Below are 66,027 nucleotides of genomic sequence, written 5' to 3' on the forward strand. Positions count from 1 at the left end.
TCGGATAAAAGAGAAAGAGGGTACCAGTCTATCAATACAGAGCATTAAACCGAAAAAAATCGATGCGTACTTACCAATATGTTCATATTCTCATTGCATATAATCTCACCGTATGCAAGAACATTCATGTAGTTAGCCCGATTAACTCACTCGCTACGTATGAATTTCTTGTGCTTCATTAAAAGAACATACAGTTAGCTTGAATTTTAAGGAGAACTATTTTTATTGGATGTTTTCATTGTAATCAGTTCTGGTACTACTTTGATTATTCAAATTCGCTAACGGCAATCCAATTAAAATACAGCGTATGAATACATTACGTCAGTGAATCCTCAGATGCGGCTTGAGAATGCAGATAGCGTGTTTATGGCTATTAACTAGGCCACAAGTGCCCTAGTCCAAAAACTAGGTTGTTAGGTATCGCCTTGGAAAAGTATGCAATGTGTTGTTTGTGAAGTATTGTGCTGTTGTTCTATGTGTCATGTTTGTGATTTTATGCTTTTGAGTTCTATGTCGTAGGCGTTTACCCAGTGCCATTTAAACGGGGTTTATGATTAAACTTTTGGATGCTGAGCTTGTTTCTGTAGTTTTTCACAAAAGTAGTTAACCAGTTTGTGTGCACAAACTCACTCTTATCCCAACAATCCTGAATAAAGAAGGAACGTAAAAGGTAAATTTCATCAAAGTATGAATTAACTTGAGGAATCTTAATAATAAAACAAATAATAATAAACTAATATGTAAACCCCAAGTATTGATTTTTGGATCAGTAGGGCAAAGGTAAAGGTGACCTAAAAATAAAAGCGGTTTTCGTTAAATAACTAAAGAAAACTTGCACACAGGAGCATCACCCCCTTTCATTTTCAGACCAGTAGGTACAGGTCACAGTGACCTAAATGAGAAAAAAAACTGGTTGGTCACCAGTCCGTACAGCACATTTCTTTCCGCTCGATAACTAAAGCCCCCTCGCACTCAGGAACGTCCTACTTGGATCAAGAAACTTCATACTTGGTATGCAGGTTGGTCATAACCAGAAGATGACCCATGTTTGTTTGTCTACAATCACTGTACAATGTTTTCTTACTAGTAGCTTGGGAAGGGTTCGAGTGATTTCGAGCACATCGCATTAGAGCACTTCGATGGCGTTATGTTTTCTGCTCAATTTGATTCAAATATTTCTTGACAGAGTTTCTTTTATGCAGTTATGTTTATAGATTAATGTTACGCCGTTGTCTTCATTACCACGATCACAGTAATCGGAGATTTATATTTGCACTAAAAATAACCCGGAGATCGAACCGAAATTATATTTCTTGTAAGTCTCTGTTTCTAATTTGTCTACTGATATAAATAATTTGCTCATTAGAAAGCATACTTGCCATACCGAAAGATCGTACAACTGACTGGTAGAAGGTTTGCTATCTCGGAATGTGTGCCAATGTAGGGTATTTGTTTGTAAATGAATGATCCTTTAACAGCCCGCATTTAAATGTTGCCTCAATAGAGGACATGGTTAGTATTCATAAAGCATACTTGCTGTTGACGTCTGTCTGCCACATACTGTTTCAAGCCTACAGACGTATATTAAATTGGAATTTCTGTCACTCGTGCATCACACATTAACACATTTGTCTGTATGGCTTTGTACAACTTACGGCTGTGAGACAAATTTCATTTCTTATTCATGACGCATTGTATGACGTTAAGACTTTTAAGAAATTGCTTCGTATGAAAGACATCTTTCTTAAAGAAATTGTTAAAATCTTTTTATGTCTTTTGCAAGAAAATCTAATGGAAAAGAGATAACGATTGTTGTTTTATTTTTATAAAAAAGGGTTAGAAATAACTAAACCATGCCGATAAATAGGAGTGTTGCATTACCGAACAGGCGGATAAATTGTCTGATTACTGCAAGTGTATATACAAATGACGACTAGAGGTGTTTAAATACAGACATAATTTATGAAAGATATTGTTATAATAAGCAAATATTTATATTCAAAATTAAATTATTAAAAATCAACATAGATATAATTCTTTCTACTTGAAAATGTCATAATATAAGTTGCAATAGACGGTCATAGTAGAAAAAACGATAATTAGTCAAAACATCTTAGTTACCAGAAAGGCTTGTCCAAGAAGACCACTTTCGATATATATGGTTGAATATTTTCCATTAATTAATCCCATTACATTTGCCAAAGTTTGCGTTACAATACTGTTTTAACTGTCACTGTTGATTGTCAATCTTATTGATTTTGATAAAGAATCTTAAGGCGGCCAACGATGCCAACAATGATCTTGAGCAGTATGGTCGGCGAATGATTCTCGATATATCAGGAATTTCTGGTGATACTGGCGATATCACTGAGAATGTTGAACAGAAAATCATCAACCACGCTCAAAAGTTGACTTAGACATCAAGCCATCGGACATAGACAACGCTTATAGATGTGGCAAGTCCTTACAAGGCTTTTGACTATGGTAAGTGACTTTTCATACTGTACCTCACCTGAGCGCATTGGGGCAAATTCTTGTACATATTAACTAGTAAAATCAATTGTTGGTGGGGGATATTTCATCACACATTCTTTGAAAATCAGTGATATGATTGAGAAATATATGCTGTCAACCTGTAAATAGAAAGTATACACATGTCTAGTCTTGGGAATATCTCTGACATTAATACAAATGATCGTAACGGTGGACAGCCGTGTGAGCAAGGTAAAGATCACTGTTAAGATCTTTCGAAGGACTTCATGGAAATTAAGATATTTGCATATTTAGCTCACCTGGTTAAGCTCACCTGTGCAAATTTGGGAATGTCTTGGACATATGAACCTTTGAAATCTATAACAAATGGGAACATTTTATCACACAATATTACCTTCGAAAATTGTTTACAATTGGGGACATCTGAAATAGATCATGATATGTGTTTTCTTTTGTTTCATAAAGATGAACGCGGAATTCAAGGCTCGCCGAAGATGGCAGGGACTGCAAAATCTGACGTTTCTTCGGAAGTAGATGATTCTTACAAGGACCCTGACTTCGGTAAGTGACGTTTTAGCTCCTGTATTCCAATAATATGGAGGACAATTTTACTTCTGTCGGTGTACTGTTAAAGGTAAAGGGAATGTGCGATTAACATTTATACTGCAATACCCTTCATTCAATTTAAGTAATAGTTATAGGGCAAATTGTGTCCTGTTGAAGTTTAAGAGCAAGTTGGATTTTTCAATAATAACTCATATACCCTTCTTACTTTACACCATTGATGCCGGCCACCATACAGTTAGAATACATAACTCCCTGTTATAATAAATACAAATTATGGCCCTTGATTAACTTTGAAAGTTTGGTAAAAGTTTAAGCTCGTGTTAAATAACTTCTTTTTCATAATACGAACAGGAAGTGACATATGCTGACAATTTTGGACTCAATTGAGGAAAATTATCTTTTTATTTTACTACCAATGTTTACATCTAAGGACGATCATTTTATCTGTTTTTATCTTACTAAAAGATGACGGCGGAGATCAAGGCTCACCAAAGTTGGCAGGGACTGCAGAATCTGATATTCCCTCAGAAGTAGATGATTCTGATCAGGACTCAGACTATGTGCCCAATTCAGTCTGATAATTGACTATCGGTTATGAATGTTTGCATTGGCTTCTTCAACCAATCTTATGAATGAAGACAAGGCTCCTGGGACGTCTTCAACTTGCAGTAGTTTAGCCCAGTCCTACGACCAATATGAAGATGAATCTAATACAAAGGTTGCCACACAAAATGCTCCAGATTCCTCAACCATCTATACCATGATGTGTACATACAATAATAGCTTAAGGGTATAAGTCAAGTTTTACTGCCTGTATTGCAATAAACCACAGCCTAAATTACCGCGTCACTTAAGAACGTATCATTCTGATGAAAATGAAATGCAAATGTATATTGCTGAGAAGAATGAAACAGCAAGCAAAAATATTTATACAAAATTAAGAAATCTTGGCAATCGTCATCATTACATTGGGGTGATTCGTAGTAGCACGGGGTCCTTACTGGTGAAGTACAGACCAAGGGACAAAAGCAATGAGCACGAATATCTCCCAAGTGAAAATTGTTATGCTTATTACCTTTTTTCAGAGTTATGGAAACATGTAAAACGTTGCAAATTGGCTCCAAGTAGTTCAAATGCAAAACCGTTTTCTGTCAAGGCGGCGTCAGGGGGTATGAATTACATTCAGTGATAGCTTTAATTGTATTTGTGATTAAGGTGAATAAGAGGCTACTTTATCGTTACATCTTTAGTTTCTGTTTTAATACACTATGAGGAACTTAAACTCAAGCATGCAATTTAAAACCTTTTGTTGTTATTCATTAAAAATTGACCAGTCGTCAGCTGTCAATTAGATAATTATTTGACCAATAATAATAAGAAAATAGCACATTGTTGCATTATCTAATGAATTAACAGAACACGCTCACCAAAAAACCTACCTTGACACGTTGAAGTAAATGCGTTGGCATCTTGTCAATTGTCTGTGACTAGTAATCATTATTTCTTGTAAAACAGAACTACTTAAAGAGCAGCATTCTTAAAAATGTTTTCGAAATTCATGGCTGGGAATAAAATGAGTTGTGATGGCTAGTATAACTATCATCAAGAATAGTTATACTGTCTTTGAAATTAAGCCTTATTTTTAAAGACAAAGTGTTTTGGTAATGTTCTTAATATGTTCCAGTGGTGAAGAAAAAGTAAGGTAAAAGGCCATGGTCAGAGGAAGAAAAGGTAGATGTGTTGGACTGATTTGGACGTCACATATTACAAGGGAAGATTCCAGGGAAAAGAGATATTGAAGAGTGTATGAAAAAGTACTCTTACATGCAAAAAAAGAACCTGGAGGAAGATCAAATACTTTGTAAGAAATCAAATTGCCTCTCAAATGGCAAAACAATTATGATTGCTGATTGGTTTATTATCGTGACGATAATTTGCTGCTGATTTATTTTTTACATGGAGAAATGTTGAAGCCGGTAGTGTGTTGGATAAAAATGATTACATGTTCATTTTCCTTTGTTTTGTCATATATTTTGCTGTTTTTATTACCAGTATTGTTTTTGATGACATTTAAATATGTTCGTTCTTTTTCTGAAGCAAAATCAGATGCCAATACTGAATGATTTTCAAGTAATTTGTTTGACTTTTCTAATAGTCATACATTATGTTGAAAATTAAATACAAAAGTTATTTCCCTTTCTAAATTTATTGAGCATACATCGTTTTCAGCAATACCCTTGTTTACTTTTGATTTTATGAAAGTCTGATTGATATTTGTTTTGAGCATTAAACATAAATATTTCCAGCTGTGTTCAGAGAAATATTTGAATTTCAATTTAACATGGTATAATGGTGTCATATATACAAACACAACTTGCTTTAGATTACTGACACCTAAGTTTACATGGCCTGCGATTGAAATTTGTTATTTGTGACAATTGTAACTAATGAAGGCATATGATATACTTAAATCCGTTATGGTAAATGTCATTGGTGGCAATGTTTTCTATTTCTTTTTTTATTTTCTCATGTGAAAATGTTAGAAAGAATTAAAAGTTTTAATATGCGAATTCGGGTCTCCACATGTCTTGCCTGCTTTCCTTTTGAAAAACAATCCCGTACAGTTTAAAGTTCTGTATTCGGACTTTATACCTGCACTATACAGTGCGTGAGTGTAGTAAGTAGTGTCCACTTATTATCCAAGTGAGGTGAATTCGAGTACCACCAGAATACACTCTCATGACCACTAGTACTGACTTCTCCCAATGAGTGATTTATATCAGCATTTATCTTCTCAAACTGGTATAAAATAACTATAATACCAACAATGAATAAAATAATATCTACCGACATAAAATGTATAAATGAATAAATAAATATAGAGTTTGGTTGTTGAGAATTATTGTGCTTACAAGATGAAAGAAAAATATCTGCGACATGTAAAAAGGTTTTAATTGGGAACACCCCCTAGCTGTGCGTATTTACGTTGTATATCAGTCTATGATCGGGGACATCCTGCAACACACTCGTGAATTTAGTCTTCCAATTGGGGACTACTGCAAACTGCAGTTTCAATTTTTTCTTTCGAGGTTGCTTTTCAAAGCCTTTTAAATATGTCTATATTTCTGATAACAGAACGTATATTTTCATGATATCCATTCTGAGTTTTTTTATCTAAGGGTGTTGTCCCCGGCTAGTGTACACATATGCACATCCGTATTATGAAAATATTGAATGTTTACGACCATGACCGCCCTATATGAAATTCAATTGGGCTTACCGGTATGTATACAATTAAAACTGCCAGGCTTGTCCCTGTAGTTTTATAGAAGAAAGGTTTTCGTTTTAATTGTGGACATTCACCAAGCTGTGCACATTTATCGTGTTTATCAGTCTATAATTGGGGACATTCATAAATTCAGTCTACATGTGGGAACATTACACATTTAATTAAAAACTACCTGTTTCAAATATTTTATAGGTATCTGACCATTTGTTGTCACGTAAATGTCACTTTCTCATGATATCCATTGTCCCCATTTAATTCGGAAAGAAATATAAGGGTGTGTCCCCAGTTTAACGTTAAAGTATGTCCCCAGTTAGTTTACAAATATTCACATCCTTTCATATTCTTCGTAGACTCAATTAAATGTATTTAAGTCGATTGAGATACTATTCTGACTTTATTTTCTCAAAATGAGCGTAATAGAAGCAAAATTAAAGACATCCCCATTTCTAGTGGTTATAACAAATGTCTCCATTTGACATTATTATTTCATGTATGTGTGCATGTGTGTGTGTGTGTGTGTGTGTGCGTGTGTGTGTGTGTGTGTGTGTGTGTGTGTGTGTGTCCTTGTACTCGCTGACGTGAGAGGACTTAAACTTGACCGCACACCAACACTTCGAGGACTTTTTTTACTTCCGAGGACTTTTGGCATGGTCCTCACAATGTGTTCCATAAATCACTTCAATTCGAGGACTATATGAATTTCATTCATGTTTTAAAATGTCCTCGAAATGTCAGATACCAATCACGCACACACCTTCTATACACAATTTACCGGTTATCACGTGACAAGAAGTGCTTAAAAGTGTATAGATAGACCAATCAGATCGAGACATTAAAAAGTATCTCGACCAATCAGTTTCAGCTAAACCGGTGTTAATATAAATTGTTTCTACGTCCTCATATATGTGATTGTACCAGAATTTGTGTGACATGTCCTCTAATTGTTCTTAATTGTAGAACTGTGTTAAGATTCAATACACACTAACAATATATGTTTGAATAGGACAGGTTTTTTAAAAGGGCATGTGTATTCTGCGGTCGCTGTCCTTTTGAATCCAATTACAAAGAATACGATGCCGTAAACGAAACTGAAACAGTTTTGATCAAGTTCAAGAAAATGTGGCAAATTCTCAGCATAAAGGCAAGTAATTTTAGTGATATTTGTTTAGCCATTTTGTGTTAAAAAAAAGTAGGGTTGGATAGATCATATAAGAAAATAGGTCAGTCTGTCATAGTTTGTGTGGTACGTATCACAGTATTTGGTGAAAAACATGGTATAGTGTGGTATTTTGTTCTTTGCTGTACCCAGCTCTAGTTAGTATAATTCTTTTAAACTCGACTATTGGCAGAATATGGAGAGCTATTAGTCACCCTTGCGTCGGCTTTGCCAGCTTGGTTAAAGTTTTGCATGCAAGGCCTTTTTTAAAAAACATGAACCCTAAAATTTAACACACTTATCCCAGGTCATCACATTACCAAATTGGACAAGTCCCATAACTCTAGATTGGATTTTGAGTGAATTAATCCCCGCTTTTGCACCTAGAAAGTTTGGTTAAAGTTTTGCATGCAAGGCCTTTTCTAAGAAACCATGTATGCTATTGCCCTGAAACTTCACACACTTATCCAAGGTCATCACATTACCTAGTTGGACAAGTTCCATAACTCTAGATAGGATTTGACTGAAGTATTCCCCCTTTTTGGACTTAAAAGTTTTGCATGCAAGGCTTATTCTAAGAAACCATATATGCTATTGCCATTAAACTTCACACACTTATTCGAGGTCATTTCATTATCTAGTTGGACGAGTCCCATAACTCTTGATTGAATTTTGACTGAACTATTCCCCCTTTTTAGCTCACCTCATTATGCTCAGGTGAGGTATTGTGATCAGTCTCGTACGTTGTATGTTCACTTTTTAAAAAAAAATCTTCTCCAAAACTGCTGGTCCAATTTCAAAATAATTGCACAGAAATGATCCTTTGGTGGACCTTTACCAAAGTTGTTCAAAGAATTTTGATATGTTAAAAAAACATGACCTCCAGGGGTGTGGCCAGTTTTCCTTTTACAGCTATATAGATTCAATTTGAATTCTTTCTAGTTTTCAGCCAGTTCTCGCGAAAGAGTAGAGTGTCGTATTTTTAGACACAGGCAACATCTAATACACTCTAATTGTCTCGCGGGACCGAGTACGATGTAAACTATATTCATATGACATGTTTTACAGAACGCGGCGTGGTCTGTGAATTAGTCCTTGTCTTTGTTCTAAAATTAAATGTCTAGTCTAGTCTGTCCAAAAGAAATATCGGAAACAGAATCTATTTCGCATTACGACCAGCGATTCATGGTCAATTGAAACTCCAAATAAAGTTGAGTTCTCTACGTCCACATGAGAGGAATAGAGTATACACTAGATTTTTAATGTCACTCATGGAGACGGTTTCACTTGGAGTTTGACTATGTTGGGATTTTCCGAAAGTAGCCAAAATTTGCTTAATTTCGGATCAATTTATTTGGACTTTTATCTGTAACCATAATAGAGAATAAGAATGCATGATCGCTTTAGTTAAATACAAAATCGACATTGCATAGCCTGCAGAAAACTAAGAATGCATGATCGCTTTAGTTAAAATCAAAATCGACATTGCATAGCCTGCAGAAAACTGAAATAAGGCTTTTTTATAATATAAACATAGTGTTCATAGTATTTAGTACTAATAAGTCTAAGTAAATTAATGAAAAGTGAAACGATGAAATAGTGTGTATGTGTGTAGAAGAAGTTTCAAGGACATGGTTACTTTCATGAAGTTTCAAATTTCAAACAAGCTCTATCACTAATGTCATAAAGAACAGACCAAAAATGAAATGTCTCCAGTTGAACCAATCTGAAAATACTTCACACAGTTTTACACATTATTTGGAACATATTATTCTGAGTAATCATATACAGATGTAGATCCATTTATAATAATGATTTAGATGTCAGCAAGGAATTGTCCTGCCTGAATAAATCATCAGAAGAAGGTGAATCTAATGAGCTAAATTTTCTTTTATAGAAAATTGAGAGCTTGCGAAATTATTTCTGTTTTAGTAACTTGACCTAATTGTCTATTGTTGAAACAGTTCTCTCTTTAACAAGAGAGCCATTTAGAATGAATATATGATAAAAAAAACAATTTTTTGATTCAAAGTATTACATGTATAGAATTCTGGTGTACCGTATATAATCTTACATTATATTTTGGTCTGGTAAAAATTGGTCCGGTCTGGTAAAGCATGCGAGTTTACCAGACCGACTGTCTGGTAAACTCTGAGCTTCATTCGTATAGACTGTTGTTCAAAGAATTTTGATATGTCAAAAAACATGCCCTCCAGGGGCTAGGCCAGTTTTTCTTATATGGCTATAAAGTAAACTTTGAAATCTTCTTCTCTAAAACTGCTGGTCCAATTTCAAAATAATAAGTTCTGCTTGACCTAGGCCAACCAATTTTTATGCCCCCACCACTTAAAGAGGGGGGCATATAGATTTGCCATTGTCCTTCTGTCCGTACGTACGTCTGCCCCGAAAAGTTTGTGTCTCGGATAACTCTAAAGTGTTCATATTACAGACTTGAAACTTCATAGATATATTATTCAGGGTGTGAACTTGTGAACCTGGATATTTTCATCTGCCCAAAATTAATATTTATTGAGTAATGGGCCTTTATTGTGTGAAAATATGGCATTTTTGACAAAGCGGAAGTGGGGGCATCTGTGTCCTATGGACACATTTCTAGTCTACGTAAAAAAAATATTTATCCTTGTTTGTCTGATTACAATGGTTTCACTATACTTAGATCTTTAATATTGACATTACAATCAAGCAAAGAAACTTTTTATGAGTTGTTAGGTATAAATGCCACTATTGTCTACCATGTGTGTTGCACACTTATTCGGGCGCATTTGCCCCGCTTTGCCGAGCTCTTGTTTGATTTAGAAAGTTTGGTTAAAGTTTTTCATGCATGGCCTTTACTCGGAAACTATATATGCTTTACACACTTATCCGATGTCAGCATATTACCAAGTAGGACAAGTCCCATATCTCTTGTACTTTGAATGAACTATTCCCCCTTTGAGTCAAAGTGCCAAAAAGTCGAGCTTGCTGTCTTACGGACAGCTCTTGTTTTGTCATATAATGTATAAAATCATTCAGCACAAATTGTTTGTATGTTTCCAGTCCACTTCATGTGGCATATAGAATTGTCTGCCTGTCCTGTTCGTCTATGAGTCAGGAAATTTGTGTCATGTCTTCAAAAATTATATTGTAACTTTACAACAACCTTGATCTATTATGGACCAAGAATTAATTAAAATGGGCATTTTCCTTTCTATTTAGGTAATGGGGTTTTTGTGAAAGAGTACATTCCAAAGGGATTGCAACTTTTGGAGTACATGGGGAAGTTGAGAAGCTGCAGTCCTAGTGATGGTGAGGAGGATGAGACTTACAAGTATTATTTTCATAACAACGGGAAAAAAATGTAGTGAGTATATTATACATTAATTGTGTAGTTTTAGGAGACATAAAAACGTAGCACAAAATATTTAGTCTTGTGTAATATTTTTAACTGCATTCTGTTTTGTTTTTCCTATCATTCTAAGGCAAAAATAAATTCAGTGTTCCCACTCGTATTTTTTTCTGGAAGTAAATGCACCCCCTAGAGTGAATTTATGGGGGTGCAAGAGCATTTTGGGGGTACAATACTTTAGCAGGGCTTGATTTAAAACACACTCATTGTGTACTGAATTTTAATATCAAGCTCTTTTTAAAAAGAATGAATTATGTTTCTTTATCAAGCATTGGCAATTTGGAAATTTATTTTGTTTTCAATTGCCTTATTTTTAGCTATACTGGCCAAAGGCCAGAGAGCTTATGCCGTCACGCGGTGTCTGTTGTCCGTCCGTGTGTGCGTGCGTCCGTCCGTGCGTGCGTCCGTAAACAATTGTTTGTTTATGCTTTAAAGTATTTAGTTATGATCTAATCTCAATCAAACTTATACAGAAGTTAGATATCCATAAGAGCTCGGTTCCATTTGAGAACCAGCCAGATCTGCCCATGCATGACTGGATTATGGCCCTTGAATTTGTCAAAATTACAACAAAACAGCTTGTTTATGCTCTAAATTCTCCATTTCTTATCTGATCTTCACCAAACTTATGCAGTAGATAAATATGCGTATGAAATCAGTTTCTTCCGAAACCATTTAGATTCGCTTATGAACAACTGGATTATCTCCCTTGAATTTGTCGAAATTGCTATAAAACAGCTTGTTTACGCCGTTTAATTAAGCCTTCATTTCAAATCTGATCTTCACCAAACTTTTACAGAAGTTACATGTAGATATGCATTCGTAGACCATCCAGATTGGCTTAAGAATGACTGGATTATCTCCCTTGAAATTGTTGAAATTGCTATTAAACAGTTTGTTAGTGCAAAAAAGTCTACATTTCAAAACAGATCTTCACCAAACTTGTACAGTTGTTAGATATCTATGAACAGGACTAAACGAACCAAGCCAGTAGAGCACAGGCCCTCATGGGCCTCTTGTTATGGAGTTCCAAGACATTTTACCTCCCATACTATAATGTAATACGGTATGCTTGTTTAGCTGTATATACCTATCATTTACAATGCAGGAATTGAAAAAAGTCTGAAATAATACTGGTTCCCATGATACCGAACACATGCCGGTGCCTGAGTTAACCTAAGGGTCGCGAGTTTTACCATACCTAAACGCCCGGTATAATTATGCCCCATCATATAATGGCCGGGGCATATAGTGTTACCCCTATCCGTCATTCCGTCATACCTTGTCCGGAGCATACCTCCTGAACCACAACATTTAATACTTCACAAATTGGTATGTGAATACATCTTGGTGAAGTCGAGTGTCTGAGTACCAAAATTAGGTCACTGTGACCTTGATCTTTGACCCATATCATAGAAAAACTTTGTCCGGGCTATATTTCCTCAACTATATGCCCTAGAGACATTAAACTTGGCACACTGATACATCTTGGACAGCAGTAGTGTCATGTACCAAAATTAGGTCATTGTGACCTTGACTTTGACCCATATGATAGAAAAACTTTGTCCGGGCTATATTTCCTCAACAATATGCCCTAGAGACATTAAAATTGGCACACTGATACATCTTAGGAACACGGTGTGTCATGTACCAAAATTAGACCACCTTGACCTTGACCTTTGACTCATATAATAGAAAAACTGTCCGGGCTATATTTCCTCAACTATATGCTCTAGAGACATTAAACTTGGCACACTAATACATCTTTGGAAGAAGGTGTGTCATGTACCAATATTAGACCACTGTGACCTTGACCTTTGACCCGTATAATAGAAAAACTGTGTTGGGCATATCTCCTGAACTATAACAGCTACTACTCCACAAATTGGTATGTGAATACATCTTGGTGAGGCGGAGTGTTGCATATGAGTCATTGTGACCTTGACCTTGACTTAATAGAAGATCTAATAATGGTGTGTCTAACTTTTGATGGAGTGATGACCCTATTTTAAGTTCAGCATACAGCGGGACATTTGTGTACAATGGTCACATTCTAGTTTTTGTATTATTTCCTGTGTAGATAAAACATGACAGCCATGTTGAGTTCTCCCTGTTTTCTACTATTATCGCTAAATCTTTATTGATATTTGTTTGTTATCTTTGTTTATGCGACGGAGGGCTCTTTTGACACGTTAGACTGGGTTTTATAAACCAATCATGTCGTAAACCAGTCTAAAGGACTACATCATTACGAGTACAACCAATATCAACCTTGAGAAGTAAATTATATAGCGCACGTCATGCTCGGCTATTTCCGACAATGTTCTGATAGAATATGGAATATTCCACTCCAACCAAGTGCTCAAGCATGCCCACAATTACCAATCAGAAACGTGACACGTTTTTAGGAATCTGAAAACCCTGTTAAGGTGACAAGATAATTTAAAAAGTAACTGCTGTGATTTATGGCTGAAACCAGTAGCCTGCTATAGATGGTTTACATTTTTTTATGGGTAAAGATGCATATTACTCTGATAATGCTAAGATTTGGAAAAGCACCATTATCATTCTCAAAAAGGGGGGAACATATTCCTGGCATATTTAGGGGATATTAATATATTAATTTAATATGTTATGACTTTGCATAATGACTTTGCAATAGTGAGGTAATTTGAATAAAATAGCATTGTATACATGAAGGTCTTTACCTATGTACTTTTAACAAATCTATTCAGTCCAGACAATGAAATATGTTTTAAGAACAAATGTTCTTATAATACTCCAAACTTGAGTACTTATCAGCACAACCTCTGTAATATATTGATATGACAATATAACATAGGATTTGTTTGAGGGAAAAAGATCGGCATAAGTACTTACAATCGAACCTGTTTAAGTGGCCACTGAATACTGAGGCATTTGGTGGTCTTAAAGACAGATGGTTACTTAATACATAATGGAAGTAATGCAGAAAGCTCTCAAAAGCTTTTCAAAACTTCTTGTCTGCATTAAGCGGTCACCTGTCATTAATAATCGATGCTGTTTTTAATGGCCACTCATGACAGGTTTGTATTTCTTTTTATATGCCCATTCAACTATTAACAAACATTCTGTCTTGATGTTAACTGTTTGCCTTTAGAAGTTCCCTGTTGTAGGACCCTAGACAAAGATTGGTAAAGCATTCATCACAAAAAATAGCAATTCAATTAACTGGAAGATTGAATATATGTTCAGTGTTGCATAAAGTAAAAAAAACCTTTTTGTTAACATAGATTACATTGGAACTAAACTGTTCTTTCAGTATTGATGCAACTAACACCAAAGGTCTTGGCAGGATGGTTAATGACTCGGCTAAACCAAACTGTAAGGTAAAAAAGATCATGACTGACAAGCCACGGTTGTGGCTGTATTCCATAAAAGACATACACCCAGGAGAGCAGCTTACCTTTGACTATGGTGTAAAAGATGCTCCATGGAGAAAGCGAAAGGTAATGACATTTTATTATCTTGGAAAGAGTTTGCTAGCAATCTAAAATACCTTCCCATATATTGAGTGTTTTTATTGAGGGAGCAAAGACATAGCCGTCCTTATGTCTGTTGAGTGTATGTGTGTGCGTCCATGCGTGCCTCTGTGCGTCAGACCGACCTTGTGGGGGCTGTAACTTCCTTGCTGATTGAAGGATTCTTAAATAACCTGGCACAAATGTACACTGTCATTATCCAATATGTCACATACAATAACCAGGTCTCTACCTACCAGGTCAAGGTCCCAATTGAGGTTAAAGGTCGAATTTGAGACAAAAAGCCTTGGCCAGTCTGTTACTTCCTTGCTGATTGACTGTTTCATTTTGAGGACTTTAAGAAGCACACCAGCTGGTAAGTCCTCGTGATGTTGCCATTTGTGTGTGTTGTTTAGAGGACTTAATGCAACTAGTTTGGATATAGATGCAAAGTAACACTCAGATTGAATGTTTAAACAAATAAAGAAGAACATTGCAAGAATGAGTGAAACGATATTTTGAACAATGCAACTACCACAAACTATGGGTCTAAACTGTTCTTAATCCTTTACTTCATGAATATTTATTTTGATACTCTACCCACTAAGATAAGGCCAGTTATATTTATGACAGTAAGAATAGCCTAAGGTGCAAAATATCAAATACTCAAACATTGTAGACCCTGATCAGACAGCTCCTCCAAAATCTGGATCTATTTTGTTTGCAAAAAAGCATAACAAGACATAGGCATTGAATGGAAGGGTTAAAATAAAATTTCAGACAGTGACTCTGCCCCCAAAGTAGATGTAGGTCATGATGACAGTGATGATGGTGACGATGATTACGACCAAGATGACAGAGAGGATGACTTTGGAGTACGTAAGAAGAAACTAAAGATGGCTTCTACAAGTACGTCAAAACCAACAGTAAAACCCAAACTGGCAGCAGCAAAAACAGAAGGAATGGCAACAAATACCATTACTACAAAGCCAACAGGTAAATATAGTCTAAATTTGTCAACTCAAACACTGGTTGCTTAGGCATCCTTAGTAACTCAAACTCAATTTGAGCAAATGCTCCATTTTTATGCCCCCTACCACTAAAGTGGGGGGCATATTGTTTTTGCCCTGTCTGTTTGTTTGTTTGTGTCCAACTTTAACATTGGCCATAACTTTTGAAATATTACAGGTAGAGAGTTCATATTTGGCATGCATGTGTATTTCATGAAGCCTCACATTTTGCGTGCAAACATGTCAAGGTCAAGGTCATCCTTCAAGGTCAAAGGTCAAATATATAGGTCAAATTACCAAGTTTAACATTGTCTTTAACTTCTAGTCTAGATAGAGACTTCATAATAGGCATGCATATGTATCTCATGAAGCCGCACATTTTCAGTGCAAACATGTCAAGGTCACCGTTCAAGGTCAAAGGTCAAATCAAGGTTAAACGTCATTTTTGTGACAAAACACTGTGGGGGCATTGCTGTTTCACAAACACAGCTTTCTTGTTCCCATTAGTTTCAAAAGTCGTCTGCTACAGAGGCGTGAAAAGGCGTTTCTATGTGGTGAATGGTTTAAACAACAACTGCCAAGATAATTACTTTAAATAGTGCTTACACAAAACAAGACTGTTTCATTTTGAGGACTTTAAGAAGCACACCAGCTGGTAAGTCCTCGTGATGTTGCCATTTGTGTGTGTTGTTTAGAGGACTTAATGCAACTAGTTTGGATATAGATGCAAAGTAACACTCAGATTGAATGTTTAAACAAATAAAGAAGAACATTGCAAGAATGAGTGAAACGATATTTTGAACAATGCAACTACCACAAACTATGGGTCTAAACTGTTGGTTTGGAAGCCACAGTTCTTAATCCTTTACTTCATGAATATTTATTTTGATACTCTACCCACTAAGATAAGGCCAGTTATATTTATGACATTAAGAATAGCCTAAGGTGCAAAATATCAAATACTCAAACATTGTACACCCTGATCAGACAGCTCCTCCAAAATCTGGATCTATTTTGTTTGCAAAAAAGCATAACAAGACATAGGCATTGAATGGAAGGGTTAAAATAAAATTTCAGACAGTGACTCTGCCCCCAAAGTAGATGTAGGTCATGATGACAGTGATGATGGTGACGATGATTACGACCAAGATGACAGAGAGGATGACTTTGGAGTACGTAAGAAGAAACTAAAGATGGCTTCTTCAAGTACGTCAAAACCAACAGTTAAACCAAAACTGGCAGCAGCAAAAACAGAAGGAATGGCAACAAATACCATTACTACAAAGCCAACAGGTAAATATAGTCTAAATTTGTCAACTCAAACACTGGTTGCTTAGGCATCCTTAGTAACTCAAACTCAATTTGAGCAAATGCTCCATTTTCCCCATTAGTTTCAAAAGTCGTCTGCTACAGAGGCGTGAAAAGGCGTTTCTATGTGGTGAATGGTTTAAACAACAACTGCCAAGATAATTACTTTAAATAGTGCTTACACAAAACAAGACTGTTTCATTTTGAGGACTTTACGAAGCACACCAGCTGGTAAGTCCTTCGTGATGTTGCCATTTGTGTGTGTTGTTTAGAGGACTTAATGCAACTAGTTTGGATATAGATGCAAAGTAACACTCAGATTGAATGTTTAAACAAATAAAGAAGAACATTGCAAGAATGAGTGAAACGATATTTTGAACAATGCAACTACCACAAACTATGGGTCTAAACTGTTGGTTTGCAAGCCACAGTTCTTAATCCTTTACTTCATGAATATTTATTTTGATACTCTACCCACTAAGATAAGGCCAGTTATATTTATGACAGTAAGAATAGCCTTGGGTGCAAAGTATCAAATACTCAAACATTGTAGACCCTGATCAGACAGCTCCTCCAAAATCTGGATCTATTCTGTTTGCAAAAAACATAAAAAGACATGAATGGAAGGGTTAACATAAATGGTGTTGTTGCCATTTGTGTCTGTTGTTTAGAGTACTTAATGCAAATAGTTTGGATATAGATGCAAAGTAACACTCGGATTGGATGTTAAAACAAATAAAGAAGAACATTGCAAGAATGAGTGAAATGGTTCCATGATGTTTTTATGCGTTGCCATATAATGGCCTGGGAATGTAATGTTACCCCTATCCGTACTTCTGTCTTTCCATCGTTGTACCTTGTCCAGAGCATATCTCCTGAACCACAACCACATCATTTATGCTTCACAAATTGGTGTGTGAATACATCTTGGTGAGGCAGAGTGTCGCATTCCAAAATTAGATCACTGTGACCTTGGCCTTGACCTGTGACACATTCTAGTTCTAAATGCATTTTCTACTGCAACAGTTCTGACCCAGATCAGATGTCAGGCGACCTACTTCTTATCAGAATTTAATCTATCTGTCATTCAGATGCAATGATATTTGCCCAAAATGGCAATATTGAAAGAAATAAGAAATAGATACAGAATGATGTTACAGTTTGTTTAACCAGATCAACTGCTTAGATAATTAGGGCCCCACACCTTCCATGAAGAACTCTGGTTGTCATAGCAATGAAAGTAAGAAACTACTTCTCTAAAACGATTGGTCCAATTTCAAAATAATTTCACAGAAATGATCCTTAGTAGGTTCTCTACCAAAGTTGTTCAAAGAGTTATGATAATCAAAAAACATGGCCGCTTAGGACAGGGCCAGTTTTCTTTATATGGCTATATAGAACACTTTGAAAATCTTCTTCTCAAAATTTTGGTCCATTTTCAAAATAATTTCACATAAATGATCCTTGGGTGGACCTCTCTACCGAATTTGATTGAAGATTTATGATATTTCAAAAAACATGGCCACCAGGGGCGGGGTCGGTTTTCCGTATATGCCTATATAGAAAACTTTGAAAATCTTCTTCCCGTAAAGCTGGTTATTTCTGCGGCCATAATATTTTGGGTTTTTGTCAAAAACTAGAAATAACTTATTTTTGCGGATTATTAATTCTGCGTTTCATGAAAAGGGAGTGATAAATTTTTGCGGAACTAACTCTGATTATGGTTGTTATCGATCTGCACGTTGCTGTTTATCAAATTCTACTTTCGATTTCACTACACTTACGATACGGCCTGTATGGCCTAAACCCTGAGAACCAGTCGGCGTTTTAAATATCACTGTTGGCTTTATCGGGACCTAAAGAAACAAAAGTTACTGCAAAACTATGTTTGATATCCAAAAGGAAAGCTACCCGGAATATATATACAAAATAAATGCGTCTCAAATCAAACCAAATGTAGTATACAAAACTGCTTATAATTATCTTAAAGTTATTCTGAGAGTCGCGATTACTGGTATAATGTAATATATGCTAACAGCTTGTATCCGAGGCATGCACCAAGTAAGTTTCAGGGACCACATCTTCTCTTTAAAAATCGCAAGATGTAGGAATCACCTTGTCCGTCCAACGCTTTCTTGCTCGGTCAGTCAGTCATATAATATGAAAACTTTGCCATATTTTCTTAACTATATGCCCTAGAGACATTAAACTTGGTGCATTGATAAATCTTAGGAAGGAGGTCCGTCGTGGTCCAGTATTATGTTATTGTGACCTTGTCCTTGAGCTTTGACCCATATAGAAAAACTGTAACTGGGCAATAACTCAGCATTACCTACAAGCAACAAATCTGGTGTGTGAATGCATCTTGGTGAGCCGGAGAGTTTAGTACAAAAAGGAGGTCGCTGTGTCCTTGACCTTTGACCCATAGATATATTTTTATCCGCACCATATTTCCTACATGTATATGCCACACAGTGGGTTTGAACTGTATTCAATGTGGGAAAGAGAAAGGCACCTTTTATTGACAAAATGTATGTCTTAATAATTTCACTACTTGGAACAAATGCTACGGTGTGGACGTATCAATCACCTTCAGTGATAGTTCTAGTTACACCTAGTCGGAGTATTGGCCCGTTATTACACCTAGCCATAATGTTGGGCATTGCGTTCGACTGATCAGTTTTTACCTGCGAGGATATTCTTACCTGCGTGTTAAATAACTACGGACATTTTATACTGCGGAATAAATGTTTGCGGTTCGATAAAGGGACTGCAGAATAGCAGAAATTTGAGCCCACAGAAATTACCAGCTATACGGAATCCAACACCACTAGTCCAATTTCAAATTCATTTTGCTGAAATGAACCTTGTGTGTCCCTCTATAAATGTTGTTCAAGGTATGATGATATATAAAAAAAACATGGCCGCATGGGCGGGTCAATTTTCCTTATACATCTTTTATATACAAAGAGTATTTGCAATGGTTCCTTTGAACCCCTTAATCAGGTGAGTGATATAGGATCAACATGGTCCTCTTATGACAGGTATTATCAGTGCGTCAAATAGCATAGATCTTGATCTTAAGCTGAATAACTCAGTTTCTGATCTAGATCCAAGGTGTTTGATAAAATTCCTATGCTCAGGGCAAAGTAATGAAGGGGTTAGTATTTCCTGTATTTTATCTTTTTAGAAGATACTGAGAGCTTGGTAGCTTCCAGTACAGACCAAGAACAGAGCGACAGTGAACTGGACAATGGTGATTTTAAACAAAGCATGGCCATTCAAGGTATGTGAGGAACACTTGCTAGAATTTAACCTGTAAATATTACACATGGCACTAGTCTTTGGTGCAAATTTAGGAAACGTCAAAGGGTAGCTTTATTTACTAGCATATTGTGAACAAGTAACATACCATATTCATTTTAATAGACGCTCATGCTCTAATAGATGCACCCCTGGTTTATGCAGAAAAGATATTAAACAGGGCTCGAATTTAACTTTGCGGTTACCAACAGAGTATATGACTGACGATTGTCAAACTCCTAATTGATTTGACATTTTCGCAGGGAAAGCTATCTATACAAAATTAGATAGCAAAATATGTTCTAATAGTATCTACTTGGTAATCTCCGACAGTAATAGGTGTAGCTTTTGAGGCAGTGTAATTGGTATTTGTAAATTGTGTAATGTATGAGGAATTCATCAGTAGAACGTCCTCATAATGTTGAAGTGTGTGACAATAAGAAGTCACCATTTAGACAGAGTATCTGACATTTCAACGCCTCCTTGCATCAATGAATTGCTGTCTTTCCAGGACACTTATTTCTGCAGTTGTATGATTTTTCTTACTTTAATGAAAAAGTTGCAGATGATCATGACATTTTTGCAGACAAGAATTGCAAAGCTTGAAAATCATTTAACCAACCATTTATCCATTTCTTTACAGAAGCCAATGATGAAAGGTGGTCTGATGAAGATATAAGTCTTGAGGATAGTGGTGATGAATATATACCCCCTGTGAGCAGTGACTTTACATACAGTGAGGAAGACATTGTGGATGCTGATGCCCAATATAAAGAACAGTTAGATGAGTCATATAATGCTGAAGAACATGTGTCGGACAGCACAAGTGATTCTGATGTTATTCCTATAGAGCAGGAGTTAGTAAATAAGTTGACAAAACCGAATTTAACTATAATGCAATCAAAAAAGAAAGAGGATGGCACTCGAATATGGGACAAAAAACACTGTTGTCAATACTGCATGAAGTTGGTGGCAAAACTGCCCCGACACTTTGAGCAAAAACATAAGCACGAGTTTGAGGTGGAACAAGTTCTGTCTCTTCCGAAAAAGTCCCCTGCCAGGAAAGAGAAGTTGCGAGAATTAATGAATGCTGGAGACTTTTTACATAATAAGAATGTGATTGCTAAACAAACAGGAAACTTGATCCCTTTCAAGAGACCAAAAGAAGAAGATTCAAGTAGGGCTAGCGACTATGTCACTTGTAGCCAGTGTTTGGGCTTGTTTTTAGGACGTGATCTCTGGAGACATGCCAAACGATGTCCAAAGCAAAATCGCACTGCAAGAAAACAGAAAAGGATCAATCACCAGGCAGCTGGTTTAGCATTGATGCATTCTAATGATTTTAGTAAGAATGAATCGTTCAAAACAGACATTGTAAACAAGTTTTCATCTGATGAAGTATCATTTGTTGCAAGACATGATGAGCTGATAGTAAGGTTTGGAGAAAAGCTGTATAGTAAACATTCGCAGCAGCCACATCAGCATCAATACGTAAGACAGAAAATGAGAGAAGTGGCTCGTCTACTTATGAATGCAAGAAAATCTGATGGAAACATTCACAACTTGATGGACTGTGTTGATCCTGTAAAGTTTCCATCTATTGTTGAGGCAGTAAAAGTAACATGTGGTTTTGATGGAAATGGCAAATACAAAGTTCCATCACTGGCTCTTAAGATTGGACACTCATTGAGAAAATGTGCCAATATTTTGAAAAACCAAAGTCTTGTTACAAGGAACTCAAATTTGAAGGAGAAAGCCAATAGTTTCTTAGAACTTTGTGATGGTGAATGGGCTGCTGAGGTTTCTAGTGCTGCGCTGCAGAATTTACATGCGGAAACCTTCAACAAACCAAATAAAATACCAATGGCAGAAGATTTGAAGAAGCTACATGATTATCTTAAAGCACAAGCAGACACACTGCAAAAATCACTGACAGAGTTTGCGGACAAAGACCACTGGAGAGAACTTGCCAATGTGACGCTTGCACAGATTGTTCTTTTCAATAGAAGAAGGGGTGGTGAGGCAGAACGCTTGGAAGTTTCCCAGTATTTGAAAGGAACCCAACAATCAGTGAAGATGCAGGCAGAAGTGGCCAGTTGCCTGTCGCCATTTGAAAGGCAGCTTGCTGAAAATATGAAAAGAATTGAAATCAGAGGAAAACGTGGTCGACGTGTACCAGTCTTACTTACAGATAAACTTCACCAGCAAATGGAAATTCTTATGAAAACAAGAGAAGTAGTTGGAATCAGCACTAGGAACATTTATGTATTCGCAAGATTCGGAGATGCTGAATTTCCGCTTAGAAGTTCTGATGTGCTGAGAAAATTTGCTTTGGAATGTGGTGCAAATAACCCAGAACTCATCACTTCCACTTCTCTTCGGAAACATGTGGCCACAATTTCTCAGATACTCAACCTCAAAGACAATGAGTTGGATCAATTAGCCAACTTTCTTGGTCATGATGTGAGAATCCATAGGGAATTCTACAGATTACCAGAGGATACTATTCAACTTGCTAAAATTAGCAAGCTTCTTGTTGAGTTAGAGAGTGGAAAAATTCAAAACCATGAGGGAAAAACTCTGGATGAGATTCATCCAGATGTTGAAGGTAAGATTGTCAAAATATTCTGATACATAGATATATGGCAAAATCTCCATTTTCATACTGTAAAGTCTTGCTATATTGACCACCTTAAAAGACAATCACAAGGGATGATTTTAGACAGGTGAACTTTAAATGAAGGTCAATAATAGTCCAGAAAGCTCCTGCAGGATCTTTCTGCTCTATTTTCGGTCTTCTTTTTGCAACCACCTGCACCAAAAGACTGCTACGCATCTACAACAAGTGGTCACTTTGAAATCTCAAACATCTGCAACCATGTCTCTGTAAGGGGTCAATAGATTTGCATGAAACTTAGTCGAAATATTAATTATGATCATAATGGAAGGATAGAAATCCGCCGGAGCATATGGTAAAGGTGAGCTATTGTGACCGCCTCTTGTCTGATGTCCGGCATCTGTTCACACTTTTTATGCCCCCACCACTAAAAGAGGGGGGTGGGGGGAGGCATATAGATTTGCCATTGTCTGTCTGTACATCCGTACGTCCAGAAAAGTTTGTGTCGCGCGTAACACAAAAAGCGTTTGTACTTCAGACTTGAAACTTCATAGATATATCATTCAGGATGTGAACTTGTGCACCTGGGTATTTTCATCTGCCCGAAATTAATATTTACGGAGTTTTGGGCCTTTATTTTGTGAAAGACAAAGCCTATGGACACATTTTCTAGATTCCTCTGAAACTGCTCTCTTGAACTTGATTCAACTTTGCATATTTGTTCCTGAGGTGTTTCCTTTAAAAGTTGTTCAAAGAATTCCATTCCATAAAGAACTCTGGTTGCCATGCCAACTGATAAAAAAGTCTTTAACAATCTTTTCAAAAATCACTTGACCAGATTTGACAAATATTTGGCACAAAAAGTGTTTAAGTGACTCTCTACCAAGATTGTTCAGATCATGATAATGTCGTATTTTTGGTTAATTTTTTTATTAAAATTCTCAGTAGCCATTCAAGGTAGAGCTTTGAAGCTTCTTATAGTTGTCTGACATCATAATAGCAACAAACGTCCACCATAGCTGAGTGCTTAGAGCTTACGGGTTGGGAGGTCCGTGGTTCAATGTCCCCAAGCCGGTCAAACCAAAGACTTGCAAATTGGTAATAATGACTTCCCTCCTTGACGCCCAGGATTTCGGGTTAGCATTACACTGGTTCGTTGGGTGTCAGAATAATTTGACGGGCCAGGTTTCAGTCCCAGGTGTACCTCATAAGTCACCAGGAGAGTTGAAGTCAGAGGTGAGGAGCCGTTGTCGCACTCTCCTGACCTTCTGACCAAAACCACAGAACCATGCAAAAGTGCCATACGGTGAATGCAAACAACATAATAGCAACAAGAGTGCCATAACTCATGACTGCATTTTGTCAAAGTTATGTCCCTTTTTTTGTCAGAATTTCGGTTACCATTCAAGGTAGAGCTTTGAAACTTCTTATAGTTGTCTGACATCAGTGTTGCAACAAGAGGGGGGCAAGTTCTTACCAGGTGTGGTCTGGATTTAATCTTTGTTGTCATATAATCAAATCTTTAAAAGCTCTTTAACCTTTTACTCCATAGATATGCCTATTGACTCCTCTGTAGCAGAAGACTTTTGAAGACAGTGTGGGAAATGGAGCATGTGATCATAATGATTAAATGCTCCTTTTCCCACAATGTTTGCAAAGCCATTCTATATGGTTATCCTTTCTCCAAGATTATCTTCCTATCCATCATTTACTTTCATTGTGAATTCCCGTGCCAAAAAAGGTTCGCTAAAGCTAAGCTAAAAGCTGTGCTAAAAGCACAGCTAAAAGCACAGCTAAAAGCACAGCTAAAAGCTTAGTGGTATTGGCCCGAAAAAGCGCAGCTTTTTTTTATAAAAAACGCAGCTTTTTGGGGAAAAACAATACAGCTGCTTGCGCTAAAGCTATGCTTTTTGCCAAAATAGCTTAGCTAATTTCTTAAAAAAGCTCAGCTCTTGGTGATATTGGGCAAAATAGCTAAGCTTATTTTTATGAAAAGCGCAGCTTTATGGCGGTATTGGCCCAAAAGCTAAGCTTTTTGATGGAGCTGCGCTTTTTCTTAAATAGCTAAGCTAATTATGAAAAGCGCAGCTTTATGGCGGTATTGGCCCAAAAGCTTAGCTTTTTCTAAAATAGCTTAGCTAATTATGAAAAACGCAACTTTATGGCGGTATTGGCCCAAAAGCTAAGCTTTTTGATGGAGCTGCGCTTTTTCTTAAATAGCTAAGCTATTTTATGAAAAGCTCAGCTTTTTGGCGGTACTGGCCCAAAAGCTTAGCTTTTAAAATAGCTTAGCTAATTATGAAAAGCGCAGCTTTTTGGCGGTATTGGCCCAAAAGCTTAGCTTTTTCTAAAATAGCTTAGCTAATTATGAAAAGCGCAGCTTTATGGCGGTATTGGCCCAAAAGCTTAGCTTTTTCTAAAATAGCTTAGCTAATTATGAAAAGCACAGCTTTATGGCGGTATTGGCCCAAAAGCTTAGCTTTTTCTAAAATAGCTTAGCTAATTATGAAAAGCGCAGCTTTATGGCGGTATTGGCCCAAAAGCTTAGCTTTTTCTAAAATAGCTTAGCTAATTATGAAAAGCGCAGCTTTATGGCAGAATTGGCCCAAAAGCTTAGCTTTTGGATGGGACTGTGTTTTTTCTTCAAAATAGCTTAGCTAATTATGAAAAGCGCAGCTTTATGGCGGTGTTGGCCCAAAAGCTTAGCTTTATGATGAAGCTTTTCAAATAGCTTAGCTAATTTAGCGCAGCTTTTTAAAAAAAAAAACGTAGCTCCTATTTTCATCAAAAAATACCACAGGTGAAGAAAAGATTTTACAAAAAACGCACTAAATACACACTTGAGTGTATCTAAAGTGCATTTTTTAACAAAAATATACGCTTTAAATGAAATTAAAAAAAAAAAAAATGCACCAAGTGTGTTTAAACCCTGTTATATAATATATTGAACCATCAAAAATAGAACACATTTGAATAAATACATAGACATTTTGCTTTATTTAAATTTCCTAAACATGAGTTTGTGTTACATATATTGTTATTATTTCATATTTAATTTTACATGACACCTTGTAACTGGACATAATGTATTTACAGACAGACAAACAAGTACATATTTGTCAAAATTAGCAATAATAAAATAACCTTTTACTCAGTGGCAAAAATAATTGATAGAAAATCATGAAACTGTTAAAGCTACAAATTGGAAAATGACAGTCTCAAGGATCTTTGTTATATTTTGTCAAATCTAGAGATTCCTGACAGCTCTGGAATAAAACAGGGTATCATATTTTAAATATGTAATGACTTTATTAGTACTTAACTTAAATTGATTGACCCAAATTGGCCAGTTTCCAATAACTGGTAAGCCATGTGGCAGATGGCAGTTTTATGACACCTCCAAAAACCAACATTTGTATAGCATTATAGGTGCTAGTGTGCATATGTATGGAAACATGGCAATTTCAGCTTATAATATGTTAATATGATATTAACATATATATAAGGATGAAAACAAGTGCATCTTCATAGAGTTTTAAAAACTACGTAAATCTACTATCTGGGACCAATAATCCTACATCCGGCTACTATCTACAACAGCATTATTATTTATTAAAATATGTGCACTAGATTGAAAGTTGACAAATAAAAGTCCCACATGTAGTCAAGTGTCATAACAGTGAAATTAACAAATGAAATAAAGAATACATACCATGACCTGAGTGCTTTCACATGTCAGTTTATCACAAATCATCCAATAGTGGTATGTCATGTTTCTAATCATAGTTCATATTTATCTGATCTAATGATCATTATTTTACTTCACTAATTCCTTTACTATTAATTTGTTTAATTGGTGTGAATTCATTTATTAATTAAAAACATCATCAAAATTCTTTTAATGAAATCCCAACAAAATGGCTACCAGTAGCTTTGATTTGAAATTGGCTCCCTAAATGCTGAGATTTAATTGGTCATTGGTACAATCAGATAAGATCAGGCTTATCATGCATGTTGTAAAATTGGAAAGGAAATGACAAAGAATTTGGTAGTGGCATTACAAGAAATTTAAGGAATAATAATTCTATAAATGTTGTTATTACATGCAATTGATTATTGCCTATAAGTAAAATGTGTTCTTTTGATTTAAATAAAAAATATAATATATTTTTGATTTTTAAAATAATCTTTCTTTTTATTTCATTATTTTATTTTATTTAGTTTGAAGGTATATTGATCAATAATAAAATGCTTATTTACTGATTGATTGATTGATTGATTGATTGATTCATTCATTCATTCATTCATTCATTCATATTCTTGTATTTATGTGTATATTTCATAAATGTTAACTTTATTACAAAAGATACTACTTTGTTTTACCTAAACTAAAAGATGCACTTCTTAGTAAAAAGATACACTTAAAATGCACTCTTTAATGACAGTAGATTATCAATAAAACTAAAGATACTTTTAAAAGGGATGCAAATAAAAAAGATGTATCTTCTGTTCCTGCCAAAATATTTATGCCAAAAACTACAGAATAATGTGTCATAAATAAATAATAAAAAAATGAATTTCACAATATAAACCTTTGTTTTTCTCCAAAAGCTTAGTCTTTGTTTGAAAAGCTTAGTCTTTTAAAGAAATACTAACCCCAATTTTAATTTTGGAAAAGACGCAGCTAATATGAAAAGACGCAGCTTTTCTAAGAGGCAATCTTTTACCTAGTCAAAAGACGCAGCTTTAGCTAAGCTTTGATTTAAAAAACGCATCTTCATAAACAAAAAGCGCAGCTTAGAAGAAAAAACTCAGCTTTTAGAGAAAAGAACATAGCTTTTGTGCAGCTCTTTTTTAAAAAGCGCAGCTTTGAAGAAAAAGCGCAGCTTTTTAGAGAAAAAAACATAGCTTTAGCTAAGCTATTATTAAAAAGCACAGCTTTTGCTAACCTTCCTATAAAAAACACAGCTTTTGCTAAGCTTTTTCAAAATAGCTTAGCTAAAAAAACGCAGCTTTTGAAAAGCATAGCTTTAGCTAAGCTAAAGCTGCGCTTTTAGAAAGCTGAGCTTTTTTTTGGCACGGGTTAGTCTAAAAATACCATATGTAGTAATCAGTTCAGGGTTGAAAGGAATGTTTTATGTCGTAGATTCAAACTCAGATAAAGCCCCATGTTATATTTTCAATTGTTTTGGTTCTCATAAAAAGCACAGTGTTATGCTGTCAAATTATTTGGATATCAGATAAAGCCTCATGTAGTGGAGGCATATAGGGTTGCCCTTGTCTGTATGTTTGTCCGTCGTACGTACGTCTGTCTGTACTTCCGTCCTTATGTCCTAAAGATTTTGTGTGATCTAATTCTTGAAAAGTATTGCCCAAATTCTCACCAAACTTTACACACATGTTTGTGACCACAATATCTTGATCAAGTTTGACAGCCATGTAAATCACTTCAGTTATTTTGGATGTACGGCCTTTTATTTGCAAAAGTATGTCGATTTTGACAAAGTGGAAGTGGGGGCATCTGTGTCCTATGGGCACATTTCTAGTTTAATCTCAGATAAAGCCCTGGCTTTTCTTTCACAAAGTGTCTTGAGTCGAGATCGTGCTCGAACTCAGAATTTCAATCTCAAATATTAACCTCATGTGATTTCTGATGGTGAAATTTTGAGTTTGAGCACGATCTCGACTCAAGACGCTTTGTGAAAGCCGTGCCAGGATCACAGATAAAGCCCCATGTAATATTGTCAAATGGTTTGGATCTCGGTTAAAGCCCCATGTTAAATGGGCTTTTGTCTAGATCCAAACTGTTTGCATATAGGTCATCAATGGGCAGGAAAATTTGCCACTTCTGTGCACAATTGGGGAAAATGCATGTTACAGATCTTTCTATTGTTCCAGATCTTCAAGTAGAAATCCCGAGCGCCGAGTCCTCAGCTGATGGAGAGACAGATGGAGTTCCATCGAGAAAAGGTGATTTAGAATTTGAAAATCTCTTTCTATTTGCAGCTCCGAGTATGAGTTTTTATGCCCCCACTTCTAAAATATGGGGGGCATATAGATTTGCCTTTGTCCGTCTGTCCGTCCGTTTGTACATCTGTCCGTACGTCAGTACGGCACAGTAATTTTGTGTCTCACATAACTCTAAAAGCCTTTGTACTACAGACTTGAAACTTCATAGATATAATATTCAGGGAGTGAACTTGTGCACTTGGGTGTTTTCATGCGCCCAAAATTAGTATGTATGGAGTTATGGGCCTTGGTTTTGTGAAAATATGGCATTTTGACAAAGAGGAAGTTTGGGCCTCTGTGTCTTATGGACAGATTTTCTAGTTAAAAATTTGATGCTTAAAGTAAAAAATGAAATAATTGTGTGACAGATAATGAGATTTTGCTTCATTTTGAGGACTGTAATAAGCACAGAAGCTGAAAGGCCTCATGATGTTGCAGCTGATGAGTTGTTTAGAGGACTTTATGCCAACAGTTTGGATAAAGATGCCATATAAGACTCAGATTGTTTGTTTAAACAAATAAAGATGAAAATTGCAAGAATGAGAGAAATAGGTCCATCAGAACCATGATGTCAGGGCTCCAGATAGGGTGTGTATTTAACATGCTAAAATCTTCACCAGTATTTCTTCACTATTGTTAGAATCATTTTGAAGAGACCATTCTTCTGAGTGGTGACAGTATAGGGTCTTGTTAAGAAATATTGAAATTTTGTAAAAATTGTATTATTTATCTGTAGCTGATTGTTGAATATGCATTGTTTACAAACAGTTTGGACCCATATCAGATGCCCGATAACTTTTTCTAAGCTTATCTTTAGATGGGATGTATTATGTGAACATCCAAGGCGGGTGGTGGGTGTTTGGCGGGAAAGCTTTGTCACGGGTAATTTTTGGACAACCGCTTATCCAATCCTCATCAAACTTTACACAAGTGTATGTTGCCATAAGATCCTGTGTAAGTTCGATACTCATCAATATCCATCAAGTTTCTACAGACTTTAGGCCCTTTATTTGTAGAAATTACTTACAAAAGACTTTGTCACAGGGAATATTTCGAGAACTGCTTATCCATTTCCCATCAAACTTTACACACATGTATGTTGTCATAAGGTTCTGTGCAAGCTTGATCCTCATTACTATTCATGAAGTTTCTGCAGAGATAAGGCCCTTTATTTGTTGAAATTATTTAAAAAAAGACTTTGTCATGGGGCTTTTTAGAGAACCGTTTATCCAATCCTCATCAAACTTTACACATATGTATGTTGCCAGAAGATCCTGTACATGTTGGATCCTTATTAACATTCATCAAGTTGCTGCAGAGAAATGGCCCTTTATTAATTGAAATTAATTAAAACTCAGGAATTGTTACAGGGCAATATTTTTGGAACCTTTGCAGATACAGACTTGATAATTGGCTTTCATAAAACCCTTCATTGGTTTGGTAACTCTTTTTAATTAGTCCACTTGAATTTAGATAATTTTGTTGCCAGATGGGCGTATTTTGTGTTTTGGCACTCTTGTTCTGATTAGCATTTAATCTTTTGTCACTCAGACAGTATATTTGCATTGAAATTTGATCTGGATGGCAAAAATGAAAGAAATAGATATTCAGGTTGTTGCAGTGTATTGAACAAGATCAACTGCTTAGATGATTACTTTAAATAGTGCTTGCACAAAACAATACTTTGCTTCATTTTGAGGACTCTATTAAGAACACCAGCTAACATGTCATCATGATGTTGCTATGTTGTTTTTTTTTTGGTTTTGTTGTTGTCGTCCGTTTCTGCCAACTTTGAGCTAATTGGACTTCCCAGAGAGAGGGAAGCTGATACAGAGGAACCCGGGCAAGGCCCTACTCATTTTGAAGGAGCCCTCTGGTTCTTTAACATGCCCAGTGTATAGCACTGATACATGGGACCTCGGTTTAAAGTCTCATCGAAAGACTGGTCAGGTGGGGGATCGAACTCATGACCCCTAGATCAAGTGTCTAGCATCTAACTAGTCAATTCTCCCAAGGTGTGAATGAAACGGTAAATGCATGGGAAACTCAAGATTTTAGTACGCTAGGCAGCCAAGCATTGCAAGAGAGGCCCTGACAGTCTCATGGTGGAGGTTTAATTCACTGACTGAACACAAAGAATAACGGTAAATCAGAACTCTTAAACTCATTGTAGACCCCTGATCTGGGTCAACAATGTTGGCCAATGTCTATTTACTGAATAGGGAAAACAGACGTTAACAACAAAAACAGTCAAATAACCATTTTTTTGGGAATTGTGTTCCCCATTTAAAATGTTACCCTGTGGGACGGGCCTCTATTTAGCTTTTCTTGTACGGGTGCAGGGTCCGACTGTCATGTTTTTCTCAAATTTATGGCGATAACAGTTTAGTCATGCTTGGGTAAATGTCTTTAAGGCAAATAGTTTGGATATAGATGCAAAGTAACACTCAGATTGGATGTTAAAACAAATAAAGAAGAACATTGCAAGAATGAGTGAAACAGTACCATGATGTTTTTATGCCCCCCAAAAGTGGTGGCATTTAGAGTTGTCCGTCCGTACGTCCGTCTGTTCGTACGTCCATCCAGAAGATTTTGTATGGTCTAAATCATGAAAAGTATTTGTTTAATTCTCACCAAACTTTACACACATGTTTGTGACCATATCTGGATCAAGTTTGACAGCCATGTAAATCACTAGTCATTTTGGAGTTACACGTAACAGCCCCTTTATATTTTGTGAAAATATGGCATTTGTGACAAAGTGGAAGTGGGGGCATTTGTGTCCTATGAACACATTTTCTAGTTCTAAATGCATTCTCTACAAACAGTTTGGACCCAGATCAGATGCCAGGTGACTTACTTTATCAGAATTTAATATTTCTGTCATTCAGATACTATTTGCTTAAAATGGAAATAATGGAAGAAATAAGAAATAGTTACAGAAGGTTGTTACAGTTTTTTTAACCAGATCAACTGCTTAGAGAATTACTTTAGTGCTTGCACAAAACAATGCTTTGCTTCATTTTGAGGACTTTCATTAGCACACCAGCTGGCAAGCCCTCATGATGCAAAACAGTTTGGATATAATATGCAAAGTTAAACTCAGTGCAGAGGACATTTCATCTCGGTTGAGCAATCTTAATCTTTACAGTCTGAACTTTTTACCTTATATGTTATTTTTATACTCATCCCCAATTAAAGCATCTAATGATATGGCAAAATGTCTAATGAAAAAGAAAAATGCAAAATTTGAATAGTTTTGAAAATGTTGTGGGATTTGAGCTTGTGCTCATTGTAAGCAAATGCATTATTTCCCACAATATTTTCAAGTAGCCTTCATCAGATGCCTGAAAAGGCGCTTCTATGAGGTAAAGGGTGACGCAATTTTTTATCTCTAATTGATGTCTGCTTTATTTTGGCAAAATTTCTTATTTCTTTCATTATTGCCATTTTGTGAAATGGTTTGGATCTCAAATGAAGCTCCATGTTATACTATGAATTGGTTTGGATCTCAGATAGAGCCCTATGTTATACTGTCAATTGGTTTGGATCTCAGATAAAAAGCGACATTATACTGTCAATTGGTTTGGATCTCAGATAAAGCGCGACATTATACTGTCAATTGGTTTGGGTCTCAGATAAAGCGTGATGCTATATTATCAAATTATTTGGATCTCAGATAGAGCCCCATGTTGTTTTGTCTATTGCTTTCAATCTTAGATAAAGCCTCATGTTATATTGTCAATTGGTTTTGATCTCAGATAATACGCGATGTTATACTGCAATATTATTTTGATCTTAGATAGAGCCCCATGTTATAATGTCAAATTTTGGAATCTCAGATAAAGCCCCATGTAATATTGTCAAATGGTTTGGATCACAGATAAAGCCCCATGTTATATGGGCTTTTGTCTAGATCCAAACTGTTTGCATATAGGTCATCAATGGGCAGGAAAATTTGCCACTTCTGTGCACAATTGGGGAAAATGCATGTTACAGATCTTTCTATTGTTCCAGATCTTCAAGTAGAAATCCCGAGCGCCGAGTCCTCAGCTGATGGAGAGACAGATGGAGTTCCATCGAGAAAAGGTGATTTAGAATTTGAAAATCTCTTTCTATTTGCAGCTCCGAGTATGAGTTTTGAAAGAAAAGTTATTTGATGCCTAATGTTAAAATAAAATAATCGTTGGACAGATAAGTGGATTTCTGGATATTTACTCTGTGAATTGTAAAAAAAAAACTTAATTGTTTTCTTAATCAAGGAGAAGCAACACGTCTTTATTAAAACTTTATTGAAATAATTATGTTACCCAGTTTGTTTAAATACCTAGATTACAATTTGCAGTTTCTCTTTTAAGAAAAACCTTTAGGGTAGATACATGTACTTCATTCCATAAAAAAGTTTATCTGTTGCACTGGAAATGTAGATATCCACAGAAATTATATTGTTACTAGAATTGTTGAGGTTAGAGATATTAAAAATGTTTGATTATGCAGAGTTAATTTGGTCTTTAAATGGTACCATCTGCGCATGTGTGTCGAAGTTCTGTAGTGTGTGCATCTGTCTGCATTTCTGTGTTCCAATTGTAACACCTACATTCCTTATCAGATTTTCATATCATCAGGAAAAAAAACTTGTTTACATAAAGACTATGAGTTGTGCCACATGCCAATGTCAGGAGCTCAAAGGTCAAAGTAACTATTCAATGTCAAATTACATACATTATTATCTACATTTTTGTGTCTGGTCCGGAACTCCTACACTCATGTTACAGTTTTTAATACATTGGCACAAATGTTCTTTATGTGTTTAGCCACATTCCAAGAGGTGACTTAAAACTTGTCCAGTATGAGAATTACCAATCAGACGCTTCTAAAATAGTTCTTTGAATGTCTGATTTATCATGTTTGAACTTTCAACATATAGTTGGTAAGACTTGAAAATGTACTTGAATTTAAATCTGACCTATCAGATGTTTTAGAAAATGTTTCTCAGTCAAACAGTTTTATAAACACCTAAGGCCATATTCATAAAGCTCCTAAGGAAAATCTCAAACTTAAGTGAAAATTTCAAATGCAGATTTCAGTTTATTTTCAATTATACTTCAATGAAACGTTTGCATGCTTTTGAAAATTACGTTTTTTCACAAGCATGCAGTTTCATTGAAGTATTGTGGGTAAAAATAGAGAAATCTGCATTTGAAATTTTCACTTAAGTCTGAGATTTTTCTTAGGAGCTTTATGAATACGGCCCCAGACCTCATCTATTCTTGTTCTGCTATATTAAAATTTTATCCCTTTTTATTGAACGTTTTGGATAAACTAATGGTATTCACATGTCCTCTACCTATAGCTCCAAGGTCAATGTCGCAGCAAATTTAGGTATTATTTTCATTTGTTCTATAACCGTCCCATATTCTTTATCCCATTTTCAAAATATTGTAGGCTATAATCATAAGCTGAAGGCGTGTCTGACACATGACCTTTGATGATCTATCCAAGGTCAAGGTCACTATTTACAGATTTATAAACGCTTTAGACTTCAATTATTTCTCTGTTTATTTGTAAAAACTGAAGCATTTCCATTTTCAGTCACTTGTAAGAAGAAAAGCACTAAAAGGACCATGTGGTCGGAGGAGGAAAAAAAGGCTGTCCATCAATTCCTGGGAAAGTTCTTCGTGAGTGCCAAACTCCCGGGGAAGGCACTATGCCTTGAAGCTAAGAGCAAAGCGGCAGTGCTGAGCCATCGTCCATGGCAACAAATCAAATTCTATATTAAAAACCATAAAGTGGTGTGAGATTCACAATACATTCAACAATTGGACAACCCAGTTTGATTGAACTTCGATGACATAAGACAATACATTTTATTGTGTGTAACACATTATTCAACAAGAATTTCAGTCAAATATGTCATATTAAACCATAGGAAGTGTTATGTACAAAGGTGATTACTTTGGCTCCATATTTTATTGAATCATCCCCTTTTATGCTTTTTCAACTCATTGTACTTATTTCTAGAACTATCATACATCAGTCATTAGGTTTTGGTAACAATGGAGCTTGATTAAAATCTTTCCTTAATATGCTATTTTTAGCTCCCCTGAGTATGCACATGTCAGGTATTGTGATCGGTCTCCATCCGGCGTATGTCATACGTCGCATGTTCACTTTTCAAACATCTCCAAAACTACAGGTCCAATTTCAAACTAATTTCACAGAAATGATTCTTGGGTCGACCTTTACCAAAGATGTTCAAAGAATGATGATATCTCAAAAAACATGGCCACCAGGGGCAGGCCAGTTATTCTTATATGGCTATATAGAAAAAATTGAAAATCTTCTTCAAAACTACTGGTCCGATTTCAAAATAATTTCTCAGGAATGATCCTTGAGTGGACCTCTACCGCCAGTTTTCCTTATACACCTATATTGTAGAGAATTTTTGTAATGGTTCTTTGGTAGCCCTTTTATCAGGTGAGCGATATAGGACCATTATGGTCCTCTTGTTAAACTAATCCACGATGAAAGCATCTGACAAAAACTAATAAAATCAATTTGAAATGAAAATGCCTATTTCCAATAGCTTTGCAAACTTTGTGGGAAATCAAACAATTGCTCATTATGAGCAAATACTCAATTACCCACATTGTTTTCAAAGGTCATGCAATACAGATGCCTGAAAAGGTGTTTCTATGAGGTAAAGGGTTAAAACGGTGTAATACATAGAGGATCTTACATGAGTGTTTATTCCATATCATTTTTAGCTCGTCTGTTTTTCGAAGAAAAAAAGTCGAGTTATTGAGATAGCCTTGGCGTCGGCGGCGTCTGCGTCTGCGTCGGCGTCCAAAAACTTTAACCTTACCTCATAACTCAAAAACCGTTCAACATTTTCAAATGAAACTTTGTACACATGTTCCTAGGAATAGTACGCATATCTATACAAGGTCACATAACTCTGGCTTTACTTATTTTTGAGTTATTCCCCTTTTTCGGACTTAAAACAGACGAGCGTTGGCACCCACTCTGCGGTGCTCTTGTTATGAAACGAGTTGACTAAAAAGCATGACACAAGCCTTGGCGAGTGTCATATGGTTTTAGTCAACGAGTTTCATAAAAATGATATGGAATAAACACTCGTGTAAGATTCTTTTTATAACATTAAGAGGAATTTTCGAAAAAAAAAATCAGTTAAACACACTAGACAAATCGTCATCCGTATAGGTTTTTGCCGTTAAAGGAGGGAATAAAAATGCGATGTCATATCAACATCCTGAATACAGCTACGTCATACGCAAAGTCAGCAGATGGTACCTTGCTAGGCATTTGAGCATATTTATAGACGGTTTCAAGTTTTATTTATGTAACTAGTTAAGAAAAGAACATTGTCTTGCTGCAGTTTATCGGTTTGTAAACTGCAACGGGCGTGTGCAAAGTATGTGAATCCCATGTAAACTTTGCACGCACCCCGTTGCAGTTTACAAACCGATAAAACCCCAGCGAGACGACGTTTATTTCATTTTAATTTTATTTATATTTTGATAAAATAGGATTTAAGCTTGACATGCGATTTATTCAAAATGTATTCGGAAACATCACAGAAAAAGAGAAATACAGGTGTATGTTGCTTAATGGCGAACCCCTCGATCGCCTCTAATTGTCGAAACTTTCACCTGTCACTGTGCGGTTTTCACTCTTGTTCATTACATAAAATAACCGGTTATAACCAGTTTCAAAATAAAAGGTTCATTGGAAAATAAACGTCAAAATTTCGCATAGGTCTATATAAGGACGTTACATAGGGAATGTAAATATTTACATGATATTTATGTCACTGCTTTATGTCACTCCCAGAAGCCAATTTATGTGATAGACAATGTTTATAGCTCTGACATCGCTTATAATTGAATAATCCCTTTTTCTGCTTTTCATAATTAATTTTTGTTTACAACATATATTTCTAGAGTAATTAGAGCTAAATTATTGAATTTTGAAGATTGATGCTATTTTTAGACTCATGCACAATGATGAGTAAGAAGATCTAAGAGAATGGAAAACACCAATGTTGAATGGCTTTGAAAACAATGTTGAAAATGTAGTATTTGCTCATCATGAGCAATATTCCATTTACCACATTGTTTTCATTTGTCATCTGCTTCAAGTGTCAAAAGGTGTATCTATGGAGTAAAGGTTTAAGTCACATAGTACTAGCATAAGCAGACTTGGCTGTATAAATGGGCTTTAAATCAAATGAGCCCTGCTGTACCAAAACCAACCTTTGGACATTGCAATCAGTATAGACCAGATCACTAACAGCATTAAAAACTGTTGTCTGATCAAGGTCTACACTGCTTGCCAGTCATCAGCACATACTCTGTGTTGTATATTGTAATGACAAATAGTAGACCCTGATCAAATATCACATTTTAATGAGGCAGCTGATCTGGGTCTCAACTCTTTGCAAAGTCCTAAGGTTAATTTTTGTACAACTATTTCACATATTCCCTTGAAACTTCAAAATGACAAGGAGAAGTGCGGTGTGTAAGAACCATAACTCTGCATGCATAATTGTTTGAGTTATTCCCTTTTTTAGCTCACCTGAGTTTACTCAGGTGAGATATTGTGATCGGTCTCCGTACGTCCACACTTCAGGGTCTACAGTGTTAAGCATGTCTAAAATGTACAGCAGCGCTCAAATATTTAACTTTAGGAAATATAAAATGAGCTTGTAAGTTGAGTTTTTTAAGTGGATCCTGTCAGACTTGAACAAGTGATAATTATGGTAAAATTTGCTTGCTATGATTGCTCAGTACACACATTTAAACATTTCCAGCCATGTAGCATATGCGTCTGGTAATTGTGTAAAGACGTGTGTTTGTGTGGTTTTGTATAGATACCCTTGCGAGGACTTAAAGGTCCTCACGTTGACGATGTGGATTAAGGTCATTGTCAAGTAAATGAAACAGAAGCCATCGTAATGTTTGACCATTGAGTTCTTGAAAAACAATCAGGTTTATGCAGTATTAGGTTATTTAAGGTTGAGGGAGCCTTTAGGAAAGAGCTAGATAAAGGGTTTGACCGGATATTACCCATTGTATTTTGCCAACGACCCTAGTGTTGTGTATATGTCGTTTCCCTTTTCACTGCAATGGACACATGAGTGGACATTTGCCTTTGGTAAAACCATTGTCCGAGTGTCAAAACAGCTTGGATCCACATGAGACGCCGAGTAACTCGGCGTCTCATTCGGATCCAAGCTGTTTGCATATGTTACGACACTCGGAGTAGGGCAGCGAAGGGGTTAATAAGTGAAACAAATGAGAACCAACCTTTGAACGTTGCAAAGTGTATTATTTAAGTCGACCGCCACATTACACTGTTTGTCGTGACAGTTTACGAGACAGTGTAGGTGCTGATGACTGGCAAACAGTATAGACACGGATCAGATGCAGCATCTGATCTGGGTCTACGGTGTTTCGCATGTCTAACATGTACGACAGCGCTCAAATATTTAACTTTGGGAAATATGAAATGAACTTGTAAGTTAGTTGAGATTTTAGAGGGGATCCTGTCAGACTTGACCAAGTGATAGTTTTGGTAAAATTTGCTTTGCTCTGATTGGTCAAAACACACTGCACGCATTTAAACATTTCCAGCCATGATGTAGCATATGCGTCTGGTAATTGTGTAAAGACGTGTGTTTGTGTGGTTTTGTATAGATACCCTTGCGAGGACTTGAAGGTCCTCACGTTGACGATGTGGTTAATAAATGACACAGAAGTCTTCGTAATGTATGACTATTGATTTCTTGAAAAACAATCAGGTTTATGCAGTATTAGGTTTACTTATGGTTGAGGGAGCCATTAGGAAAGAGCTATATATTAAAAGGGATTGACCAGATACTACCCCATTGTGTGTTTTTGCCAACGACCCTAGTGTTGTGTATGTGTCGTTTTATTGGCTGGCGATGAGAGTATAGAGTGAAAATGCTACTGCTGCTTAGATTCTTTTATTATAACACTGATTTCTTCTTGAATTTGCGCTTTGTACTTTCTTGCCATCGTTTACAGACCTACTTTAAGTCTAAATTTGTCGTTGAATAGTCGAGCGTGATGTATTCTGAAAGCTTTTTTTGTCTTTTGATATATCGGTGAATTTACATTCATGAACACATTACTGTACCTGCTTCGGAGTGGCTGTGTGTTTTGCATGTGGTGTTTTCTGCATGAGTTAGAGATCAGTGAGCTAAAGAACAAAGTCCTTGCAATGATAGAATGACGGCTACGAATGTACGGGTTATTTGTTGTCGTATGCTCGCCGTCTGTTGTCGGCGTCTATATTTACTGCTATTTTCTATCTATGGGGTATACTTTGTGCTTCCAGAATATCATTTTTACCTGATTTTTATATAAAGCGTGCACGCCAGTACTATCTCAGGAACCGCAAAGTAGTGAAATGAAATTTGATACATTTGTATACGTTCTGGGAATTTTATTTTTATTTCAAACACTTGTTAACCCCTTCACTGCTAGGCAGATTGTGCACATGCGGAATAATTTTTCTACTTCCGCTTTAGAATTAACACACTCCCTCGACATTTGGTTAAACCATTGGCCGAGTGTCAAACAGCTTGGGTTCAAATAAGACGCCGAGTTACTCGGTGTCTTATTCGGAATTAAGCTGTTTGCATATGTTACTACACTCGGGGTAGAGCAGTGAAGGGGTTAATAACTGAAACAAATGAGCGCAAATGTTCGAAAACCAACCTTTAAACGTTGCAAACTGTATATTTATGTCTCTTTAATATCTCAGGAACCGCAAAGTAGTGAAATGAAACTTGATACACTTGTAAATTGTAACAAAAGGAAGAACAGTGATTTTGAATTTTTTGAATTATATGTATCTCCTTTAGAAAAATAAATAAAATTAAGACAAGCTTTTGTTGGTCGCGAGCTAAGCTGCTCTTATGAGATATGAGATAACTTCGACTTGTTCGATATCGGCGGTACCTAAAGCAAGCTAGTTTTCAAAGCACTTTCCATATACATGTACATGTATTCTGTAATTTCCAAATGTGCGTATTTTGATTAATTGCACTCAATATGAGGACTTATCACCGCATGACCCTCGTGAAATTAGTCCCGTCCTCACAAAATATGGAGTTATAGATTGTGTAACTTAAGTCCTTATATTGATAGAAGGATTGAACGTCCTCGGAAAGATGTCCTCTTTTTGTATGAATATACGGTGGAGTCCTCGAAGTTTGTTACAGAAAAACGGTTTAGTGCATTGAAGAAATTCTCATGTCGTTATAATCAGCTAGTAAAAAATACCTTTATGTCGTAGTTTCGGTTCGCTAGCACTTAGAATAAATTGGTCCTCACTTCGGGGTCGAATGTCAAGGTCCTCGCTACGGGTGCAATACAAGTATGTGTGTGTGTGTGTGTGTGTGTGTCTCTCTCTCTCTCTCTCTCTCTCTCTCTCTCTCTCTCTCTCTCTCATTGATATTTAATGTCACAGTGTAATTCGCTTATGTTGAACTTTAAATCCGTAGCGTTCCATAATATTTCACTTTACATGCTATACGTTTTTGTAACTGATCTCAAACTGGGGATATTATGTTAAAGCACAACTTTTCTTTCAGGAAAATGTTAGTGGACCCTGGTCATAAACGACTATCCGACAGGCCTAACAAAAAAGGACATCATTTTAATTGAAGACGACTGCTGTTGTGGTCAGACGAAAGCCAAAAAGGGTGAAATAAAAAAAACGTCCCAAGAAATTCCCCAGAAAGAGCATTTAAGCATTCGACTTATATGATTTTAAAAACAATTATAGTTGCAGAATGAATGTAAACACGAACTGTTTGATCTATGTTTCCAAGTATACTTTTGCATGCCTTGTAAGCCTCATTATCACTCCTGTATCTTTTGAATGTTTAATAGACTTAGATTTTGGGACACCAGAATCATATCGTTCCACATTTGCATTTTGTTCTGCGTCTAAAAATATATATTTTCATACCCGGAAATCACACGCCGAATAATCCAAGTACATAGAAATATACTGCCTGTCAATCAAATATATCGACTACAACGGCTATTTTGGATGACCTTCGTTTTAAATGTAAACACATACGCACTGGACTCCTTATAAAATGCTTTACTAACATGCTTGATATAAAATCAAATTTGTTGGCATTTCATTTTTTTATTAAAAGAATAAATCATGTAGTAACGGGTACAGAATACCTATAAATGTATGAAATGAAAATTACAGAGACAAACCGAGTAGTTAAAAAACAACAAAAATACGTATTCAGATTTTGTGAAAAGGCACCATTTCTATGAAAACGTTATATAACTTTGCTGAGAGCGCGAACTAAGAGCTTTTCGACAAGAGATAATGCATCTATTGGATATTAAACCAACACATAAGATTTCCGCTGTATAATTTAGGATGAACGATTGTTAACGGTTTAAACTATAAAAATTATCTGTCTACAGGCCAATGAAATTGATATATTTTAAAAGGTTGAGTTTGACAGATCTTAGGCGTTTAACGTTTGTTTGATCCATTTTATATGTGCAACTATACGAGCAATGCGCCTGCCATCTAAACATTTAACTGAAGAAAATTTAAGACAAATGCCAAACCGATAACAACTTATAATACATACACTTACTCATTTTTTGCTGTATTTAAACGGTGATTTGTTTTATAATCGGTGCGTGAAATTTTGATATTCAGTAATATGAACTAAGGCGCTGCCTCTACGGGCTTGAAGTATTATTGCTGGAATCGTAGTTCTTTTTATGAAACACATGTTGTACAATACATCGCGGCCGGCATTTTTGGCCTCTCGGGCCATCAAGAACAACTAGCTGTTTTATATAAACAAGTCGCAAACTTTTCAGTACATGTTCTTTCAAGTTAAGCACAGAGCCTTAATTTATGAATATTCATATGGCAAGGACGAAGAGGCTTTTTGAATGTGCTTTTCAGCTTTATAATTATTTTTATATCGGGTCTACAGTCCAGTACAGTCCATACTTTCAGTGTGTGTATACCACGTGATAAATTGCGTCATAAATGCTACGTCGGAAGGCAATATTTAAGATAACTTTGCTATTTCTTCACCATTGTAAATGAAACATAGCGCAGTCCACGCCGATTACGGAGCCTACCTTCGTTCTTTAACCGAATTTTGATTGCGAGTTTAGTTTCTTAAAACACTTCGGCAAACCTTTCAGCCGTCTGACGGAGCACTGTCAAAACATTATTTTTTACCTCAACAAATTTGGAAACATAGACTGCCCTTTGTTTCATTTTAAATGGTGTTGTAAATGAAAAGTTATCTTTGATTTAAGTCTTCATTTTAAGCAATTTTGCCTTCCGACGAAGCATATATATAACGTTATTTATAACGTGGTTTATACTAGTGATGGGCCGATGATCGCCGATAATCAATTATATCGGCAGACATTCGTAATTTGGCGATCGGCGACCACATCGTTCCATAATCGAATAATCGAAAAAAAAAGTTTGCTTGAATCTAGTAAATTTCCAACTTTATATAGCGCAGTAACTTAGAGCTAAGGGAAGTAACCGATATTTTGAGTTTTAACAGTTCTTTCATTTCTTTGCGTTTAAATAGCTTTATGATGGCGGACGGCCATCGATCTAAAAATATTTGATTACCCTGGATATCGGTCGTCCAGGTGCTGGACAAGTGCAAATTATTCCAGCGAAATGGTTAGGGTCATTCAAGCCCAGATTCTTATGAAACTAGGCTTGATCGACCCCAGATGTGCTCACATACAATTCATAAATGTATTGAAATGAACGTCAAGACCAATGTAAAACTGTTCGCCTTATTCCAGAAGACCAGAATGCTTTGTGTCAAAGGTGACTTCCGGTTTATTTCCGCATTCAATTTCCTAGTTATCGATACGAGTGAAAGGAAGAGCATAATTGGCAAAATAGATTGATAGGTGAGTAAAACTATGAATTTCTACCGTTTTTGGTAAATGTCAATGAAGTTTTCGACGTTTATACCCAACTTCAGTACACATTTAAGTGGGTGGGGTAAAATAACAAAAGACTCATAGTAGTTCTCAAAGACTTCAATTACTTCTACTTCTACCGATTAGTGACCACCGTCATTATGTGGTCACTAACCGGTAGAAGTAGAATTAGAAGTAGAGAATACATATTGATTGTTATGAAATATGCATTAAATTGTGGTTTGTTGATTTTGCTATTAATTTAAATTAATAATATTTTGCAAAAAGTGTGAAATTGTTAAAATATGCAACTTTAAAGCAGTCAAGTAAATGAAGGTTAAAGCATAATTAATGTGATTAAGAAGGGCATTTAAATACTGACTGCTGTGCTGTATATAAACAAATATCCAGGTCATAGAATAGCAGCTTATAAATAATGTACTAGTAAATTGTAACTATTTAAATATCTGACTGATATTAAAGCTGCATTCTCACAGATTAAACATTTTGACAACTGTTTTATTTATTGTCTTCGAACGAGCCAATTTATGCAAATCTGCAAGAAAACCAGTAATATAAGACCGCTGACAAAACATCGGATCACAGATTGTCATATTTAAAAAAAAAAAAATTTTAATGCATTTTTCTTAAACCGTTAGTAACTTTTTTTTATTTTTTATATTAGCCATAAAATTATAATTTTCAAATGGAGATATGAAAGTCGGTGGTCTGATTTTTTTGTCAGCAGGCTTATATCACTGGTTTTCAGATATTTACGCAGAAATTGCCTCATTCCAAGACAACAAATAAAAAAAGTTGTCAAAACGGTAAAATATGTAAGAGTGCAGCTTTAACAGCCTCTTTAGATTGTTTTTTTTATTATTTTCCTGGCTAACTTGGATGATGATAACACTATTTTATTTAATTTCAGAGATGTCCATTCCGGATGTTTCAGTCAGCCAAGTTGATGCTCAACAGGAGTAGGCAGTTGATACCATTAATCTGATAGCACCTGCTATATCAGTGGTTTTACAAGATATTTTTGTTCAAAACACAAGAGACTGGATTCGGTTCAAGAACAGAGATGAAGTAAATGAAGTGTGTCAATATGAATGAAAACTTTCCTTGACTGCAAGGACTAAAGAAATGCACACAAGTGACATATATTTAAATGTTTGATACAAAAAGTAAACGTTTAGAACTTAAAATTATGACACAGGTTATGAAACAACACTTCCTAATAGCCGATAACAGTCGAACAAGAGATTTTTCAAAAAGAAGAAAGATGGATTTTTTAACCATTGGCAAATGAACCTTTAAAGGAATTATTGCATACCAAGGACAATTTATTGTTTTTGAATTGTATAATGTTTAATGTTATTATTAAATATGTTTATTAATATAATTGTCTATGATCTTCTTATTACAATGACTGTTTAACTCCCATAGTTAATATTAAAAAGACATAAAATCGATTTGTGGGCAATAACTAGCCACCCGGTTAACTTAGTTTGTAGGAGCGCCGTGCTAGTATACCGGCAGCCCTTGGTTCGAGATTTTTCCTATCATGTTACTTTAGTATTTTTATAGTCAATAAGCCCAGGTGTCGTTAGCGTACAGTAGGCCGAATATTTTCTTGGCCCCAATTCAAACAGCCTTGAGATTTAAATGAAACTTGGTACACATGCAAATTTTCAGAAACAGTAGGCTCATGTCCAGCAAGATCATACATAATATTTCAACACTTGAATGATTAAATACATCTGCTGCTATGTATTCAAATTTCCATAACTAAGATTGTTCATCATTGTTAATATAGTGCTCAAGTTTAAAGCTGCATTCTCACAGACTGACCGTTTTGACACAAAAAAATGTCTGAAAACCAGTGATATAAGAATGCTGATAGAAGATCAGGAAACATTTTTACATATCTTGACTGTTTTGACAAAAACAATGTCTGAAAACCAGTCATATAAGATTGCTGATAGAAGATCAGATAACATTTTTACATATCTTTGTTTGAAAATTGATATTTATGGTTAGAAGCGCTACTAGCATTAAGAAAATGGAGTCTTTTGACAGTGTTTCAAACAACTGAGGTCTGTTCTATTGTGAATCATTTTATATGATTGACTGAATTGAAAGCAATGATACCACAATCAGTTAATCTGTGAGATTGCAGTTTTAAAGGTGCAGGTCCCTTAAGATCAGTTGGCAGGAGATCTCATCATATTTAAAGAAGAATCATACATTCAATGATGCAATTCAACTTATTCATTTTGATTAGAATCATCATATTATGAACACCATGAGCTCTGATTTTTTTGATTTTTTATGACAAATTTATCATATCTGTAAAAAATGTCTGCTACTATCATACAAATTTTAGCAAAACAAACAAAAAATGGTTTTACAGAATTAATATTTATTTAAATATCTAAAAAAAGAGTTGTTCATATAATAAAACATTATGATGCACATTTTAAATGTAAGTACAAGGACATAAAAAATATTTAATTTATATGATCATGGAATGATAATATATCTTATGATAATAATAATAGTTATAAGTGTTAAATACTAAGCACTAAACATATTATACATGTATGAATTTCAATATTAACAGTCAAAAAACAACAGTTCAACCAAGAAAAGAGATCCAACAAGTACTAGCAATAGGAATCCAACCAATATGACCTGACAACCTACAGTAGCGGTTCAATCATCACTTCATTGCGTTCAAATCAGGCTCAACTAGATATCCATCCATTAAATACAGTCCAATCAACACTTGTGGTCAAACCAACACTTCTTGTTCATACATTAAAAGTTGTTCAACCAAAACATGTAAATCAACTGAGTATAGCTATCCGATAAACAATAGCTGTATATCCAACAGTGATTCAAATAACACTAGTTGTCCATCACACATTCTGTCCAACAAGCAGTCCAAACAACACTGATGGTCCAACCAACACTTCCGGTCCAACCATTTATAAATTTTCAACCAACACGTATGGCCCATCCAATATAGTGTCCAGTAAGCAATAGATGCCCAACCAACAATAGTGTTTCAACAGGCACTAGCTGTCCATCACGTTGCTACCAATCTAGCAGCCCTACCAATAGTAGTGAGGTTCTTTATGATAGTAATGATCTCAGAAGATAACATCCGCATATTTGAATCATATCTGTAAAGAAAGGAATGGAACATAAAAAGTATATTTTTTTATAAAAAAGGTAAGTTACTCTCAGACTTGTTTATGGATGGGTTTTAAGACAATCTGGACCCCAATTTAATTCCAGGCCTGGGTGTATGCGACTATTTGGGTGGCCATCATAATATTTAAACATAACTAACTAGTACCAAATCATTCAGAAGACTACACAGGTGACAGCATGATATAATTACTCTTTCTAAGTAAAATGTTTATTACATAGTAATAAAATACACGAAGCAGTATAAATATCATAATCTATATTGATGATGATTTATATATGTTCATACATAAGACTATTACATACAGTAGTTATACCTGATAATGTATAGATTTCTCATTATAGATTATGACAGTCAGATAGTAAAACAGACTAATATATTATTTGTGTTCATTTTCAAAACAAATGTTTAAGAATAGATGATAATTCTTTGTTGTTAATAATACTCCAATAAGAATAGTAACCGCAGTCTTTTCTGAACCATCTACCCCACCCACCAGAACTAACTGTCCAGGTAAACAGTCAAGCGATTTATAAATTATGACATTCAAATAATATCACAATAATGTAATATAAACTCATTAAAATGACAAATCTAATCAAATTAAAAAATTATAACAAACCTCGAATGATAATTAGTCCGTATTTAGCGCTGTCATTATACTTCGCTATAACCCGGAAATAAACCGGAGGTCACCCGGCCGCAAAATATTATGGTCTATTGGAAAGTCGAGAATGGAAATGTTTGCCGTCCAACTCCGAGAATACGTAAGTTTTGCTTATTTAATTTCCAATTACTCGTTACTTTTAATAGCTAATGTCATCCAAAACCAATGTGTTATGTCTCAATTTTTTCAATTTAATTTTCAAAACTGGTTTAATTAATGCACCAGTCAATTGTAACCAAGCCCCCCCCCCCCACCACCCCATTAATCAATATGCCAGAAATAATACCTGTTTTCTGACTGAAGCGTAAGAAATGAAATACACATGAAAACTAAGGTCCTTATTGATATATACATCAGAAAATGATGCTTTTGTGATACTGTCCGATTAAAGCCGATTAATCGGATAATCGATCGTTCAGAGTCTCCGATTAATCGATTATGAAAATCCAAGCCGATTGCCCATCACTAGTATATATACACACTGTACTTTGCATGGTCTCTTAGTATTTTGATTAGTAATGCACCAGTCAATTGTAACCATGGCTCCCCCAGGTCCGGAGAATAGCGGGGAGGTTGAATTTCGGTCCAGCCAAACCCGTCTATAATCCCCTCCCTGCGGGTACGAACAGATGGTAAAATCCCCGCCAAATGCCCCCGTAACCCAGGGACCCTAGGTAAGGCCCATTTCCCGCTATATTTAAAGCGAAGACAAAACCACCGCATTCTACCGGCACTCCGGGCCCACCATAAAGGTAAAAACACGGCCCATTTCCCGGACTAACCCCGGTATACATCTGGACCTGGAGGGCGTGGTTACAACTGACTTGTGCATAATTAAGACTAAAGTATCCATTTCATAAAATATGTCGATTTAACTGCAACATTAGTAAATTTTTCTTTTGAACAAATACACCCGAAAGGTAAAAACATGGCCCATTTCCCCGGCTATCCCCGGCATACCCCCGGACCACGGGGGGAGGCGTGGTTACAATTGACTGGTGCATAATTAAGACCATAGTGAAAGAAATCGGCTAAGTAGTGTGAAGGAAATGGTTTCTATTACCAGATGTAAATCCTTATAAGTATTGGTCTTTCACACCTTCCATAAAGCAAGCAGTAAGTATTTCACAGTTTATTTATGAGTCCTTAATTTACATGGATACACTATCTACATACATTTATATACTAAAGCTATAAAATGTAAGATAAATATGCACATGGCCATTATAAATGAGTAATGTGAAATGCATACAGTTATGTTGCAGTAGAAAAATTATCAATTATTATAAACAAAAACTAGGTAGCATATAATTCTAATGTCGATAAAACATGAGCATTCAGCTGATACTGAAGACATTTTCTTTTTAAAAAGAGTAAAATATGAGTTTATATTCTTGTAACAATAACATTCAATACTCATATTTGAATATTTAACTTCAACACTATCCATTTCATAAAATATGTTGATTTAACTGCAGCATCAGTAAAACATTCTGCTACTACTAGAATTTTTACTACTACTACTACTACTACTACAACTACTACTACTACTACTACTACTACTACTACTACTACTACTACTACTACTACTACTACTACTACTACTACTACTACTACTACTACTACTACTACTCCTACTACTACTACTACTACTACTACTACTACTACTACTACTACTACTACTACTACTACTACTACTACTACTATACTACTACTACTACTACTACTACTACTACTACTACTACTACTTCTACTACTACTTCTACTACTACTACTACTACTACAACTACTACTACTCCTACTACTACATCTACTACTTAGTTCGAAATATCCTGGTGTGAACATCGATTGACCATCAAGATAAATCTGTACTACTATTACTACTACTAATACTACTACTACTACTACTACTACTACTACTACTACTACTACTACTACTACTACTTTGACTACTACTTCTACTGCTTCTACTACTACTACTACTAGTACTACAACTTCTACTACTACTACTACTACTACTACTACTACTACTACTACTACTACTACTACTACTACTACTACTACTACTACTACTACTACTACTACTACTACTACTACTACTACTACTACTACTACTACTACTACTACTACTACTACTACTACTACTACTACTACTACTACTACTACTACTACAACTACTACTACTAATACTACCACTACTTCTACTACTACTTTTACTACTACTACTACTACTGCTGCTGCTGCTGTTGCTGCTACTACTACTACTACTACTACTACTACTACTACTACTACTACTACTACTACTACTACTACTACTACTACTACTACTACTACTACTACTACTACTACTACTACTTGTACTACTTGTACTGCTACTATTTCTTCTACTACTGTTACTTCTACTAATACTACTGCTTTCATTACCGAAAACTTTTGTTGTTAGTTTTGTTAATGATCGTTTGATCTTTATCTATTCTTTGTTATCGTCACAGGTTGACATGTTCACAAATATCATCAACTTTTTCATTTCTACTAGAATATGTTATAATGCTAACCTACGAAGGAACTGGCTAGACGAAACGGTAAAAAGCTGTCTAAGTACCTCGTTGTGAGCCTGCATTATCCACCGGATGTGACTAGGGCTCCTTTGATACAATTTTTGTTTGACAAACAGAAACGAAAGTTAAAAAAGAATGTACTTGTACTTATAAACAACACCAACATTTAAACATACCAAAAAGAAAGCTAAGCTAATAAATAATAAATATTAATCATTATGTTATTTTTGTGCATTCGTGCATTCGAGTTCGAATGTTCAAATCCAGTCTGAAATACAATAATATGCATATAGAACACAATACAATAATGTAAAATGTGTTTGTAAAGAAATAATAAATGCATCTATAACAAACTATCAATCAGAAGGGTTTGCTTTAGAATTTTCATCGTTCAATTAGTAGCATATATTGATTATATCGTTTTAAAATATCAAATGCTTATTTTGCAGAACGCTTGCATATAAAGTATTGCCTATTTGATTAATTTTCTGATATGAAAATCAATGAAAAATAAAAAAGTAAACACTGTCCAAAATGGCAAAACGAATAAAACATTAATAGATTCAAATACGTTCAATGATTTTAAAAATAAAATGTTTATTGACGGATGAATTACTAGTGTTCTGTTGTCATGAAAGTAATAAAGCATTCCAATATTGTTGCGTCGAAATAATTCTCATAATGTCGCATGCACGTTATAAAAAGCCTATCTTAAAAAGAAACAATATATAGCTATCGCATGCATAGCTAGAAGTTCGTGGAAAAGCTTGATAAAATGAAAACAATATGCAACATATCTTTAAAACTTTCATACAATAATAATCAGGTAATTTGAAATAAGAATGCGAGTTTCATCGTATAGCATTTTATTACGACAACGTAGTGATTACTATGGAAACAGGTGGTCGCGCATTCCTCCGCAGTTGCTAAAATAACCCATGACAATATCTTGTTTTGTTGACCACTCACATTGAAACAAAAAAAACGGCGCGAAAGTTTGCACATTTGACGTGACGTAAATAACATGTGATGACGTGATTTTTTAAGTCAGTGCGTTTGTTTGTTTATTTTAAAGGAAGCATTTTAGACTGAATGGTAAATTTAAATTTTGTTTAAAATGACGCCAGAAGACAGATTCGAAAAACGGGCAGTGATACAGTTCTGTGTGAACCGAAGAAAACACCATCGCAAACACTTAAACTGATGAATGAAGCATCAAGTGAAACTCCAGTGAAGCGAATGCTCGTGTACAAGTGGCACAAGCGGTTCAGTGAGGGGCGGGACAGCATTTGTGACGACGTGAGGTCTGGGCGACCGGTTTCACAAACTACGGAGAGTGACGCCGTTGACGCTGATCGTCGAGTCACTTTTAATATGCAAGATGTTGGACATGAGTTATGGGTCGGTACGGAGGACAATGAAAGACAGTTTGGAAATGAGTCGAGTGAGTGCGCGTTGGGTTCCAAGGCTGCTGGCAGAAGATGGGATGAGCAAAAGAGTACGGGAATCACGCCGATTCTTAGCTCGGAACGAAAAGGAAGGAAACCGATTCCTTTAGAAGACAGTCACTTGCGATGAAACCTGGCTGTTTTATTACGAACCTGGGACAAAACAGCAAGGCAGTCAATGGAAGACTACCGGTTTCCCGCCTCCGAAGAAGGCACGATCATCCCGCTCGATAAGAAAGCATATGCTCATGGTCTTCTTTGATGTGCACGGTGTTATTTTACTCCATGCAGTTCCGCAGGGCCAAATTATGACGGGTGCTTACTATTCTAAGGTAAAGCGATACATAACAAAATTCATTTCTATCAATTTTAAGTCATTAATTAAATCTGTATAATACAAAATAATAATAAAGTTTGTGATTAAAAATATGGGATTGAATAAGTCTTAGTTTTAATTATGATATTTGATAAGTACGCAAAACGCGACAAATGCATTATGCTATCAGCCTCAGTTATGTTCTCCATTTAAGGTTTTGAGGCGTGACTTGTACAGGGCCCTCATTAATAAGACCACAGGCGTTGCACGATGGGTGATTTTTCACCAGGATTATGCACCCGCGCATAGATCGGAGGAGGCCCTGACTACCGCGACAATCCAGCTTGAAGCGGAGATCCTTTCCAACCCCCTTATTCGCCGGACCTAGCACCATGCGATTTTGCCCTATTTCCGAAACTTAAATGTGAACTGAAAGGTAAACGCTTCAATGACTTAAGGAACTACAAAGTGAAGACACGCCTAACAAGTCAGAATGGTTCAGTGACATTTACCGGCAGTGGTTAGCGAGACATTGACGGTGTATTGCGGCGAACGGATCTTACTTTGAGAAATTATGTCGTTGACGATTCTGACGTTTGAACTGCGGGGGCTATACTGACCTCATGTTAATGAAAAAGCTATAGTTTCCTTTTTATTGTATGTATAAGTTTGAAATTTTAATTGGTCATTTACAGTTGAAATAGATTTTATAGCGAGTTGACGATCGTTGAAACATGTTAAAATGTGTTCGTAAGGTCCATCTGGAACGTTCCCCCGTACCAGGTGAGTCCCGCTCTGTGATGGATTTTTTTCTTCTTTTATTATTCAATTTATGTAAATATAATTATGACATTTCAATAGATGAGATCTTTAAACATTAACAAAAATACTTTCAAAATAAAGCAAAATAACCCTTAAAAGACGTGATACTGAACGAACTTCCTAACGTATGCAGTGAATAAAAGTTACTTTGCGTCATGACGTCATAAAATATCGTCGCACGCGCTTATTGGTGAAATGTTTAAAAATGCGTTTTTCTATGTAGAAGTTTTGATACAAAATGTTATTTAAGAAATGCTAGAAAAACATATATGGCATTTAAGTCAGATAAGCCTTGTTACCTGGCAACGCAGGCGCCCTCGGGTCGGATTTTTCTATCCGGAACGTAAACTTTTGACATAAATTATTAGAGTTTTTATCTTTAAGCTAGGCTGGCCACATCACCAAAAGAGACGCGTTACGACTCGCTCACGTAAGGGTTAGACATGCATCATGAGGATGCAAAGATGGGCAAGTGCATTTTAGATATTGATATTGACAGTATTTAAGAATACCACCGTAATGCCGCTTCTATTATGATAGATAGGGAGGTAATTACAGATCAATTGACTATGATTTTAAAAGCAATAGGCCTGTGCAATGAGTTATACACCGAAAGAAAAATCTTAAAAGACGTTTCAAATGGTAGTCATTTCTTATATTTTGCAAAATTCTGACTGAAACAATAGCACTGCAGTAAGAAAACGTTAATTTGAACACTTTAAGAAAGTATCGAATATGAAATACATAATAAAATAATATAAGGTTCTATCGAACCTGAGCATATTCATAATGTAGGGTTAAAAATATTAATATGTAGAATGTAGCTTTATTCTAAAATGCATACGTGAACTATTAAATATACTTTTAATTTAGGTATAAGTTCAGGCCTGAGTAGTTGTATTATTCTAGTTGTTCTAACCCTGTTATTCAACATGTATAATACATTCATTTCCTGTTGTTGTAACTAAAAGTCTTGTATTGAATTATTTTGTATCGAGTGTTAATATTGTTTAAGAGTGTGTTATGTGGGATTATATCCTCATTGACTTATTTATATTGAACGCACTTACACACTCTTAACTAAGCTTAACACTTATCATGAAATTCATATGAATACTTTAACCACAGCACTTGTCTTCTTGTATGTACATCCAGTTAAACAATCAGCAGACATTAAATATCAATTGTTCGAAAAGTTCGCATTGGTTCCAAATCACAATCTGATATTATAATAGTTTGAAAGTGGCTCCAACATCGTGTTTTTAGGTAATAATTCGTACGTTTTGGATCAATTCAATTTTAGTTCATGGTCATCATCTATTTATACAATAATGTTTTGCTTCAGTACATATATAGTCCTGAGTTTACTACACATCCAGGTTTATATATTACATAACGTGTCCCAAAGCATATCTAATACTTTTACATTCTATACTTGGCGTGCAAGCTTTGTGTAAACAGTGTTTATTCATACGTCGAATAAGAATGATACTTCTCTCTGAAGGGATTAAATATAAAACAATAAAAGGTCTATGAATATTTAACAACAATTAATCATGAGTTTTGAAAACTGGATACTTATGACGAAGATGCCCACAAGCCAAATGTACTTGTTTGCTGTTCTGTTCATACTTGTGCGAGGTAAGTTTTTTGTTGTCAGATAAAATAAAGGATCTCATAAATATTTTAATATTTTAAAAAAAATACATAAAGAAATTGCTGTTATATTGCATATCTTTGTAAATGTATATCAAGGTTCAAAAACCAAAATGCTTAATATCCCAATACATTACATTGCCTTTAACATTTACAATTATTATATCTCGAGAAAATACAATAAAACAAAAAATAATGAATAAATAAACTTGTATAGACGAGGTTTAAAACAAAATTCAAATTTTCAGGACACTGTTTTAAACTACAGTTTAGAACCATACATATTTTTTTAACTTATATTTGTATAAGCTATTATTTGTCTATCGAAATCAAATAAATAACATCAGCAGACGTCAAACATAATAACAAAATCCGAACATATGCATTATGAGAATCCCGGCCCATATCTAAAAAAATCCGCTATATGTATCAATTCCTCAAGAGATCAAGTGCATTATATCTTTGAATTATTATATTTAGCGTCAAATAAATATATTATCCAGCAGAAAAAGATATTTGATTTTGTAAGTCTAAACTGACCTAATGTACGTAAAATCGTTGAATATCAAACTTTGCAATCGTGTCTGTTATAAAGGAAACGTGACATGGACCAAATTTCGGCATTAAATTCATTGTAATTGGTTCAAACCTATAAATTAATGTTCATTCCATTTTTTAAAAGATATACACCTTCCGAAAAACAATATTAATTATCATCAAGAATTCCATTTGAATACAATTGCATACGAATACATTAGTTTTGTTGTTGTTTGTTACAGTTGTCTGTACACAGGAGTGTACTGCTCAAAATTGCCTAAGATGTCATCAAAATCATAGCAATTTCTGTTCAAAATGTATATCCGGATACTATGTGAGAAACTTAAGTTGTTATAACTGTGGACCACAATGCCAATCTTGCGTTTCATACGGCTGTAACTCGTGTTATGAAGGTTACTGGGGAAACACATGTGATAAGAAATGTGCGCAAAAGTGTACTTTGTGTCTGAAATCTAATGGTTATTGTATGTCATGTAAACCTGGACACTACCTTTATTATGGCAAATGTACCACTTGTGGTACGCACTGTGTAGTATGTGGACGAAGAGAGTGTACATTGTGTTATGACGGATACTGGGGAAGTTCATGTGATAAAAACTGTGTGCAAAACTGTGTTTCATGTAGTAAATTGGTTGGTTATTGTCTGTCCTGTGAATCGGGATACTACTTTCATCGTGGCAAATGTACCACATGTGGTAAACACTGTGCAGTTTGTGGCCCAAGACGTTGTACATCATGTCATGACGGATACTGGGGAAGTATATGTGATATAAAATGTGCGCAAAACTGTACATCGTGTATTATATGGGATGGTTATTGCCTGTCCTGTAAACCTGGACACTACGTGAACAATACTTTTTGTTATCCATGTGGAACCCATTGTTCTTTATGTGACTCAACCGGTTGCCAATCTTGTTTTGACGGATATTGGGGAAGTGCATGCGAAAACAGTTGCGTGTCACGTTGTAGCGAATCTAAATGTGAAAGGTCGAATGGTAATTGTTTGTCATGTGTTCCTGGATATTGGGGGAACAAGTGTGAACATCCCTGTGAACAACACTGTTCAACATGTAACAAAACAAAAAAAGCGGCGAATGTATATCTTGTAAAAATGGATATTGGGGACATCTGTGCACTGCGTGTGGATCACATTGTGAAGCATGCAATCAGTCCAACGGCTGTTCGGGTAAAATATGTTGTTTTTGAATTGCAAAACTATTTAAAACCTTTTTGCACCCGATAATTTCCTAGTGTTTGCCCATACAACCATTGAAGGGTTACCCTTGCATAATACACCAATTAAAACACATTGATAAAATCGAAAAGAAATCGATAATTAGCTTTCTTTTGTCTCTTATGTACATCTGAAATATCTTACACATTATTGAAGTATTGAACATGTTGTTGAAAGAAACCACGTCCAAACCTTAATATATAACTGGGTTGAAAAAAAACAACAATAGGCAATAGCATAGCTTTTATTCTGGTTTGATAAAAATGAGAGGTGTCATTTCAATGTAACTAACATCAAAAAATAAAACAGAAATAATGACGTTGTATGATACTGATAGTTTGCAACTATTATATGTGGTATGAAGTGTTTAAAAGACAATTTGTTAAACTAAATTATTATATTGAAATGCAATAAAAATGTATCTACTGAATATATTTTATGAAGCAATGCTACATCAATGAATGTGAATTCACAAAAACGTTTCCATTTCATATTAACAGCTATTTTTTAAATATCATAAAATTTTGCCGAAAACTGCTTAAATTGGATTCGTATTCAATTCTAGGTTTTTCGACAATGGATGACTTGGCGAGGGATATAATATATGGATTTTGCTTGTTTGATAACAGCTTTTCATTTGATTTCGGATATGGTAGGTTGATTAGTGTCAACGGAGATAGGTGTATACTTCTATCTTTTTTCTGCCGACGTTGGAAATAGAAGTGAAAAACAGACCACAATGACAGAAGCACTTGGAGGGGGTCTCGGTGGAGGCGTTGTGGGGCTTATAATCCTTGCAATAATTGCTATGCTTTGGTTTCGTAAAAGGTTCGTAACAATTGTGAAAAACACAGACATTTATTACGTCATTAATAACGAAAAGAAAAAGACAACATGAATAGAAAATGATAAAAAAATGATAGGTGAACTTAATATATTGGATTATACCGGCTTTCATGCATATCTGAAGATAAAAACAATACAATGTATAGCTTTTGACTGAATATGAAGTTTATATCTCGTTTAATTTCAGTTAATTTATACAATTACATCGACACAATGTTTTGCTACCAAAATAACGACAATGACATTCATTATATTTCCATTCGCTTATCTTGTCAAAGCGTCCTGTTACACACACGAGTTTGTTAACACAAACAACATTTTTTACAGAGTATATAACTCTCCGTTGGTTGGCACCTTACAGCTGTTCGACTAAAGAAAAGGTCGGATATATACAAAGTGTAAAATAACAGTTTTTATATCAATGTACCGAGGGTTTTTTTCTGGGAATATATTACGGCGTAAATAATCGACCGATGATGTATTTCAGGGGAAGGTCGAACGCGGAACGCAATAATTCACTTCATGACGGTAAAGTTATTCAATAAATTTGTATCGTTTCGATTAATTTGCATCTTATAACTGTCTATTTCAACCTACTAGCTTTGTCTTTGGCACAAGCGGCAATTATAAAAACGAAGTTTCGCTTGTTTAAAATGGTATGTTTATAAAAGTTCTTTGCACGTAATCACATATGTTTCAATGCTTTAGCCCGAAAAGATTATGACACAGTGGATGCTAATTTGCGTGAGGTTGAGCTCAATGATCTTAGGTATGAGGCTCTTCAAGGAACAGATGTTCACACGATGGAACAAACAACTGACTATTCAAACGTCTCTGAACATGGAAACGACAACATTACATACGTAAGAAACAATTATATGATATTTATGTAAGGAAAACAGTTCCACTGCAATTGATTTTCCTTCGAAACCCGTTCGCTCGATATCGCTTGGCTCGATGTCCTCGTCGTCTCGAACTTGATGTAAAGGACATTGAAATTTTTAAGTTTAAGCAATGCGTATTACATCACTTACTCTACATCGATTTGGATTTAATTAACATCTCGCTTTATTTTTTTACATTAAATGGTATATTTATTCGCACAAAAAACCTGCTAAGACTGAGCAAAGTTGTATGCAGACGTAACTGAACTTAACTCGGGCATGATTTGAAACTTCATTTTAAGCACAACTTTTATTTCAGCAAAACGTTCGTGGCGGATCACTATCTGATTGAGTCTTAACACAGAAAGACAGTGTTTCCAATGGTGATGGCAGCAACTGTGATCAGACGAAAGTAAAAAAGGACAGACACGGAAAATAATTATTTCTCATATTGTAAATTCAAGTTTGCAAGTCATATATTGTATGATATTATTTTATGTAAATCCGAATTGTTCAACATTTCTTAGTACGTATACTATTGCATGTACTGTAATTCGTTATCAACATCATAATACATGTTGACGGTTAAACAGACAGTGAAAAAGTGATTGATATATAAAACAAATTTCATGTATTTTTATTCAGAGCCATATATAAAACCAATGTATTCAAGTGAAAAAAATGTTGCTTTTCTTTTTTATTAACTACAAAAGTCAAATGCACTGCAAATTTTATTGTGTTATGTAGGTTTGAGGAATGCAGTTACAAAAACATATATTCTTAATGTACGCGTAAAACCAGCAGCACATCGTTTAAACATTGTGTTTTATCTTGTATCTGTTATCTGTGATCAGAGAATAATGAAGAATATATACATGAAATATAAACGAAGGGACAGATTTCAGACAACCTTTAATTGTCCAAGATACTTGCTTTATGTCGATATCGCAGAAAAAATAATCAACATGCATATAGACTAAAAATGCAATGACAGATTTCGTAACGGGACCCCAAATCCTCTGACTACATGTACACCTCATATGTTTCGGTTTGGTGAGAAAGGGGGTCAAATGTCCTAAGTTTCGCTCCAAAATTGAGCCCTTTCACTATGACGTCCTTGATCCACACCAAATGTGTTTAATATTGTACTATGTCATCAACTAAGAGAAATCTCCAAACGATATCATGGAAACAACTACCAATGGTGTCAAACATTCCAATGAAGTTTCAGGAGAAGGGTGTACACTTATTAAGGGTTATATACGACAAGTTTTCATGTCATTTCGTACATGATAAAGAGGAATTATTTTAGTCAAACTAAGTAGCATCGAACGTGCACAACATAACATGCTAACCAGCAATAACTTGCTTGGTTTTATGAGTTTAGATGCTTCTAGACGCGTAAAACGTTCAATAACCACGTTTTTTTCTTTCTTACCTAGTGATACAATGATAGTTTAATTGTATTTTATCCTTAGGCTTCACCACATTGATGATTTGTTTATCTGATTTTCCCTAAAAGTAATTGAGCGAGCGAGCGATATAATAATTAAAATATTTGTTTCGCTTTTAGCAAAAATGCTATTTGAGATCAAGCAAATGCATTGCTATAAATTATTTAATAAATGAAAGAACTCAAAACCGCAGTTTTCTAATTGTTCAACATAATTGGTAAGTTATTTCAAAATATCATAAACCTGGCTAAGTTAAAGTCTGGACACAAGCGCCAATGGTCACCGCCACCTGCCCGCCAAATAAAATACCCAAATGTATTAACCGAGGTTATCCACTTTTCCTTTGGAAAACTTGCTAAGGAATAATTATCTATTAAAATACTTTGTCATATCTCATACCATGATAATTGATGTACAAGGTGACTTGAAAAATAACTCACAAAATGAATATAGGCATTTGCAATCAAATATAAACTACAACTATCGCTCTTGCAATGACTGCATGATTGACGACCTTGGTAGCCATTTAAGTTCCGGTAGATCATTTACAAAAAACCTTTCCGTACTGATAACCATTTTGGAACTAAATATGTCCGTGAAAAATCAGCCAGCGCCAACCTAATTTCAGGCTTTTTCAGAGTTTAACTCCCACCTTTTTCAAACTTGCAAATTTTATTTATTTTGGAAAAATCTTGTTCAAATTCGGACAAGTAAAAAACACATAAACATATATAGTGCAAATACTGATTGTGTCAACTTTAATATGTAGCAAAAAAATATTTCAAGAAAATACAAAAATATGCAATATTTATTTCATAGACAAAAACCAATGCGCATAAATATTTTACATTTGAATGATTTCCATATATTGTTTAAATATACACATCAACATCTAAAAAATCTACATACATTTATTCACAACACAAGGTGTGATTAATACCTCTTTCCAACCACACAGTATGACACATAGTTTTTCCCTTTTGACTAATATTTACAAATTATACACAATTCAAGCTTCGGCTTGTTTAATGATTTTGTGCGAATGGTAAAACTCACGGTATAGCATGAAGGTCATAGAAATGTCAGTCAGGTTTATATTTAACGTCATCATACTGTCCATCAACGTTGGCTCATCGGTGACCACTGTTTCCAACACGAGCACGCCCTCGTTGCCTCACAGGGACAGAAATTTCATGATCCGCTGATAATTAGCATTATTATTTATAAATATTCATTGTAGTATAATGTAGTATGCATTACTGAAACAGTTAGATGACAACACAAGAAAAAAGGAATGTATTTTGATGGAAATAAATACTACAAACAATACATCAAATTTCCTATATTAGCAGGAAAACAACAAGAATGTTAAAAATACACACCTGAAGTTTCAACCTGGACAGGTGTGGCAGATATAGATGACTCATTGGAAACTGTCTTTTAACTGTAACTGTCATCCGAATTCCCGTCAGACATGTCCGAATCAAAATCAACCTTTGGATAAGAACTAACTGCCATTCACGATGAAATTCAGCACTTCTTGTCCAGTATATAACAATTTATTTTGAGCGGGAGCCAAATTTAAACATACACAATTGTCCAAAATTTAATCAAACTTTAACAGGTGGTAGAATTGTTATTTGTTTACGTATTGTTCAATAACTAGTAAGTGAATAAATTGTTTTCATGTAGCCGGTGGTTAGTCATCTGGACGCTTGCATCCGGGTCTATACCGATCAATGCGATCCATTTTAAAGTCATTGACTTCGATCAGAGCGGCTGAAGAGACATGCCGGTGTTTTGATATTTGTTACGATCGAAAAACTCTGTTAAGATAATAGAGCAGTATATGTCGACTACAGTAGTTAGCGGCGCTGAAATGTTTAAGGGAAAACATTCCACCAAACAAATTAGCGCTCGTAAAAGGAATAACTCGTTTTTTTAGATCGGGCGGGTGCAAGTGATAAAAAATAAAAATATATATTTCGTCTGAAACAATAGGTGCGGGAAATCCGATAAACAAGCTTCTAATTTGTTGAGGCCTTGTATTATGATTTCATGAGCAAAAACGAATCCGACACTTCTTTCTTCGTATAACGGTTAAACACGGAAGAAGAACCGAACTATTCTCTTTAATAACTTTACTGTCATTATTGCCTTGTTATGCAGAATCCGCTATGGAAACAATTGTACTGTTCTTTTATATTTAAGTGCACACTGTGGTTTTCAATATATTTGAGTTTCGAGATAATAGCATGAACGCTACAGACCATTTGCAGACTTTCCGAACAGTGCAAATGTAACGTCAAAATCAAAACGTAGCCGTAATGTGACGAAAGGATTCCAAATAAACGTAAAATATGAGAACTTTATTCAACTCTGTCAAACAAAACTTGGCTAAAAATGCAATCCAATGTTCGTTTAGGCCAATGAAGCTGTTTTCCAATCTACTCCAAACTTCAAAATAGAAAAACATATTATAACATGTACCATATTTTTTTCAATATTATCAACTTTGGTAAAATGTTACCATAAACTGTATCTAAATGAATTAAACCCTTGAAATGAAATCATTCTAGTCAGCTGATTTTTATAGTATTTGAAATGACCTATGAATATTAAGAGGAGAACAATAATTATAGAGATTATTAGTGAGAATAACGTAAGTCGTTCAAACAGATTTTGACGGGTATTCCGGAACTGACGAGAAAACGAAATAAATCAAGTAAGCAGTGCTTTTCAATTGCGAACATCAAGTTTAATTTTTTAAAGATGTAAAGATTCCGTTCCTGGTATCGGCATCTTATTTTACGAAAATGTTGCTCATTCTGGTAGTTGAAAAATGGGCTAACTCTTGCATAAGGGCAGTCAAAATATCGGTTCGGTTTATGATGTAACGTCAGCCCTCAAATTTGGTAACAACTGTGCTCAATTGTATGCGTATCGGAAAATATTTTGACCATGACAACACATGTACGTTATTCTCACTTCAGTAGCACATCCTTATCCGCACAGAATGTACATTGTCCTGCTTAAAAACAGTGAGGTCGGGAAGTATTCACATAAATGGTAATAGAATCACCAAACGCTTATTCCTTGTTGCCGGGTTGTCAACACGTCCCGACGGAAAGGAACATCTAAATGCCTTCCTTTTACAAGTTTTATTAACGGGTAAGACTTAAATTTAACATGTGAACAATTGAACAGTTATTTGATTTACATGGAGATGTAAACCTCTACACTACATCCGTACTTTACACGTGATATTCGAACATAATGATAAAGACGCTTTTATTAAAGGAATGATTAAGCAATGGATTCAGTCAAACAGTTTAAAAGCGTCCTTGAATTGAATCCTTAGCTTTAAGTCTTAGTGTTTCATGCTTTTAGTTGATCAATATAATGTATTTGCTTCTAAAAGTTAAATTTCGTATCTATAACGCCATCTACGTCATTAGCAAACATAAAACAGTACACACCACGATATTGTGATTCATGTATATAAAAAAAAACATTGTCCTATTTCACGTTTAGCCATTACGGCGACAAGCATGCTTATTTCTTGTTGACGATGAGCGTCAGTAAAAAGTCCGATCATATTGTATGCCAAACTTGTTCTAAACATTTAAACCAATTCAACATTTTTTTCCTTTACATGGTGATGAATACCTCTAAATCTGTAATTTACATTTGATACTCGAAACACGACTAGGACGTATTTAAAAAAGGGATGATCAAGCAATGCATGTTGATGAAACGTAGCTGCTGTATTGCTAGGTTTACATCTGGCCACGATATCCCCGATTAGTCAGAGGCTAAACAATCGGGAAGCTCTACGATTTAATGGTCTACTCCACGTTCTGTTATGCTTCATTACGAAATCAGCACGTTTTGCTGCGCTCTACTGCGCTTTGCTACGATCGAGCCCACGATTTGCATCACGTTCTGTTACGCTTTGTTGCGATCAACACGATTGGCTTCCACGCTCCACCACGTTCCGTTACGTCCTGTTAAGATCTCCCACGAAAAAGCCGCTTTGTTGCGATCTCCTGCGATTTGACCTACGATTTGAGACAAATGAACACGTTTTACGTCACGATTTGATATTTAAGCAAGAAATAATTCACTTTAGGCTTATTATTCGCAACAATGAACAGCTTTCCTTGAGCTGCATGTTTTTATAGTCAGCCCTTCTTTTTTCATATATGGAAGGGTTAGCTTTGAGAAAATCTAAAATTTCCTCTTTTTGCTTGTCAGTGTATGTTGTAGTTGTTCTGGGAAATTTCGTCTTCTTTGGAGCATCATCCTAGGGCGATTGGGTTTCCACCGGAGCATCTTCAATTTCTTCCGGTTGTGGAGGTTGGGGAGGGGGTGATGGCGGATGAACATCAACCACAATAGTTCTTGAAGTTTTGGAACCTTTTCGTTTCGCTGGCATGATTAAACTGATAGAGTACCAGTAGATAACGCTGTTATGTTTATGCAGCTTGCGTGGAAATCGTGGCTATCGTGAGGACACGTGTTGGAGCGTGTCAGAGCGTATCAGAACGTGAACGACAATCGGGGATACCGTAGGAGAGCGTGACGCAACGTGGAGCAATAAATGATAGAAAAGTGTATATCGTAACAGATCGTGGTAGATCGTAGCAGAGCGTGGAGCTATCGTGAGACGTCGCAGCGAAGCGGGATGAAAAAATGTGTCCACGCTGGTCCCAATCTGTTGCGATTGTACTCCACGTTCTGTTACGTTCCGTTATGTTTTGTTACGAAGGCCACGCTCTGTCACGATTAGAAAATGAATCGGGGCAATCGTGGTGAAATTTAAGTTTGATTTAAAATCTGTCCCGATGCCCACGATGTCCCCGATACAACCACGTTCCGTTACGCTCCTCCACGATCACCCCGATTCGACTCCACGCTCTGTTACGTTCGCCACGATGCTCTGGAATCGGGGACATCGTGGTAATCGTGGCCTAATGTCAACCTAGCATATAGTAATCAGTTTATTTTACGACGAATATACAAAAAACATAACCTAGAATAAAACAAGACAGTTTATTTCACTAATATATTGATGGGGATTTGATGTCATCAAATGATAAACTTACTCTATGATATCGGTGAAATATTGTGAATGGTTCCAAAGGGAGTAAACATAGAAGAAAATGCGTATGTACTTTTCCCGCCATTTAGCGACCAATGTCCTTGAAAATTAGCCAAAAATAGCGATAATTCTTTTAAGTAAATATCTTACGTTAACGGTACTGAACTGTTTGACTGAAATATGTTTAAATGCATGTTTCTTACAGAAAATATGTGCTTTAAATTTGAACAACACTTGAATGCAATTTAAATTTCATAAAAAACTAGATACATCAATACATTGCATTTTGACAGCATGCCGCCAAATAGTTTAAGAAGTGTTTTCCATGCTGTATTTTTATAGGCAATATTGTCATTTGTAGAATCACAATATACTGAAAACAGACTAATTTCATGTTCATATATTTGAGGAAAGAACTAGAGAATTTGAAGTAGTTACAACAAGTATGCAGTTAAGACCATTGAACATCTTGACATTAGCTGTGTTTAACATTATCTTGACGGTGATCCTCTAATGACTTGTCATTTCTATTTGAAGTAGTTACAACAAGTATGCCCTTAAGACCATTGAACATCTTGAAATTAACTGTGTTTAACATTATCTTAACGGTGATCCTCTAATGACGTGTCATTTCTATTTGTTTTATCCGGGCAAATAATGTAGAAGAGGAGGAATATACCGATTTAAAGATTTAAGATTAAAAACTGTTAATTTTAAGGCGTTAGTGAAAATGATATGCAATTTGAAACACTTAATTTATATAGTACGCCTATTATATGGCACTACAACTACTCCAGCTCAAAAGTATAGACGACCGCGAAGTTAAAGTATAATGTAGTATATATATACATCAAATATAATCGAACTTGCAGATTTCAGATAACCTTAAAATGTCCATGCTATTTTAAATCACACAGCGGAATCTTAACAACAAGGCAATAATAACAAAACGAATTATTATCATTAATAATTATTATTTAATTTTATTATTAGTTTATTATTATTATTAGTATTATTAGTAGAAGTAGTAGTAGTAGTAGTAGGAGGAGTAGTAGAAGTAGTAGTAGTAGTGTAGTAGAAGTAGAAGAAGTATAGAAGTAGAAGTAGTAGAAGTAGAAGAAGTAGTAGTAGTAGTAGTAGTAGTAGTAGCAGCAGCAGCAGCAGCAGCAGCAGCAGCAGCAGCAGCAGTAGTAGTAGTAGTAGTAGTAGTAGTAGTAGTAGTAGAAGTAGTAGTAGTAGTAGTAGCAGCAGCAGCAGCAGCAGCAGCAGTAGTAGTAGTAGTAGTAGTAGTAGTAGTAGTAGTAGTAGAAGTAGTAGTAGAGTAGTAGTAGTAAAATATCAAATTGTAGTGTTCATTTATTCCTGAAAGGAAAACATCAAATTGAAAACAAACTCTTCATATTTTTGCCATGCCATTTTCTCGTTGATGTTTTTCGTCATACTGCTTCTTAGGCCACTACTTTTATATAAATTGGTTTACAAAACCGGCGGGTCTAATTTTCCGAAAAGTACAAAAAAAAAAAAAAATGAATTTCACTATTTTTTCAAAATTATTTTCCCGACCGTATTGATTTTGGTGCGAAACGAAAGATAAACGCCCAGATAAGAATACGAATGCAGTAGATCTCGACTGGTTTGTTGTTCCGTGGCCGTATTTGCCAATTTATAGTGATAGCATGTGAGCCAGTCAACTGTTATGGCAGCGCCGATGGCAATGGCGGAATTGACGATAGCAGTCATTCTTTGTATGAAATAATTAATTAAAATATGCAGGAGTTGTTAAAATAACAATAGCAATAAACATTGGCAAATTTAACAGCCGACACAAACAATAACTGTCACGTGATTGTTGTTATTCCACGCCAATTTAGGTCATGAAAATATTGTTGTTTATAGATAAAAAATAAAATTGTCAGCGGCTGCCATCGAATTAGTAGACACAAATATCTGTAAATTATGTGTGAGAAAAACATTTTATAACATTTTATGGTTAAATATCAAATAACAGTGCACTAAGTTCGAGTGGTGAAATCGAAAGTATAATTTCTAAATTGACACCGGTGACCTAATTTCACAAGTTCGGTCGTTGGTGTTTATGGATTTGAAATCACAAAATGGTTTGGAAATACTTGTAGTTGAGTCAATGTAAAGCTTGTGTTTATTCTAGATTACATGTTTATTCATGTTTGGGTTAATAGTAGAGTAAAAACAATGAAAGAGTTGAACACATGTCTCAATGACATTTTTATACTAATGCCAGGAGTTGTGTGCAAAACATTTAGATAAAACAACACGGAAAACTATTTTGAATAAGTCCAATTTGTAATGAACTTGATATTTAACTATAAATGAGATCTGTTCTTGTAACCAAGGAATACTCTTTAAAATGAAAAATAAACAAGCATGAAGTATGGATGCCCTGTGAACTCGTGTATACACAAAATGGCGGAGTTGGGAGAAGATGAAAATATCCGATACATAATTATGGATTTCTCTGTTACTATCATTGATACATAAAGTTAAGTCACATGCTAGATTTATTATTTTGTTATGTGATTTTTATGTACCGATGAGGTAATTTGCTGCAAGATTTGAA

General features: G+C 35.4%; 1 protein-coding gene across 2 annotated transcripts; it reads left to right on the plus strand.

The window, feature by feature from the left end:
- The first annotated feature begins 10,725 nt into the window (after positions 1-10,725).
- LOC128226524 (uncharacterized) lies at positions 10,726-34,742 on the plus strand. Of its 2 annotated transcripts, XM_052936447.1 has the most exons (9): positions 10,726-10,866; positions 14,213-14,399; positions 15,192-15,407; positions 16,499-16,714; positions 19,920-20,015; positions 20,676-22,640; positions 28,548-28,619; positions 32,676-32,747; positions 34,251-34,742. In XM_052936447.1, exons 2-9 carry the CDS (start codon positions 14,384-14,386, stop codon positions 34,454-34,456), a joined length of 2,859 nt encoding a protein of 952 aa, XP_052792407.1. In that variant the 5' UTR covers positions 10,726-10,866; positions 14,213-14,383; the 3' UTR covers positions 34,457-34,742. The 2 variants fall into 2 exon arrangements, with proteins under 2 accessions (XP_052792407.1, XP_052792406.1); XM_052936446.1 differs by lacking the exons at positions 10,726-10,866; positions 14,213-14,399 and adding an exon at positions 14,607-14,787.
- The last annotated feature ends 31,285 nt before the right edge of the window (positions 34,743-66,027 follow it).

This window comes from Mya arenaria, chromosome 3, assembly GCF_026914265.1.
Source record: "Mya arenaria isolate MELC-2E11 chromosome 3, ASM2691426v1".
NCBI lineage: Eukaryota > Metazoa > Mollusca > Bivalvia > Myida > Myidae > Mya > Mya arenaria.

Coding starts and splice junctions, on each gene's coding strand:
- LOC128226524 (XM_052936446.1), top strand. CDS start 14,637: ATGTCACATACAATAACCAGGTCTCTACCTACCAGGTCAAGGTCCCAA. Junction 14,788..15,191: donor TTTAAGAAGCACACCAGCTG/GTAAGTCCTCGT, acceptor ATAAAATTTCAG/ACAGTGACTCTGCCCCCAAA. Junction 22,641..28,547: donor GATTCATCCAGATGTTGAAG/GTAAGATTGTCA, acceptor CTATTGTTCCAG/ATCTTCAAGTAGAAATCCCG.